Below are 52830 nucleotides of genomic sequence, written 5' to 3'. Positions count from 1 at the left end.
ATGGGGCTTAAGTAATACTTTGCATTAGACAATTTGTCTGTTTCATATTCCAATGAAGTTAGACATTACCTATGTTATCCTAAGGAAATGTGGGACCCTAGCTGCAGAACATGTCCTGACATGTACTGTTGTAAGCACTAAATCAGTAAGTCTGTGGTTTTATCTTGTTGCTTAATTCAATTAATTATTCAAGCTTTAGTGGCCAAATGATCCTGCATACGTTAGTGCAAGTGAATATCAATACTTCTTAATGTGTTGATATGGTTTGAAACAAACTGATGGTATTAAATGTTCAGACGTCTGATTAGTTTTAGTTAGGGCTCCATTGTTAAACTTATAGGGTTGCCTACCCTCCCGAAATGGCGGGATGCTTCCGAAAATCGTGTCCCCCTCCCGGCCCCCTGGAAAGTTAGTCAACCCTCCCGGATTCCAGCATGTGCCCAGGGTCTATGACATCAGAGGTGACCACTTCCACCATGTCTCAGTTGCAGACAGTGGAAGCTATATAGGTAGTTAGATTGGCAAGGTTTTCACAATAAAACCTCAGTGCAGCTAATCTCCAAATCACAGAGCATGGACACCTGACAATACTCAAACAAAATATGAAAAAAAGAGAGACGTGAAATAAAGGGATAGCGCTCCAAGGTAGCTATGTAACAAAATAAAGACACCTTGTAACACGTGCTGATAAATCTACAAGTAAACATAACAAAATACTCAATGTTATGATGTGTTGCAAGGATCCACAATTTTCATGAGCAAGAGCACTTTAGGGTCCCAAAAATGCAGCAACTCCCCTTATTCCTTGCTTATTTCTGGAGCGGCAATGCGCGGTCCCATGCATCCTTAATGACCCCTCCTATCTTCTAAACTTGTGGGTCAGTTTTAGCTATATAGCCAACAACCCGCAGGTTCCGATAACATCACTGAACGATATTGTTTACTGATATCATTCAGCGCATACACTATATTCGACCACCAGCAGCTACGGCCCATATCATTAACTATATCGGCCACTGGCAAAATCGTCTAGTGTGTACGGGGCTTTAGATTTGGATGGAGAGTGTTCAAACTGAAATCTAAACTGCAGTGTAAAACAAATGGACGGAGTATTTACCCTGCACAGAAACAGAGTAACTCACCCAAATCTAACTCTCTCTGCACGTTACATTTGCCCCCTGCAGTGCACACGGTTTTACTTATTTGAGAAAAAAAGTGCTTTGCAATCCAGTCTGAATAAGGCCCCAAGGCCAGTGGGGGCACATGGACAACTAGAACTTCTGCCAACTTCTGTTCCCTGTACATAGTGTCTCCTGTATGGTTATGGATTATAGGGTCAACAGTAAATGGGTTGACACCAAAAGGTTGACATGCACAAGGAAAAAGGTACCATGCGCATGCACAAAGTTTTTCACATTTTTCTATGTACTGATACGATAAGCAGTATTACCCCTTCACTGTACGAGGACGAGTGGGCGTCTCATCTGCATATACCTTAAAACTGCGAATGATGAAGCTCACTTACCATATGCACTAATCACTAATTAGCTTATTTTATATTTATTTATTTTAAGTATTGCTGTACAGAAATACATGGAATCTAAGGATGGGGGAAGGTCTCCTCCCAATTTGGCATGAAATCAGGGGCACCCGTTTTAGACAGATGGACCACCCTCTTGAAATTGCTAGGTCCCTAAATACTATCGGGGCAGGTTTATTAAGCTCCTAACTATTAGGTTACAGGTTGGGTTTGAAAAATGACATTTAGGAGCTGATTGGCCAATATATCACTTCACCAAGCTTACTAAATCTGCCCAAATGTATGGGGATCACCTATGATAACTGCAAAATGTGCTATGAAATATTTATGTTTTACACACACACACACACACACACACATACTTACATACATACACACACATATATATATATATATATATATATATATATATATACCACCAATGGACGTTCCAAAATATAAAAAAAGAGATATATTCCGATTGTAAAGGCCCCCATACACTAGCCGATTTTGCTCAGATTTCGGCCAGATCGGTCGGATCTGGCCGAAATCGGACCAAAATCGGCTAGTTTTGATGTCCCCTCAGACCTGCTGCACGTCCGACCACCCGACTTGGGACCTAGTGGGGCGGCGCGGGGGTGGAGGGAGCAGGGGGGGCTGGGGACGCTGCGGGGGACACAGGCGGCATAGAGCCGGGCAGGGGGAGCCGGGAGCTGTCAGTACTGAAAAAAAAAAAAAAGCCCATACAATGAATGGGCGGCCTGTGATTGGCTGAGCGCTCTCTCAGCCAGTCAGCAATTGGCTGAGAGAGCGCTCAGCCAATCACAGGCTGCCCATTTATTGTATAGGCTTTTTTTTCTAGCACTGACAGCTCCCGGGGGAGCCCCTCTGCCCGGCTCTATGCCGCCTGTGTCCCCCGCAGCATCCCCAGCCCCCCCTGCTCCCACCAGCAGCCCTGCTCTGTAGCCCCCCCCCCCCCCCCCTCCCTGCTCCCCGGGTTTTTTACATGTGATAAATCGAGACGATTTATCACATGTAAAAAATGGCACATCAAGTGCCAATCTAATCAAGCTCCCCCGGGGAGCAGCCGGGGAAGCTCAGGGGGAAGTCGGGGGCGACTTGTCCTAAGGACAAGATTGGGGGGAGATATGTCAATCGCACAGGTAAGTACAGTAAATATTTATTTTGAAGAGGACCCTCCTGAGTACTAATGATTATTTGGTGATTTATACAGTAAATGAGGGTGTGCTACCATGGGCATTAGGATTTTCAAGAGTTTAAAGAAAGAAGAAAGAATGCCTTTTGCTGGTGCACCTAAGAATTAACTCATAATATATAACGTTTATTGGGTATATATTAAAATCTTAGCGAAATAAAACCAAAACATACAACAGTCACAAACATTTAATGAAAAGGGGGGGACGTTCCCCTGACTCAGTGTGACCAGGGGGTCACACTGAGTCAGGGGAACGTCCCCCCCTTTTTATTAAATGTTTGTGACTGTTGTATGTTTTGGTTTTATTTCGCTAAGATTTTAATATATACCCAATAAACGTTATATATTATGAGTTAATTCTTAGGTGCACCAGCAAAAGGCATTCTTTCTTCTTTCTTTAAACTCTTGTCCTAAGGACAAGTCGCCCTAGTGTATGGGGGCCTTAATGCACAACTGTAGGAGGTGCACCGTCAAAGGCGTGTCTACACCATAATCTCCTGCCTATATCAGTTTTAATCTTCTACTCTGTGCAAATAAAGTCCAAAACGTATATGGCTGACACATCTATGTAGTGATATGACAATGTTCTCGTACAATTAATAATGCAAAAACACGTACTTGATTGGTGGGCACTTCTCTTAAAGGAATACAGTTCTAAAAAGCAAAAGTCTTGGGTAAAAGGTATTGCTGGTTTTGCTAGCGGCAGGGATATGTTCATTAGGGTGGGCACAGCATTAGGGTGTGCCTGCCCACACCTAACACTCAATGTGCGCACGCCTGTGGCGCTGTATAAGAAACAATAATAGATATTTCTGTACACAGGGGTTGACTTGTGCTGCTGAGCGATCTACAGTAGTTAGCACAGATAGCTTAGCACACATCATTGCCCTATACACACATAGCGATGTGTGCTGAGCGATCTGTGCTAATCAGTGCTTTCTTTAGCACATGTAGGCAATCTAACTAGATCTTTCTATCCTTCCTCTCCCGCCGCTCTAATTCTGCTACTCCCCTTCAACAAAATCTGCACTGGCTTCCATTCCCCTACAGAATCCTATTCAAACACCTCACACTCACATACAGGGCCATTTCTAATTCCATTGCTCCATATATCTCTAACCTCATCTCCATTCATACACCCTCCCGCCCTCTACGGTCAGCTGACGACTGTCGTCTCTCCGCCACCCTGATCACTACTTCCCATGCTAGAGTACAGGACTTTGCCCGTGCTGCACCCCTTCAGTGGAACGCACTCCCTCGCTCCATTAGACTCTTCCCGACCTTGCAAAGCTTCAAACGGGCACTGAAAACAAAGTGTACCCTTCCACTGCATAAACCAGCTGGTTCTCCGACCCCTCACCTGTTTACATCCTGCTATCTAACCACCACCCACTCGTGTGCACCTCTTGTAATCTGTCTGTCTCCCCTTCCTACTAGATTGTAAGCTCCTCTGAGCAGGGCCCTCTTCCCTCCTGTTGTCAAAGCCCACTTCTCTTCACATGTCACTCACAGCTCTCCTATATTCCAACACTCAGTGACCATCTTTGTCCGCATACTCATCTCCATCATTGGCATCAAGCCTCTAGTTGTATGTTGATTGAGTCCTCACTACTTATATCCAAGCTGTAATGTGTATTGATCTGTGGCGCTCTGTATTTGTACTGTATTTTTGTTATTTATTCAATGTTATGCCAAGCTTTGTCTCCCTGTATTGTTCCTTTGTACGGCGCTGCGAAACACTTGTGGCGCCTTATAAATAAAATTATAATAATAATAATAATCTTTACTGCATATGCCAAAGATGTGAACTGTGAAAGATCCATCTTAATGCATGGGCAGCTGCCCTTGGGGCCCACGATTCTAGGGGCCTTCGAGCAGGGTTTGCTCCTAGGAGTTTCATGTGAGACAAGTAGAGATTGCTGCCCGGTTGCTTTGGCTGTGAATTACACAAAATCAGAGCTGCTCGGAAACATTCTCTACTGGCCTGCAATCAGCTGGCTATAAACCAGGCATGTCCACACTGTGGCCCTCCAGCTTTTGTGAAACTACACATCCCAGCATGCCTTGCCATAGTTTTAGCATTCCCTAATAGAAAAACTATGACAAGGCATGATGGGACTTGTAGTTTCACAACAGATGGTGGACCATAGTTTAGCCATGCCTGCTATAAAGCTAATCGCTGGATGGCTGATAGCAGGTGGAGCATACTTGCCGACCTGACCCTCTTCATTAAGGAGAAAATGCTCTGTTCCTGGACTTTCCTGGTAATGTATGATTGCCATCATCTGTGGTGAAACACCTTTCTTATCAATTACCTAGCTCCCCACAGGTGATGGCAATCATACCTTACCAGGGACCCCAGGAACAGAGCATTTTCTCCCTCATGGAGAGGGTCAGGTAGGCAGGTAAGAGGTGGAGAGACACCGCAGGAAGATGTGATTTTTTTTCTTAAGTAGGGGCCCCAGTGCATTGCTTTGCCTCTAGCCCACAATGCCATTAAGACGGCCCTGATGGGTGATGGCAATGCGCGGGATCGTGCATCGCCGTCGCTATAGGGCATACAAACTTGACGATGTGTGCTTCATTCTAAGTGATCTAGATGACAGATCATTTAGAAAACAGCCCAAATTCGCCCGTGTGTGTGCCCCTTAACACAGACCATTAATGGACAGAGATCTGCAGCTCTGCACCATCAGTTCCTGTTCCTGTGTGTATTAATACAAAAACATAAAACAGAAGACATGCTAGTTACATAAAATATTAATAAAATACATATAAATATAGCAATTTGTTTGTTTTTTTACCACATTGTCTCAATCAGTGGAACAGTTTATTTAAGGCAGGGACAGTTAAGCTAATGGGCTCCGGATAATCTATTACCATTCATATAGGCCAACACACTTCACACCTTCTTGTGTTAAAGCAATGCCAGTGTACAGGTAATGTTTATTGTCCTGTCTGGATTATATATGCATCTGTCTACTGAGAATGCAAAATGGGGAAATGCTGTCTGGCCTCTCTCAGACTGTGATGTTAGTTTAATTAATGGGCAAATATATTATAGCTGATTGCTGCTTTGACTTTGATCTACTTTTAATTAATCGTGATTTTCTATATTTTTTCATAGCCAAGACAATAGGGATTTTTTTTATGATATAAGGTTATAAAGCGAGAGAGAAAGAGAGAGTGTTAGATATATATATATATATATATATATATATGTGCCGCACATACACGGATCTATGATTGTGTCCGCAGTGGAGACTACACGTGGAGGCACCGGGACCAGCTAATTTATTTATGTGAGTGTGCTGCCATATTGGGACACTATATATATATAGAGAGAGAGAGGCAATATACATACAGTACACACATAAATCAGGTGCACCGGGAGCTTGATTGTTTAGTGCTGTGACATATGGGCAAAACATTTTTGTAGAAATTACTGTAAGAGCTGATTACATATTTGCCATTAATTTAATATTGAAGTGTTCATTAATATACCTATTATATATTTTAGTATTAAACACCTATGTCTTGAATAACCTTCAGAAAATATTCAAAATTGTTTAAACATTTTATTAATAATAATAAGATTTATAGTACACACATTATTGTTGGTAATGCAGATAGGATGAGGAGGGGATAAGGTGCAAGTATTTTAAGAGGAAAAAAACATGCATGTGTTGCTTAAATTATTAATTATAAACAGAAATATAGCTATATCCTATGGTCTCTGTATGCAAATGTAATACTCATCACCATCTTCTACAATTAAGAGAACTCCACGGTAATATATAGTATTATGCTTAGTGCAAGACCAAATTCGCATATCACTAGAACGTAATGCTCAGTGGGCAGTCATGCCTCCTGGGTCCCTGGCACTTATGTAACCAGTTATTGCTCAGGTGCTGAATGGCAGGAACAAGTAGGAAGATGAATAATGGAACCATCAGACCAGGTCATTGGTAAGATCGGGGAAGGTGTTGGCATCATCTGCCCAGCATGGCTGGAACTCTTCCAAGATGTCCTGTAAGGATAATTCCGGTGTGCCACCAACAACAGGTTCCGGTGAGTTGGCAAAGTCTGTAGAGTAATCAGAGCTGCTGGTCTCCGATACGTAGGTGGGTTGCTGTAGGTGATTGCTGGAACTCTGCTGCATATAGGGATTGTAATGCTGTGCAGTGGGGACAATAGACCGTCCTGACGTTGCTGCTTGGCAATACTTTGGCCACCCATAACTGTGATATTGGGGACCGATGACACTGTTCACATGTAAGTGGCTCAGCGGATGGAGGGGAAGTGCATAGTTGTTGTGCGTGTGTCCATGTTTTCCAGTGTGCCCTATTGTATGGACATCTCTGTTATGCTGTGTCTCCCTGACCTGGGGGAGCTGGTCACACTGCCGCCATTCCATGTGTTCAGGCAGATTCTCATCTTCCGGCACCTTCTTTTTATTCTTCCTGGCTCTTCTGTTCTGGAACCAGACCTATAAATATAAGCAGATTCCCTGTAAGTATCTGTGGCAAGAATGTCACCATGAAGCATCAGTATAAAATCGATGTGGAGAATGTAACTACCAGCCATTAGAGGATAGATTATATTAATTAGTATTTATAGCTAGAATCAGATGTGAACATGGAATTTGGGGGTAGTTTTGGCTGGTTACTCATTGTTTAGCTTTTATGGGTACAGTACCTGGATTCTGGATTCGTGCACCCCTGTGAGATGGGACAGCTTCTCCCTCAGTGAGATCCCCGGATAAGGGTTTGATTCAAATGTTTTGAGCAATAAATCCAAGTGGAATCGGCTGAACACTGTCCGCCGCCTTCTGACCTTCCCGCTGATGGCCCTGGAGCCAGTCACATGCGCAGCATGCCCATCTGCAAGAACACAAACACCACATTATAGAATATACTTCATAACAATATTATATAACCCCTTACAGAATACAACATCAACACAATGTTAAACTGAAAGGTATTAAATTCAAATATATGCTTTAACATATCTGGCAAAATAACAATACAACATGAGGGCATAATGCCCCACATGGCAGGTCATGCTGGGATTTATAGTCCCTCAGTAGATGGAGGGCACAGCCCCAGGTTAGCTAAACACTTGGTAGATTGTTGTTAGTAGTTTGGAATTTATGAGGACAATAAATAAAACTATTCATACACGTTATAGTAACATTTAACACAGGCATGTCCAAACTATGGCCCTCCAGCTGTTGTGAAGCTAAAAGTCCCATCATGCCTTGCCACAGTTTTGCGATTAGGGAATGCTTAAACTATGGCAAGGCATGCTGGGATGTGTAGTTGCACAACAGCTGGAGGGCCACAGTTTGGATATGCCTGATATAACATATGTCTTGTCAAATTCTCCTAGGAAGACAGTGGTTTGAACCTGCCACGTACCTTGCATTGTCCTGCCCAGCTCTGTCATCTTTGTCTCAGCTGATGCTGCCTGGATGGTGATCTCACTTTGTCTGACACAAGGAGGTCACTTGTGCTTTTATACAGCCTCCCCTCTCCCCAAGATATGCATATGTGAGGGGGCACATGTCTAATGACAACTCATTCAGATGTATAAAGGTGACACCTAACCCTCCCCTTCTTTGTACCGGTCTTTTGTGCTGATCCTGGCAATACACAACTGAGGAGACTCTGAAGACTCCTATGTAACACACCTCCCCATAGATTCTGTCAATTCAATATACATCCCAACAGTCTGACCCAAAAAAGAAGGAAGAAAAAGCATAAAAAAATTACACTATGTTGTGTTATTATAAGTTACTGTTAGTCTCCGTCAGACAATAAGGATTATTAAAACAAACTGCTAGTTACAGATGCTGATGTAAGAAAACAAGATGTCATCAATATCTTACCACATGCTCATTTCTTATGCATGAACTTTTCACTTTGGTACACACTCAGCATCCATAAGAAAGGTACCAGCAATTGAGGATATGTCTGATGGTGCCTAGCAAAAATCTGTGCCCGCGGTTGACATCGTAGCTGAGGTGTAGCTAGGTGACATGGTGCCCGGAGTATATTTTAGCCCCCCCCCCCCCCCCCCCCCAGTTATTTCTCCTTCTTATAGTAATGTCCAATACACATTATGCCCATTACAAATTATGCCACTCACCGTAATGCCCATTACAAATTATGCCACACAATCTGTAATGCCAATTACACATTTGCTACACAACGTAATGCTTATTTCACTTTATGCCACATACTGCAATGCCCATTACAAATTAAGCCAAACATTGTAATGCTTCTTTCACTTTATGCCACACATCATAATGCCCATTACACATGCCACACACCATAATGCTTATTTTACTTTATGCCACACGCCATAATCCCTATGACATATTGTGACACACAGTTTTGCTGCTGACACCATTTCATGTCCCACACACACAAGAATGCCCCTTACAAATTATGCCCCACTGTAAGGCCCCTGATTGTTCATTGCCAGGGGTTTCATGGCAAAAGATGCAGCTTTCGGCATCTTGTCCTGGCGGTGCCAGCATATCCGGCAGTTCCAATTAACGCTATACATGCAATTAAAAATTTTGCTCCCGCTATGACATTTTAGGGACACTTACACATACTGTAATACACCCCATAGTGCCGCTTTCACACATAATACCCCCACTGGAGCCACTAACACATATAGGGCCTGATTCAGCAAGACTCACTAAGCAGCGCTCATTCGCTGCCGAGCAAGCCCATAAATGCTGCCTACCGCCTGTCCGACCGCCTGCCCCACTCCTTCCCTGCCGCTGAATTCCCATGGTACCACGCAAGGGGATGTACGCGAACACATCCTCTCGCATGCAGCCAAAGGGGAGAGATATCATTCGATGGCCACCGACCATCGGATGATTTCTCTCCCCTTCAGAAATAAAAGTCCGCCGAAGAGGGGAGGGTGCTGCCATCATGTGACGTCAGCTGCCTGCCCCGAGCAGGCATCGGCCTGCCAACATTCCCAGGGGAATGCTCAGTGTTTTCTTAAGGACACCCATAAAATGCTGGCTGTTTCCCTGCTCCAGGCTGCTGTCTAATCCCCTACCCTACCTTACACACATAACTCCCCCTGAAGTGCCGCTTACACACGTAACTCCCCGTGAAGTGCCGCTTACACACGTAACTCCCCCTAAAGTGCCGCTTACACACGTAACTCCCCCTGAAGTGCCGCTTACACACGTAACTCCCCCTGAAGTGCCGCTTACACACGTAACTCCCCCTGAAGTGCCGCTTACACACATAACTCCCCCTGAAGTGCCGCTTACACACATAACTCCCCCTGAAGTGCCGCTTACACACATAACTCCCCCTGAAATGCCACTTATGAATATAATCAGATGTTGATATTCTGATCGTTAGAGTCCTCACTGTCTGACCGGCATGCCACACCCCAAAAATTGATCTGCTAGAAAATCTGATCAGATGAGAAGATGAACAGGTCTGACTCCAGGCATAGCATCATCAACCATTTAAAAAAAAAGAAAGATCACTGCAGGTCATTCCAATGGAACTGCGCTGCCAATACTGACACTGCATGGGCAGCATAATCTAGCTGCTGAGTGCACACAAGTTATTTTCTCTGTTTGCAGGGGCAATGTCCAGGCAGGAAAATATCATCTCTTTTATTTAAAGCACTGTGTATTTTTAGTTATTTCTTAAAGAAAAAAAAAGTTAACTTATTCTCTTTACAAGCACTGTGGGCAGAGATTAGATGCAGTACGGGGCAGATGATTAGGTCTACCAGACACATAGGGTCTAAAGATCTGATCGCCAGGGCAGCTGACAGGGGGGGTACTGTGGGTACAGCTGTACCAGCCTCTGGAGGGGCCCGGGCAGTATCCCACAGCGGCACGGTGCCCCCCCACCCACGCACACCACCTACCCCACCCAGAAGCCCCCCAGCCAGGCAGGCACAACACACCGTGAAACCTGCAGAGTGCCAAGCCTAGGACTCAGAGGGTCTCGGCGCTCTGCAGGCTGCACTGTGCAGTGTGTGCTCCAGTGGAGATGCGCAATTCCCGAAATCTAAAGTCCCCCATACACCAGAGCGACATTGGACCCAAACGCACAATCTCAATGTGTCATGCGACGGATTGTGAGGGCCGTTCCCACGGGTCGCAAGGTCGGCCCCCACGTCTGATCCATCGGCTCTCATTGTACAAGCAGATTGTATGTAGTTTTTAAGCACAAACATTCGCTCGTTCCACCGCTCCACAACCTACATACGATCAGGTCGTATGCTGGTCGTCCTGATGTATGGCCAACTTAACATTTCCAGGACACTAGAGGTCAAGTAGGAAATAAAGCATTTGTCTCCTCCCAAGGCGGCGGATATTTTTGGAAGACCGTTTCATCATATTTTATGCGGTAGGCCAGATCGCATGGAATCTGCAGAGACCCTACACCCCTGCAGCACTGGCTCCCCCAAGCCATTGCTTGGACAGCGGTGGTCTTGTTATGCCACTAGGCCACAAGTGATTAATGACCAATTGGGGGGGGGGGGATGTCACTATCTATTGCTGCTGCCAGCATCTATTGCTGCTGGCGAATGTTTTGACACTAGAAGATAATCTTACAATGGGGGCCTACTGACATGATTTTGTGTGTGTGTGTTGGGGGGACCCTATGTGTATTTTCTCAAAATATTGCAATCATTTTATAAAAAATTTTATGAAAACTATGAAAAGTAAAAAAAAAAAAACATCAATTTCTGGTTGTTTTGGCTATCAATACTGCCTTACAGTGCTGAGGTCATGGGTTCATTCCCACCATGGCCCTAACTGTGCGGAGTTTGTTTATTCTCCCCGTGCTTGCGTGGGTTTCCTCCGGGTGCTCCGGTTTCCTCCCACAATTGGCTCCCAACAAATTAACCCTAGAATGTCTGTGTGCATGTATGTGTTAGGGAATATAGATTGTAAGCTCCACTGGGGCAGGGACTGATGTGAATGTTCAAATATTCTCTGGAAAAGCGCTGCGGAATATGTATGCGCTATATAAGAAACTGTTAATTAATAATAATAAATAATAATCTCAGTCTCAATCAGCAATGATAAAAGACCACCATCATTTTATTCCACTGGGCTATAGAAGGTAATGGATGGATGGGATTTTTATTGAAACATATTTTTTGCATGTTACTACATGCCCAGTAAGTAATCTTCTTTGCTCACAGCAGACCTTATTAAGTGATCATTTACCTTTAATTAATTTGTTGTTGCAAATTGGAAAGAGACAGACTGACCATAGAGGTCTGTTTATACATTGATCTGTAGTCAAATTCAAAGGTAGAACAGCAGGAGCATATAAACACACCACTGCTGTCTGATTACAGGAGGATTGCCCTTTACAGCAAGTAAACAAAGGCCGCAAGTAAATAAGGGTTTGGTAGAATTGTAGAGGTACAGCCTGAGAATACAAAACAACTTAAGCCAGAGACAGGCTTTACAGATCACTCTGCAGATCCAATAAACACTGGGTCCTCTGAGAAATTATCAGATCAGTATGCGCCCTTTATGTAGTGCGCTAAATTTAGCTTCAGATATGCTATCTTCAAGGGCGTCAAGAGGTCAGGTATTGGGAGTTTTTAAGCCGGACTTAAAATCCTGACTTTCCAATCTGGCCATTGTACAGTAGGACAGGGGTTCCCAATCTTTTTCTAATCATGGCACCCTAGAGTATCAGAATTTTTCCAAGGCACCCCATGGCCCCAAAAAATATATATCAACGTAAGTAGATTGTGTTTATATGTGCTTCTTAGGTTCAGTTATGTGGTAAAGGGCAGGTTTGGTTCTGATTGTACACATTTTATGATTGGCAGCCACCAGCACTGGTTTTGTCCAGAAATAGTTGATCATAAATAATTTTAATTGGTCCTGTACGACCAACCCGAGGCACCCCTGCAAGTGTCCAGAGGCACCCCAGGGAGCCTAGGCGCACAGTTTGGGAACCACTGCAGTAGGAGCATTCAAAACCGTTTATCGGCTAATAGTCCTACATACACATCTATGCAATTATAGGGACCATAATTGCTTAGGTATGTTCCCATCCTAAATTTTGGTGGTTTACAAGACTCAAAGAAATAAATATTCAGGTAAAATGTACTAAGATGTGCTGTGGACTGACAGCAGGACTGAGCTCAGAACCAATAAACATCCTATAACACCTGAACATAAAGACAAGTGAAGTCCAAGTTCGGCAGCCATGCAGACTGCCAGACAAATTCTAACTTTTTTTTTAAAGGGCAATCGTGGTTTTGCCTTGTACATGATTGCCCCTTTATGAAAAGTCTGTGTTCTTCCGGCATTCCACAAGGGTGCCGAACTTTGGGCCTGATTCTGGTTCAAACGCAAAAGCAAATTCTCCATGTGCACTGCAGGTGGGGCAGATGTAACATGTGCAGAGAGAGTTAAACTTGGGTGAGTTGTTTTGTTTCTGTGCAGGGTAAATGCTAGCTGCTTTATTTTTACACTGCAATATAGATATCAGTTTGACATACAAACCCCACCCAAATGTAACTTTCGCTGCACATGATACATCTGCCTCCTCCCCCCCCTTGCAGTACACAAGAGAGAATAAACTTTTGCAAGTGAACCAGAAGCATGCCCTTTGACTATCTTACTCTATGTCTATTACTCTTATTGTCTATTGTTCATGCTAGTATTATATCTACATTTTGTCTTCTTTTTTATGCTGTGTTTGCCATTATCATATCGACCTATTGACCACGTCGACCTATGCATGTTGATCAAAAGTGGTCGACCTAAAGTCCGGAGGGTCATTGGGTCGACCCAATTATGGTCAAGATTCAATAGGTTGACCACTATTGGTGGCCATAGGTTGACACAGAAAAAAGTTAGACATGGCTTAGGTTGACACAAGGAAGACAAGTCGAAAGGTAGACACAAGGAATAGGTCAACATGAAAAAGGTCGACATGAGTTTTTCAAATTTTGTCGGTGTCAACTTAGTGTACCACTTCACTTGCCATGCTTCGGGCACGATTCCTCGCTGTGCTCGGCACACTATAATGTTCTCCCTCTATGTCCACTTGGATAGGTAAATGATTATGAGTCATAGGGTCAACTGCATTAATGTCAACTGAATGTCGACATAGCTTAGGTCGACACCTGAAATATGTCTACGTGGCTAAGATCAAAATGGTCAGAAGGTTGACACAAGCATTAGGTCGGCAATGGGAAGGTCGACATTAGTTGTTTTTTCCCACAAATGTCGACATGGACACAGTATAAGTGCACCGCGTCCCCGTGCATGGCTCACTGTGCTCTCCATGCTTCGGGTACAGTGCCTTGCAGTGCTCAGCACACTATTTTGTTCTCCCCCCCCAACCACCCCGTAGTGGATGGCAGGGTATAAAATACCACCTGTCGGCACATGTCGGCTCAAAAAAAGTTAAAAACTGTTGACCTTAGCTATGTTGACCTATTTCAGGTGTTGACTTAAGCCCTGCCATGCAGTGCTCGACCTAATGCATGTCGACCTTAATAGGGTCAACCTAATGGCCCTACACCAGTTAAATAAAGCTCCTTGAGTCCTGTTGGAGTGCGCTATATAAATTAAACTTACTTACTAAATATGAAAAAACTCTGTGTCGACCTATTGAACGGGTTGACCTTTTGACCATGTTGCGTCGACATTTCCATGTGACATTTCCTCCAATGAAGGTATATAGCATTCACTATATAGTGATCACAGTAATACCCCTTTCACACTCGCAAAAATATCACAGGTTTTTGAGCATCCCGTGTTGATTCCGGAATCTACCCAGGTCAGGACCTGGTTAGAAATCCCGGAATGCTCATCCCGGGATATTCTTTCTAGACCCTTTCACGCTGAGCAAAATCCTGGGTTGATGCGCATTCATGTGCATCAAACCCAGGATATTTTTGCGAGTGTGAAAGGGATATCATTCCAAATCTCAGCCCACCAATGTATAATAAATGTAGTGAAAGGATTATAAAGTCAGCCAGTGAATGCATTATACAACTACATGAAACATTTCCTTGTTAATTTGGCATGTTAATTAGTTAATTATTAATTTACTAATGAATACATTATTTGGCACAAACATATTCCATTATACTTTACATCTGGGAACAAATAAACCATTAATAAAGCAATACTGGGTAATAACAGACCAGCAAGAGGTCCCTGCTCGCAAGCTTACAGTCTATGGCCCTTATTCAGATCTGATTGCAGTACAAATTTGTTCTCAAAATGGGCAAAACCTTGTGCACTGCAGGTGGGGCAGATGTAAAATGTGCAGAGAGTATTAGATTTGGGTGAGTTATTTTGTTTCTGTGCAGGGAAAATACTGACTGCTTTATTTTTACCCTGCAATATAGATATCACTTTGAACAAAAGCCCCACCCAAATCTAATTCTCTCTGCACATGTTACATCTGCCCCACCTGCAGTGCACATGGTTTTGTCCAGCTAAGAAGGAATTTGCCTCTAAGAGTGAACTAGAATAAGGCCCATAGTAACAACAAAAAGCATTACTGTCAGTAGAGTAGCAATAACTCCCACAGGGGCTTGGGGGCACTGGGTTGCCTGTGGGTGCAGGGGGTCTGGGGGACTACTGCAACCAGTGTCCGGACTGCAGAAAATGCAGACAAGTATATTGGGGGGGGGGTTGGGAATGCCTGCCACTTTCCAATCCGGGGGCACAGTATTTATCGTTACACCACTGATTACAGTACACAGCTCTTCTGCTCCACGGGAGTTTTCTGTCCTCCCTGAGCTCGCCTTAGGACACCTGCATAATGGTTTGACAGGTGTACCGCCCCAGTCAAGGGCCCACATACAAATATTTAACTTTAATCAAGGAACCAAGAAGTAAGGAGCATAGGATGAAAACGATGTAGTGCAGACTGCACATCTATCATCTAAGTTGTGCTGTAGTTGTAGTCACTCTGCAGTTGCCTACTCTCCAAGAACAAACCGGACACCCCCGAAACTCAGATGGCCCTTCTCGATTGGCTGGAAAAGTCTCCCAAAGGCATCCTCCACTCGCCCGCCCGCCCGCAACCCCTCAGCCCCCTGCACCATCTTCAAATCAACCCACACATCCCAACAGCTGTCCGCTTACCTAGCAAAGTGCTGCTAAAAAAAAAAAAAAAAAATTTTGTTCCCAATAAGGATTAGAAAGATTAAGACAAAATTTTATTATATTTCATCACTGAAACAACCCTCAATCAAGCATTGTACAAAATAAAATTCTGTAATATTTTTTCTCCGATGTTATGAAATACATATAGCCTATCAATAAGACTGGCGGTTTATGCAGCCACATAGAATTCCAGATTTATTTCATGTGGGTAATACCTTATTTTACATGCATCCTCATTGCAGGAAGCTCCACAGTCAGGAGGACACGTAAAACAATTGAAATCAATTGTTTGTTTTTATCACATTGTCTCCATCAGTGGAATAGTTTATTTAGGGACTATTTAGCTACTGGGCTCTATTGTCATGTATACAGCCCAGCACACTTCACACCTTCTGCGTCTCAGGCAGTGTCTACCACTGTACAGCAGCTGTGTATTGTCCTGTCTGGAGCACATGTCTGTCTAGTGAGAATGCAAATCAGGAAAATGCTGTCTCACTCTCAGTGCTAATTAATTACCACATTTAGTGCAGTTAATTAATAAGTTTTGTACTTTTATCTTGACACATGTGCATTAGTTAATACTATATTGAGGTTTATAGTGATAACATACAGTATAAAGTACATTCTCCTTAAATGCCTTAGGCACACCAGGATCACAATCATTTAGGGTAGTAGTTACATGATTTTGGGTCGGGGTTACTATAAGGTCTCTAATGAGACCTAATTATGTGTGTGCTAATTGCTATGGTTTGAACATTAACCCTTTGAGTGGTGGGTTTCCCTGGGGCAGGATAAACCTACTAGGGCAGGTTTGCCTACTCCAGAAATGCTCACCACAGAAGGGGCAGCTGTTGCCTTCTGCAGCAGACCCTGCTCCCCTGGGGCTGCTGTGTCTGGCATTGGCTGTGTCTGGCATTGGCTGTGTTCGGGGTGACTCGGGAGAGCTCGGGTCTTCGGGCATTAATGTGTTCGGGTGCCCAAAAACACAAATGCCCAGGCCTGGTGATTAGGGGGGGGGGGGGGTGTCAAGGGGAAAACAGCTCCCCCACCCCACGGACTTGCACTGTTGCTCAGCTCCCAACCCTCCTTCTTCAGATGTCTGGCCAACAGCTTAGTTGCCCGGCTTCACAGTACCAAATGGGGTCGAAGCTAAAGGGAGCCCGGTTGGGGGTGGAGCTACATGGTTTGGTGGCTGCTGCTGCCTGGGTAAGAGGGAAAGTAGAGTCTGCTGCGCAACTGCAGTTCCAGGTCTGCCCAACCAGACTGCACTCTGGTAAGGTAAGAGTGAGGGTTATCGTATGTGTGTATATTTGGGGGGGTGGGGGGTGTTAGGGCTGAGGGGTACAAGGGTTCAGCACTAGCAGGGAGGGTCAGAATTAGCCTGCGGGGGGTGGGGGGTGTTGTCAGGACGAAGGGTTAGGGAGCGCGCCAGCACAAAAGAGCACAGGCCTAGGAATTTTGTCGACGTTATAGAGCGCAGGCCGCGGGGTGATTGAGTGTATTGGTGGGATATCGTGCAGGGTGAGGGAGTGCATCAGTGTGAAAGAGCGTAGGGTGAGGGATTGCATTAGTGTGATAGAATGCAGGCCACAGGGTGAGGGAGTGTCCAAAGAAGAAAAAGAAAAGGTACTTATGTAATATCTGGACTCCCGTTTTTCTTATGAGACCACGTCCGCTCGCCACGCTTCGGGCACGGTGGCTCGCTGCGCTCGCCACACTATATAAAATCAACTTCATGCGTAGTTGGATAGTAGGGATATGAAAAAATGGGGTGCATTTAGCATGGGAGTCCAGATAATACATAAGTACCAAAGAAAACTAGCAGCTCTAATTGTAAAAATAAGGATTAAACGATTGGATTGTCTTTACATAAAATATAGTTTTTTAAATAATCAAGAAAAGGATTTTTTTGGGTTTAGAAAACAACAATAAAACATCATAATAAAAAATGCAAGAATAAAATAGGTCTTCTTGGTATATTACCTTTCAATGTGAGGGCCATGAGAGTCCGTTCCTATCACTGCCCCAATGAACAAGGAAGTAAGGTGGTTATCACCCCAAAAGTTACTTGCAGCTGTCCTGATCCCTTATAGCTCCATGTGGTCGGCCCATAGTAGGTAGATTCACTGATGATCCACTGCGGCCACAGCAGGGATGATGCAGCACTTGAGTCTTGATAGAATTGAGACAGAGACAGATGGGGTGGAAGGCACAAAGTCCAAACAATGTCCAAAGCAGTGTGGGACACTCGATAAGAAGTGTCCCAGGTGCTGGTTCGGCTTCTTTCCAGGTCCAAGCTATGAGAGAATTAATCCAGCAGGTCACTGACGCGTTTCACCACACCTGGTGGTTTTATCAAAGGTGAGGGAGTGTGTCCAGTTTATGCGTTCCAGCATGGGAAGGGGTTGATGACGTTTGATGGGGTGGGGGATCCCAGAGATAAAAGTGTATGGGGCCCCCTGATATCTGTGGCCGGCCCTGCAAATGACTGAGCACTCCAGAGTGGCACCGAACTTCACCGAGCGGTGTGGTGGAGGATAGGCAGTGGTGACCACGGTGGGGACTACCAGCAGAGACCAGCGGCATGGACCTGCAGTGGGTAGGGGTGGGAGCAAGGAGGGGAAGGGTGAGAGCGAGGAGGGGGGACAATGCTGGAGCTGCTGAATGATGGTGCGCCAGTAGTGCTCCCCTGGAGACACCACTAGCACACACCTGTTCATCAGTGGCATGCCCGGTAATTTCCGGGCATACCACCGAAGTGGGTAATTGGCTATATGCTTTATACCAGGGCCGGATTATAATGGGGGCACAAGGGGTCAGTACCCCTGGGCCCCCCTCTAGCTAGGGGCCACCTGTGGTTGGCATGTATTTAAAAAAAAATGTTTTAGCTAAAGGTTTTGTGCATGGGAGTGGGGTAGTGCTACAGCTTCACCTATCTGCCAATGTGACAATGATTAATCGTGCTGAGCATCAGGAGCCAAGGCACACTGATTGCACAAGTGTGCAGTGCATAAGTCCCATGATACTTTGCACCAGAGGGCAGAGGCTGAGATGTTTGTGCTGAGCTCTGATTGGTGGAGCTCATTACATGCTTCTCAGGCCCATGGAGAACAGCAGCAGCAGCCTAGTCATGGGAGGGTTTTAAATCATAGGCAGCACTGGGACTGTGAGGTCTCCTACAGGGTAAGGTGCAGAGGAGCAAAACACAATGTTTGTTACCATGTTATTTAAACTCAGTTTGTAGCATAGATTTTAAGCCACAAGCCCCTGAAGATGGGGGGAGAGATCCCCGAAACGCTGTTGGGCGAAATAAAGGATTTTTATTTCACCTTAAAAGCCTTCCGAGTGCCGCTTTGTCTACACCTATATATATATATATATATATATATATATATATATATATATATATATATATATATATATATATATATATATATATATATATATATATATATATATATATATATATATATATATATACATATACACACACTTGTGGTACGGTCCGGCACTCCCTCTGTATAGGCAACTGCCCCCGTGCCCGTCTCAGTAGACAGTACAGTTGAAGAAAAAGACTGTTGAAGAAAAAGACTGGCACTCGTAGGTCTTTTAAAGATTGTATTAAACAAACAGTGGAACAACCAACGTTTCGGGGCTGCGCCCCTTTGTCAAGGTGTGTGTTCACACACACCTTGACAAAGGGGCGCAGCCCCGAAACGTTGGTTGTTCCACTGTTTGTTTAATACAATCTTTAAAAGACCTACGAGTGCCAGTCTTTTTCTTCAACTATATATATATATATATATATATATATACACACATACATACATATACATATATACATATACATATATATATATATACACACACACACACACACACACACACACACACACCGGCACTCCAAGATACACATGACATATATACACAAAGAGGGTTTAAAAGTACAAACTTTATTATTAAAATAACAAGGACAAATATTCAAATAAAAAAAATAACACAAATTGTAAATTCTGTACTATTATATATGGCCTCAATAAATAAAAAATTGGAATAGCTTTGATCACATGGTAATTGGCTGCAGATGTATTATATTGTCACCATCTACAACAGTTTCTGTGCACAGTCACATAATAGTCCATACAGGACCATATTCCTATTAATATCACTAGAACCTAATGCTCAGTGGGCAGTCATGCCTCCTGGGTCCCTGGCACTTATGTAACCAGTTATTGCTCAGATGCTGAATGGAAGGAACAAGTAGGAAGATGAATAATGGAACCATCAGACCAGGTCGTTGGTAAGATCAGGGAAGGTGTTGGCATCATCTGCCCAGCATGGCTGGAACTCTTCCAAGATGTCCTGTAAGGATAATTCTGGTGTGCCACCAACAACAGGTTCCGGTGAGTTGGCAAAGTCTGTAGAGTAATCAGAGCTGCTGGTCTCCGATACGAAGGTGGGTTGCTGTAGGTGATTGCTGGAACTCTGCTGCATATAGGGATAGTAATGCTGTGCAGTGGGGACAGTAGACAGCCCTGACGTTGCTGCTTGGCAATACTTTGGCCACCCATAACTGTGATATTGGGGACCGACGACACTGTTTGCATGTAAGTGGCTCAGCGGATGGAGAGGAAGTGCATAGTTGTTGTGCGTGTGTCCATGTTTTCCAGTGTGCCCTATTGTATGGACATCTCTGTTATGCTGTGTCTCCCTGACCTGGGGGAGCTGGTCACACTGCCGCCATTCCATGTGTTCAGCCAGATTCTCATCTTCTGGCACCTTCTTTTTATTCTTCCTGGCTCTTCTGTTCTGGAACCAGACCTATAAATATAAGCAGTTTCCCTGTAATTATCTGTGGCAAGAATGTCACCATGAAGCATCAGTATAAAATCAATGTGAGAATGTAACTACCAGCCATTAGAGGATAAATTATATTAATTAGTATTTATAGCTAGAATCAGATGTGAACATGGAATTTGGGGGTAGTTTTGGCTGGTTACTCATTGTTTAGCTTTTATGGGTACAGTACCTGGACTCTGGATTCATGCACCCCTGTGAGATGGGACAGCTTCTCCCTCAGTGAGATCCCCGGATAAGGGTTTGATTCAAATGTTTTGAGCAATAAATCCAAGTGGAATCGGCTGAACACTGTCCGCCGCCTCCTGACCTTCCCGCTGATGGCCCTGGAGCCAGTCACATGCGCAGCATGCCCATCTGCAATAACACAAACACCACGTGAGATAATGAGTATATTACACAGCAAAAAGTAAATTCACTACCTGTATATCACAGAACATTACACAGCACAGATAACCATTTACATTTCTATACTAATCTTTTTATTCTTATTATATTATGTGCTGTAACTTTGTGTAAGATAAATAGCTGCTACTGTATAGTTGTGTACATTTGAAACCCCGACAAAGGCAAGTGAAGTGATAGTAGGCAATAAATTGTGTAGTAACCTGGTAATGGCAGGGTAGAACATACAGAAAATGTTCCCAAAGCATAAATTCTTGCTCCAACATGTGACAACCTCAGCGAACACTCTCCTGTGACGCACAGCTAGATTACAGAGAACTACTATGTAGATGTGCATTATACCAGAGTATTACCGATTATTAGCTGTGCTCTTTCTCTGTTGTGGAACTATTAATCCCAGCATGCCCTGCCCTGGTAGAACATGCTGGTTCCACAACAGCTGAAGAGCAGAGACCCAGACACTGAAATCAATGGTGGATTGTGGGGATTACACATGGCATGTACCATGGAAATAAATAATGCACAGGGACAATTAAAAGACATGAGTAGCACTTTCAATGCAAAAGTATTACATTATAAGTTAAAGTTTTGGGTTTATGTGGACACTAGAAGTATTCATATTTATATATCCCCCAATATAAACATATAACATACAGTATCCCTTTTCCTAGGAAGACAGTGGTTTGAACCTGCCACTTACCTTGCATTGTCATCTTGGTCTCAGCTGATGCTGCCTGGATGGTGGTCTCACTTTGTCTGCCACAAGGAGGTCACTTGTGCTTTTATACATCCTCGCCTCTCCCCAAGATATGCATATGTGAGGGGGCACATGTCTAATGACAACTCATTCAGATGTATAAAGGTGACACCTAACCCTCCCCTTCCTTGTACCTGTCTTTTGTGCTAATCTCAGCAATACACAACTGAGGAGACTCTGAAAATGGCTTTTCAACTTCCATAGACTATGACAATTTAATACACACCTAAATACTTACAGATAATGTAAAAAAAAAAAAAAAAAAAAATTATATATATATATATATATATATATATATATATATATATATATATATATATATATATATATATATATATATATATATATATATATATATATATAAAACTTACTAAAAAAACATAGTAAATAGTTTCTTAACAGTCTTAATAATCAAATCATTGCCAGTCACCCAGATTTATGATGCAACTAGTCGGCAATATTATGTATTAAATGTTTCCAGACAGCACGTTAAGTTTGACCTCTGTTCTGCAAACACATAAGAAAGGATTTAAAGAAGGCTCCCGTGCACGCAGGTAGGGGGGTCCGAGTATTTAGAAACCCTCCCTGCCCACTATCCGTCCAGGAGTCCGATTTTCATTTGTATTTTTGAAGCTAACGGCCACTGGCTCCTAACAGGACAGTAATGCTGGGTACACACCAGCACGATGCTGCTCGTGAGCAGGTCGTCACAGGAACGTATGACCCGCTCCAGGGGTGGAAGTTCAGTCCAATTTAGCTGAACGACCGTCACTGAAGCTGCACCACATTGCTGAGCGCACGCATTTTTCCGGTCAGTCACGGTGCAGAATCAAGGCCATTACATATATTCTCTCGTCTATAGAGCAATGTCAATGTTTGGTTGTCAGAGTTGTATAAAATAAAAAAGTCACATATCAGTACATTGTGCATGAACAGCAGGAGCAATAAGATCTCATGCACACGTACTACCATGAGGCCGTACATGGGGGGCTATTCAGAGCTGATCGCTGATGTGCAAATTCACAAGGAGATCGATTATCGAATGACCTGTGCATGTGTACTAATTGTAGTGCGCATGCGTGAGGCCAAACCGCGACAACAATCAACAATTACTTTTTTCACAATCCCCTTGCAATTTGACTGACAGGAAGCCGGCGTTAAAGGGTGGTAACCGGACAATTTCTGGGAGTGCAGGTGTTCAGAGGTGCTCTCCCTCAGCAGCGCTCAGGACTGAACCAGCCCCATGTGGGTTTGCATTTTTATAATAGGATAATAGGAGGGGGGGACATCCAGCCTACTGGTGAGTTATCGGAATATCATTCTCTGGCCTAGTTTTCTCCATAGCAGCAAGCGAACGTCATGCGTACATAGCATTAGCTATGGGTGCCAACTCCACAAATCTGAGCTTTTCACAGCTTGGTAAATAATAAATTTTTTCAGTCACCACAGAAAGCTATAGGCGCTTCTTTTACATAAAAATTTGAGGGGCGCAGGACCGGTGTGCAGAATGGTTCCTGAATGATTACAGGCAGTCCCCCTTCTGACTCTGCCTGATTGACAGACCGAGGCATTTAGGGGGTGGGGAAAGCCGGCATTACAGGAGTGTCAATGCCAGGGTCTGTGTCTATGGACACATACTTCCTGACCTCACAAGGCGCCCTGCCATGGCCAGCCTGAGTAAGCCTCAGCATATTGAGCTGGGCATCTGCAGGAAAAATCGCAACCATCAGTAACAATGTTGATGCCAGGCTGCGACCTCGGCTACAGCGCTGGGATAACAAGTGCAGCAAGGAGGTGTCGGTCACCTACTTCTCCATTTACATTTTCCAAGACAGATCTGGTCTTAGATAGGGACATATATAATTACAGCAGCCAGAAACCAATAGAGCATATAGTTTACATATAAATCATATACAGATGGAGCCGTCCTCATTGGCTCCGCTGGCATGCCAGACTCCCGTATCTATATAATCGGAATGGGGCGCACGAGTGTCTCCGATGCGCACAAACCACATTAGCTGGCGTGGCTCAATGACTACTTAGCACCAAGGGCGGATCCAGGATAAAATGACAGGGGGGGCACCATGATAAAAGAGGGTTTAGGTGGAGGAGGGGCGGTGTTAGTGGTGCCAGTGTACATGCTAAGAGAGCGGCAGAGAGAGGGTGAGAATGGGATTAAAAATAGGCCATGGCATTTTAAGTATGCAGGCCCACCATGGCGACAAAAGTGAAGGATGTAGTTGTGTGCGCGTCGAAGGCGCGCTCCAGAAAAGGGGGTGTGGCCACTCAACAGGGGACATGTCCTTGAGTGTAGTGTACAACACCATATACAACTTCTACACATCATGCAACAAAATACTAGACCCCATTATACTTGCCCCTTACACATGATGCCAAAAGGAATGAGCCAAAATTCACATAATGGGGGAGATTCTGTAAAGCAGAAATGCTGTAAAAACCCAGTTTTCTGGGTTTTTACCGCATTTCTATATGCTATATGGTGCCTCCGCAGTGCCAGCGCTGCGGAGCCAATCGCCAGCAAAAGCTGGCGATTCCCTGCAGAAGCCTATTCTTACCGCAGGGCTGTTTGAGGGATCCGTATTAAATATTTACACCATAATGTCCATTACACGTTAAGTTACATGCCATTATGTCCAATATTTATTATGCCAAACTCCATAATGCCTATTAAAAATGATGCTACATAAGTGCTGCTTATCTACATGCTCATTGCCAAGGGTTCCATGCTCATTGCCAGAGGTTCCATGCTCGTTGCCATGTGGGATTACATGCTCATTGCCAAGGGGGAATACATGCTCACAGTAAATGGGGGACAGCCGCCAGGCAGAAGTGATAGCCACTGACAGTGGCAGAGCCTGGCTGTATTCAGAGCACTGCAGGTCCCGGCTATTTGAAATAATACCCCTTTCACAGAAAATGCATTCCCAGGTTGGCCCTTTTTACACCAGCCTAGTCCCTGCATTTTCTGGTGTGAGGGGGAGAAAAAACCACCCTCCCCCCTTCCCCCACTTTAACCATTTATCTAATTTAACCGGCTATATCTTCGGAACCAACTGACCCATTTACATGAGACAAGTATCATATTGAAGAACTTTTAAGTGGACTTTGAATGATTTTGGTCCAGTGAAACTGGAACGTTTGGTTCCAGAGTAATCTGCCCTCAAAGAACATGAACAGCCATGAAATTACATTTCAAAAATAAAAAACTCGGTTTACAATTTGGAATTGAATGAGATTAACCACAAGCTTCTGTGATGCCAGAGAGGGAACTGGCAGCCGTCGGAACCGGATGGGGGTTGGAATTGACAGGTCATATATTATCCTATGGGGAAAAAAAACGTTACAGATTTGCCAGGCGATATCTCCGGTTCCCGGGGGGATAAAGACACGGGACTGGGCTCGTTGGAAAGCCCTGGTCCTCAGCTAAAAAATGAAATGACAGGGGGGCACGTGCCCGGGTGCCTTCCCCCCTGAATCCACCACTGCTTAGCACTGACTGCTGAGCACTATCATGGCATCCTTAAATACACAAACAGGAAAATATCAGAAAGACTGTACTTTCTTTTACACCAAATGACCGGGTCGCCCCCAGGTATTTTGACCTGGCTCCAACCTGGGTGTGACCCGGCGTTTGACCCCTTTTACAATGCAACCCCACCCAGCATAATGCAGGGCAGGTGATGCCAGCAGAGGCGGGTCCTGTGCGGGTGTTTGGAGAGGACATCATCTCCAAGCTCCTTGAAATACGCCAGCCGAGACGCCAACCAACATGCTGAGGGCAAGCACAGCACCCAGGATGCTGCTGGGCTGCCCCCAGCCTCCGTACGCCCCCTGCCTCCATCTGAGGTGAATGGATGCCACACACAGGCATCCATTCACCTCCTACTCAGCTCTGCTGCTATCTGCATAATACAGCAGTGGAGGCAGTATGTGCCCCTGCCCAACCTACAGACTGACCGCAGACTCCCATTGGTGGAAACAGATGACCTGGTTTACCTGTTTACACTGACTCTGAACCTATTTACACCAAGCAGTGACCAGGGTTGTCTCTGCAACTACCCGGGTTATTGCTTTGGTGTAAAAGGGGTATTTGTTGGCTGAACATTGTCATATTGTACTGTTCATGCCATATCATTCACTTTATGCAGCCAGAATTGTAAGGATTTGAGTCATCTTTATATTCTGCTGACTCAGAAGCCCATTTTGCATCCCAACTCTGACATACATCCCTCAATACGACCCTGAGGCAATGACAAAGGAGCAGCGATTCAGTATGCAGCGGCTGTATAAAAATATTTCGTAGCCACTGGGATTTTTAGGTCTCTGAACAACGCTTGCTTACTAAGACACATGGGTTTATATATGGGTTCTGGAAAAAGATGGGATCGCAGTAGCAGGCAGAAACGTTTATTGTATTTAAGATCTATCTATCATGAAAAGGTTGACAACTAATGGTCGACAGGGAAAAGGACTACATGGTAAAAAGGTTGACATAGTTCGATGCACTCGCCATGCTTCGGGCACGGTGCTTTGCTGCACTCGGCACACTATTATAATCTTACTCTATGCCAACGTGGATGGTAAAATATCAACAAGTCGGTTTCTTACAAAAAAAAAAAACACACACACACACACACAAAAATAAAAAAACATAACCTTTTTCCATGTCGACCTTTTTACCATCGACCTATAGTTGTTGACCTTTTGATTGTCAAACTGGTGATTGTCTATCTAAAGCCTGGATACCGTCAGAAACACACCCCAGGAATTGTCACAACATGTCTACACTTGAGTTGTCGCTCCCCCATTGCCTACAATAAACACTCACAGATTGTCATAAGGTGCGTACAGAAGAATGATTTGCTTTCGCTTTGTTTTCAATTTCCCCTCTCCACCACCTTTCGATCTTGCCTTTGATTTTGCCAATCGATTTCACATTCGATCTTCACTTTTGCATTCGATATCGAATTTGATTTACATTCAAGGTACAGTGTACCCATTCGATTTACTGGATCGAATTCGATATTTCCATGGCTGCACAGTCTATTTTTCTTTTCTATATAGCGAAAACGCGAGCGCGCATCGAATCGAATGCCAGTCGAAAGGGTCCTAAAAACCATTCGATTTCGATTAGGTTTCGATTCGATTTTGCTTTTATAAGCAAAATCGAATCGAAAACAGGGAAAAAAAATCTAAGCGTGTGTACAGCTAAACAGTCTGCAAATCAATCCTCACTGCAAATGCGTTTCAAGACCATCATGGTGTATGCGCTGTGCAAATTTGATGCAAACACAGGGGCATAAATAAAAACATAATAGTCACGGCATCCATCTCTGAATCAGCCCCTCAGCCCCATTAGTTTTATTTACCTTTTTATGATACGTGGACATACTGTAAATAATTCGGGAGTTTTTAGCAAAAAAGCTGAATATTCTGAAGCAACTGAATCAATGGTGGTGATATACAGTATATTATGGTTTTGTACTGCTTTTATGCATGTTCTGACATGCCCAGTAAGTCTGCCGTTGTAAGCAGCAGGCCTAATTAAATGAACATTTACCTTGAATGAATTTGTTGTTGCAAATTGGAAAGAGCCAGACTGAACATAAAGGTCTAATTATTATACACTTATCTGTAGCCAAATTCAATATATATCAGCAACATCAACAAGTCAATCTGATTGCAGCATAATTACATTACAAGTCCACCTATACGACTAAATACAATAGCCTCCGAGTTTATCGGCCATGTGAGATGCCGCTTGATTTCTGAGAGGCAATCATATATAAGGCATGGTTTTTCCTTATAAATGACTGACCCTTTAAAAAAAAATAAAAAAAACGTATTCGCTCAGCCGACAAACTCGGATGCTATTTAATTTGGCTTGATTCAGACCTGATCATCAATCTACAGAGTTGCAGATGACTGGGAGTAATTACCCATGGCCCAGACAGAAAGAAAACCTGCCCCATGCAAATGTAAATGTGCGAGTGAATTGTGAATGGAACGCTAACCGCAATTCCCTCACAAATCCATACACAATTCATGAACCATCAAAAGATTTTACCGGACTGTGCACAAGTGATTGGCTCGGACCTTCCACTAATCTGCGACTGAGACGGCTGAACAAGGCCAGTGCTGACGTTATACCCTCACTTAAAACCGCCTGGGTGCCGATGTTCCCTCTAATTTTACAAAGGCTGTGTGCGGCAAAAGATTTTGGCTCTTCAACTTTGGAAGGAAATTGTAATTTTTGTGCGTCACATATATAAATGGAAAATGACGTTCAGCATTTGTGTTAACTTTACTTCAAAATTATATTAAACATTTAAACATTCAAAACACAGCACACAATGTAGTTAATGGGTGAAACACACATCAATTGAGTCCACAACTGCAAAAATATCTGTCCGCACGCTCGTCGAGTTGGGTGCGCACGCACAGCTTAGAGGGAACACTGCTGGGTGCACCTGCATTTTTTTCTGACCCTCACCTAAAAAGGCACTTCTCCGCCCCCAAATGGCCAACTACCTGTCAGTCAACACCGGTCACTTTGCGTCTACGATCCATACGCATTGTCATTCGCTAATCAGCCTTATACATACAAGATGCATACATTACGCATGCTCAGTCTGCTAATCACTCGATTTGCTTATTCTCTAATAAGCAATCTATTCTGAATGAGGCCCATAGTTTGATTTAGGAACAAGAAGATATACTGACTGAATAAACAAAAAAAAAAGAATGTAATAAAATGCAGTTGAAAAGACTCAAAAGGCAAATTCCAGTAGCCACGACTTCTGTAATATAAAGTCCCGTGTAACTTTAATATGCACTTCACAGGATATTGTCACACAGCATGCTCCCAATACAGGTTGAGTATCCGGTATCCGGACATCCCTTATCCCAATTATTCCAAAAACCGTGGTTTTTGGAATCATTCGAAATTTTTTTTTTTTTTTTTTGAACCCCTAACCCTCTTTTCATACTTACCAAGTCCCCGGGCGTCCACAGAAGGCCTCCGGCATCTTCTCCAGGGTATCCAGCGGTCCCAGGAATGCATTGCGCGAGTGTGCGCGCGCGCCGGTGACGTCACCAGTGCGCGCGCACACTCGCGCAATGCATTCCTGGGACCGCTGGAGACCAGGAGAAGATGCCGGAGGCCTGCTGTGGACGCCTGGGGACTGCGCGGACGCCGAGGGACGCCCGGGGACCATCAGGGGACAGGTAAGTATGGCTGCAAAAAAAATATTCCAAAAACCGGAAAATTCCCCAATCCGAAATGCTCGCGGTCCCGAGCATTTCGGATAGGGGATACTCAACCTGTACTTGTGCTTTTGTAACTGACTTGCACAAGTCACAGACACAGTGGCAATGTCTCTAACTCTGCACTCATAGGCGTGCGCACAGGGAGTGCCTGACCACACACTCCTTCTGCAGAACATGCCGAGCCCTCCCTTCCTTCCTTCACAGTGCTGGGTTACCGGCAGGGGATAGAGCAGGGTTGCCGACCCTCCTGGAATTAGCGGGAGTCTCCCGAAAATCGGGTCCCCCTCCCGGCCCCCCCGGAAGGGTGGGCAACCCTCCCGGAATCAGGGGGACCACCACTGAGCCCCCCAATCGTGGCATTTAAATGCCGCAATCCGCGGGTCTCAGGAGGGAGCGGAGCTAAAATGACACTTGTGTCATTTTAGCCCCGCCCCCTACATGGAGATAAGTGATTTCGACTATTTCCCGTAATGGGGACGGGGCTTAATGCCGTCACAATCAAGCCCAGCTTGCCGAACGGGTAATGAAAGTCTCCTCTCCGGGCTTCTCCCAGAGAGGAGCGTTTGAAAGTCGGCAACCCTGGGATAGAGATGGCCATCGGTGTGTAAAAAACGATCTTAGAATTAAATATGTTTTTCCCTTTTGAAAAAACACAATGAATAGATTTAAGTTATTGCAATGTTTTGTATGGGACAGTGATCAGCCATACCCAAGGATGACCTCCAGCCTCCCTCATGTGATAATGTTGTTTTAGCAACATGTGTTTAAAAACTGCCATTTTTTTCCCAATGACAAATGCTAATATGATGCCTGAGCTTAACAAGGCTACTGCTTCTGCTTGCTTTTTTAAATTAAATCCCAGCCAATATAGTTGTGACCATTCCAGAGTAGAGATTCATTTACAAATTTCATTCTGCACAGAAAAAGCAAATGTTTAAAAATATATATTATTATTATTATTATTATTGCTGAGCCACTAGAAATCTTTAGAAAGTATACTGAGTCTGTAGGGAACTCTGCAGAATCCTTATTAAAGCCCTTAATGAAAAATATAGATCTTATAGTGATCATTACAGGATGCATATTGAGTTGCGTTTTATGCTTACTGATTTATCTGATTGCATGTTGCCACTTTATTAGCTCCATTGGTCATGCATATGAGCCCACAAATAAAGAATGGAGGTCACAATTAGGTGCAGCACTACTGGGTTCTGCTACTAGTAATCGCATTTGCAGCACAACTAATCCAGGGTTGCCTACCCTCCCGGAATGGCCGGGAGGGTCCCGAAAATCAGGCCCCCGCTCCCCCCCACACACACACACACACACCACGCACCATTTAAATCACCTGATATGCTTATCTCCGATGAGGGGGCGGGGCTAAAGTGTAATAATTGCATCATTTTAGTCCCGCCCCCTCCACGGAGATGTGCAAATCGGGTCATTTTCAAGCATGGGGCGGGGCTTAATGATGTCACGTTCAAGCCCCCCCCCCCCCCAGAACTCCTGCTGAAAGGAGATTTAAAAAGTCGTCAACCCTGAACTAATCATCATCTCAAATATTTATAATGATTTAATGATTGTTTTTCCTCATAGTTTGGAAGAAATTGTGTATTATTAACAGGAATCCATGAGAGACTCCTGTCAGAAGGCACTAACCGTTATGAGGACACTGTTATTGCAGGTTATCTGCCCAACGTGATTATTCTTATTAATTTTTTAGTGCAAATAAATTCACTTTATAGTTATGGAAGTATTACAGTCATCTAGTCATTGATTTATTCTCTGCAATGGTTGCCATCGATGGCAGCATGATATCCATTGGATGACCATCGTTCTTTTTGACTATCAATGATCATCTATTTTCTTTGATTGACTGACCCATGATCCAATCAGAACTTGAGGCGGAGCTCTGCTCCGTGTCCCTGCACGTTCGGAAGAAAAACGATTTGGTTAAGCTGTGCCATCGATGAAGGAGAACATCTGGTTCTCCCCTATCAATAGCAAAACTGTTCTACATCAGTCTTAAACCATGAATGATTTTTGAATCATTGATGGTTGATGGCAGTGGTCAGGAGTGCATTACTTGCCACAGCCCACCTAGCCAGGTTAATCACGGCAGCCACGGCTACACACTCCTTCCTCCACTGACTTCAGGCATTGGGCCCTGCCCTCCACATTACTCCGCTTGCCCTCCGGCACGCCAGTTGCACTTACACTGTGCCACGCCGGACACCATCACCACTGATAAATGGAGGAGCAGGCTGGAGGCAGCTGTCCTTAAGAACTAAAGAATAGATTGCAGAAAATTTGACTCCCCCTGACCAGCAGCAACAATTACACAGCAGGCTGGTAGTACGTTGATCAAGTCCTCACTACTTATATTACATAGAAACATAGAATTTGACGGCAGATAAGAACCATTTGGCCCATCTAGTCTGCCCCTTTTTTACCCTTCAGGTAAACTCAACCCTTTTTAATCCTTATTTCTTTGTAAGGATATTCATATGCCATATTCATATTTAAGCTGTAATGTGTATTGAACTGTGGCGCTCTTTACCTGTACACTATTTTTGTTATTTATTCAATGTAATGCTAAGTTTTTGTCTCCCTGTACTGTTCCTTTGTACGGCGCTGCGAAACACTTGTGGCACCCTATAAATAAAATTATAATAATAAAATATATTGTATTCCTAGAAAGTGTGTCATAGTTACATGCCTATTCCAGGATCTTACTTGACCTATTTTAACAATTTGTGGTCTCTAAGGGGGTTATTTTGGTTCACTCTTTCTGACAAAATCCTTCTTAGATGGTCAAAACCATGTGCACTGCAGGTGGGGCAGATGTTACTTGTGCAGATATAATTAGATTTGGGTGGGATTTTACTTCAAAGGGAGATCTACAGTATATTGCAGTGTAAAAATAAAGCAGCAAGTATTTACCCGGCACAGAAACAAAATAACTCACCCAAATCGAATTCTCATTTTACATCTGCCCCCCTGCAGTGCACATGGTTTTGTCCATCTAAGAAGGGTTTTGTCAGAAAGAGTGAACCAAAATAACCCCCTAAGGGACAGAGTAAACCACGTGTCCAGACAGGCATATCAGGTTGATGCCAATACTGCTGGACCACCATTAGGAAGATTATATTTTTCTGTGGAAAATTGCATCTTTACCTTATTTACACTTGTTGAAGGACACAAAAGCCTGAGCATTTGTAGTATGCATTATAAAAGCACCTGACCAGTTGAAACACAAATAATGTCGCTTCCCGCTCACAACTTTTTATTCTATTTTTTTTTCGTATTATGAAATAAAGACATTTCTCATTGGCTGTTATAAAGTGACTAGAGACAGAACCTTTGTCTTTATACAACTTTTGTTTGTGATTTCAGATATTGTTATCTGGATTGCTGCAGAGTAAAATTAGTTTTTCAAATTAAGTTGAAAGTTGTCAAAAAGGAAAAAAAAACTGCATAGTTCATGTTCAATTTTGGAGTACGCAAGTAATCGAAAGTCAAAAATTGGTTACGGGTATTGAAACACTTAACAACAGTGAAAAAAATCCAACATAAAAGCAGGGCTGCCATCAGAAATATAGGGGCCCAGGACTGACAAATTAGGCAGCACAAAATATTTTAGCCAAATTTTCCTCATCTTGTATTGTCATGCGCAAAATTTCTAGTTACACCACTGACGGAAGCAGAGCATCTTTGCACTCATTATGGGCCAAATACATCAGGCTTCAAAAAGTGATAAAGTGGAGAGTGATGAACAACCAGCTCCTACTGTACCTGTCATTTTTCAAACCCAGCCTGTAACATGGCAGGTAGGAGATGATTGGCTGGCTGTTTATCACTCACTTCATTTGAGCACTTTTTGAAACTTGATACATTTGGTCCAATATAACAAACAGAGAGGCAACGGCTCCAAAAGGCTTCCTCGGAGCTTTCAACCAGGAAAGGTCTCAGTGGGTAGCACACGAATGCAATTCCCATATGTGCAGGGAGCGCAGGTTGCAGCTGCTATTGGGCCTAGAGCTGAGAGGGGTCCACCTTCCTTGTCAAAGTAACATGCTATACCTTTTTCACCATTTGGTGGTAAATAGGGGCAATCACAAACTTTTGCTATGGGGCCTACATATAACTAGTTAAGCCACAAACTGCACACGTATGCGTAGGAAATGTACAGACATGTACTTGTAATAACCACATTTTAGAGCGGCACTGTATGGAAGTACAGCATAGGCCAGTGGTTCCCAAACTGTGCGCCTAGGCTCCCTGCGGTGTCTCGGGACACTTGCAGGGGTGCCTCGGGTTGGTCGTCCAGGACCAATTCAATTTATTTATGATCAATTATTTCTGGTCAAAACTAGTGCTGGTGGCTGCCAATCATAAAATGTGTACAATCAGAAGAAAATCCTGCCCTTTACCACATAACTGACCCTCAAGGCCCCCATACATAGAGCCGACTTGTCCTGAGGACAAGTCGGACCCTATTCTCACATACGATTAGGACTTTGATGTGCCATTTTTTACATGTGATAAATCGCATGCGATTTATCATATGTAAAAAAAATAACAGGGAGCTGCAGGGCGGTGAGGAGAAGTGGGGTGGGCGGCTGGGGAGGAAGTAGTGGGGCAGCAGCGCGTTACCAGATTGGAGCGGGCGGCGGTGACCATCAGTCTCACTCTCCACTGTCCAGCGCTAGCGGGCGGGCAGCCGCGGCTATTACATCTTTAAAATAGCGTGTCAAATGACTGCCCAGCTAATGATTGGCTGAGATAGAGCACTCTCAGCCAATCAGCGGCCGCAGAGGGAGGCCACTGATTGGCTGAGAGTGCTCTATCTCAGCCAATCATTAGCCGGGCAGTCATTTGACACGTTATTTTAAAGATGTAATAGCCGCGGGCGGCTGCCCGCCCGCTAGCGCTGGACAGTGGAGAGTGAGACTGATGGTCACCGCCGCCCGCCACAGCACTGATCTGGTAACGCGCTGGTGCCCCACTGCTTGCTCCCCTGCTGCCCGCCCCCACTGCTCCTCACCGCGCAGACTGACCTACATCGTATGTCCCGCCGGTCCGACCCCTGGGGCCGGGTCCGATAGGCACGGGACCGCGCATCGGACCCGACCCCATGTCATGAAGAACCGATTTGGTCCGATTTATCGGGCCGATTGATCGCAATCGGCCAAAATCGGTCCAAATCGGGTTGATGTATGCCCACCTTAAGAAGCACATATAAACACAATCTACTTCATTTGATATATATATATATTTTTTGGGGCCTAGGGGTGCCTTGGAAAAATTCTGATTCTCTAGGGTGCCGTGATTAGAAAAAGATTGGGAACCCCTGGCATAGGCAATACTGTCTCCTAGGCCAGTGGAATACAACTTCCATCATTTCATGGTGACGGAGTTTTATTAAATACTCATGTGAACCAAATTGGATTATAAGGAGTATTTGGTAATATAGTAACAATGGCAACTAATATACAGTTTGTCTAAACAAGGACAACCTTTACAGCAGTGAAGATAACGCTTTTACAAGTCGAGACCACCCCTGTTAATTAGATGCAGCTGACAAGTGTGGAACTACAAGGCCCAGCACACTAGGGTGGAGAGTCAGCTCTGCAATGCATATACCTATACAGTGTAACAAACTGCATTGCTACCTAGGAGTCTCTAGGACATAAAAAAAACCATTCGAAATTCGAATCCAATCCCACTGCTGTGTGCTGTGGCTGGCAGTGTCACCTGGGAGATTAGGGGGCGGGGCTGTAACGCTTACTGTACAGGAGCCGCTACTGTAATTGGCTGCCGGCGAAGTAGGGGGCGTGGTTATACGTCTACTGAATCCTCGTTCTGTAGATCACGTGACACGACAGCGGGCGCCCGGACAGTGTGTTGTTGTTGTGCCAGGCGTATCCTACTTCTTATACATTCCTCGGCGGCAGCAGCAGCAGCATGGCATCGCCCGGCAGCGCCTCGTACTTTCGAAGAGCCAGTCTCTTCTGGATGGCAGTCATCGCCTTCTTCTTGGGCTTATTCACTGTAAGGTTTGGCATTGGCTGATGGGTGCATTGATCTGCTGGGTGCAGAATAACAGCTGATTATAGGTCCTTAACTTCCCATAGTGGAAGAATGAATGAATGCATGCATGCTAGAGATAATAGGAGACATATATTGCATATCCACATGGAATGCAAATATTTAAAAAAAAAAATGTATGCATACATATTCATTTCCCCATGGTGTGCATTATATGGCACTGCACATGTATAGCCCAGAAATGAGACTGTAAAAACCGGACCCAGACCTCAAAATCTGCAGTCCGGACCTTGTACTGTCCAGTCTAGGGATGCCTTGTCTGGTGGGGATGCCTGTGACATCTGTCACCAGGGAGAGGAGGAGGGGAGATTACAGCCTCCCCGTGTGATCAGGACTGTTCCGGTTTTTGCTATATGCCTGGACCAATGACCATACAGGGAGGCTTTATTCTCCGCCACCTCCTCTCCCTGGTGATAGATGTCACGTTAAGCCCCCCAGACCGAACACTACACGCTCCGGACTGCAGATTTTGATGTCCAGTCTGGGTTCTTGTCCAGGTTTTACCCCTACCCCCAAGAAATGACTTTCCCCGACTTTGACAAACTTTCTGCTATTTAATCATTTAACATATTTAATAATGTACTATAAAGTTACATACCATAAAACAGCTGAATTTGTAATTTGTAATATAAAATTGATGTCATTGTATATTTTTCATTTACAGTGCACTGTTTTCTGGCCAGCACAAGTTCCTTATGATCATCTGGGACCTCTAGGGTCACTTGCCAAATACCTGGTGAAGAATTACTCCAGTGCCATGTATTCTGGGTAAGTTACAGGTGTTCCGTTTATTTGCATTTTAACAGATAGCATAGAATGTATTCAAAAGTAAAATATTGCTAAAGGTTATTTCTAAAATATGTTTCTGACCCTAGTCACTGGTTAGATTCCTGTTTCTGTAATATAGTGTATCTAACAAGATGGCTGCTGTCCAGTCTCTCTGTAAAGACACAGCCAACAAACAGGGGGACTTAGGGGGATATTCAATCGCCGTCGAGCATCTCCCGTGGGGGAGATGCTCGACGGGCCCTATTCAATGCTGTCTTCCCCGACAGCATTGAACAGGGTTTCCTGGCAGAACGAGCCCGACATCTCTAGCTGTCGGGCTCGTTCTGCCGAGAACAGCCGGGAAGTGACGAGCTGCCGGCTGCATCTCGTCACTTCCCGGCCGCAACTCGCGGCCACGCCCCCTTCTCGTCCCGCTGCAGGCGGGACATTGAATCCCGCCTGCATGTTCTTGGTCGAGCTGACCGAGAACGGGACTGGGTCACGGCAGGCGAGCAAGCTCGTCTGCCGTGACCCGAAGATTGAATACCCCCCTAAATTTTGCGAAAAGTATGTTTTATTTACAGAAATGGACCGAAATACAGTATATGTCCATTGTCTGGATTCTAAATGCCCTTATACACTAATGTGAGGTATCGCATGCAAACCTAGCATGTGATACCCCACCAACTCACTCGGCAGCTAGACCGCATATGATATATTGCATGCAGTCCTTTTCCATACGATGTATCATATGCAATCCTAGCTATGGGTTGTGGGATCTGGAAAATCCTTGTGGCAGCCATGGCAATCTCTGGATCTGATTTGATGTGCATGAGATCGCACATCGGATCAGACGCTGAGGTAATTCACATAGGATATGACACTTTTCACACAATCTATCAGCCCGATGGGTCAAAATCGTGTGAATAAGGGCCATATCGATTAAGTGTATTAGGGCAGGGTGCACGGTACTTCTGTAGTTTCACGGCGCCACTTCCCTGCAGATCGTATGCAAATCACATGCAATATTTGCATGCACATGACCTGTTCATACCCCCACTATCCACGTTGGCGCGGAGTTGATTTTATAAAGTGTGGCGAGCCCCGCGAGGGTCCGCTTAAAATGAGCCTGTAGCGTGGCGAGCACAGCAGAATACACATCACGTAGTCCATGTCCGCTCGCCACACTTTATAAAATCAACTCCGCGTCGACGTGGATAGTAGGGGTATGAACAGGTTGCATCGTGGATCAAATAGTATGCGATATTTGCATGCGATTTGCATACGATGCGATCTGCAGGGAAGTGGCACCATGAAACTACACAAGTACCGGATACACTAACATCCGCGGCCCCTCTCCGCCACAAACCACCGGCTACCACAGAAATAATTATCGCATATGTGATAATTATTGCAAAGGACAGGTCTTGTGTTAAGAGCTGTCCTTTGTGTTGTGGCCATCAATGTGCGGCGGGGGGGGGGGGGGGGGGGGGCGGAAGGGAAGCCCATAGGCTTCTATAGGGTTATGCCAGCTCTAGCTGACGTAACACCCTGCAGTGGGGCTTTGCTGTGTATGAAAATGCGGTAAAGACCCCGAAAACTTGTTTTTTACGGCATTTTTTGATTAGTGCATCTCGCCCTTAGTACCTTAAGACTGGCTTATCTAGTCTAGCCGTATTTAATAGTAGCAATACAAGGCTGTGGGGAAGATATATCCAGCTTGGAGAGAGAGAAATTTGCTTGAAGTACACACTAAAAAATTAATAGTGACAGTCTGATACATGTTAACAAAGTGGGCATTTTTATACCCTGAGCCTTTTTAACTCAGCGTGAATTTTCTTCTAATGTCTTCGATGGGATTATGTGGTCATGTATGAGATAGCGTGTGGAGCACCTTTAGATCCCAACCTCTAAAGCTGACGATACTGAAGCATTAGAAGTCAAAGATCGATCATGCGTATACATTATACACTTACCAAGCTAGTAATTGTACAATCAGCATGATAATTGTACAGTGGGTACCCGGTTTAACTGTCATTTATGTAGCAAAGTCTTTAAAATAACAAGCTGATTGTCAGCCTTTCTCCAATGCTTAATACATCCCCCCTTATATTACCACTTTAAATTAAGGTTTTACATGTAATAATATCATGCTATGAATTGGTTCATGATCCTTTAGAAATGAATAGTATAATGGAATTAAGATTTTGCTCGCATTAACCTATTGTACGACAAGCTAAGCAAGTGTGATTTCACAGTAGAGGTAAGTTACAGTGTATTTGTACTTCAAGCTGATCTTTGCTCCTTTCTGACAAAATCAGATAGGAACACAGAAACGAGAGATCAGCAGGCGCTGTCTTTTCTGTCATTGACAAACCTATGCGCTTGAACAATGAAAGCATGTTTGCTGTGGGTGTAATCTTGATTTAGTTGGTAAGTTTAGTTGATAAGCTATAACTTGCCAATGTGCCACAGCTAATGCAAATAATAAGGTTGATTAAAATCTGAAATTTCAGCCAAAACATAATGAAATGCTGTATTGTTTTAGGTATTGGTTTACATGGATATTGCATCTGGCTGAAGCCTTGTGCAGCTTACGACTCTGCAGGTCAGTACATATACGCTTACAATTACATTTTACGTGTGATTACTTGTCAGGTATGTTTAAGACACAGACATGCAGCAGTATGGTAGAGTTGTCCACCATTTGGCTGACTCATACAGAAGTATAGAATCTGCTGGTAAGTATGTATAGTCCCCTCTGGAGTATGACCTTTGGTCTTCAATTAGTGTGAACTAAAAGATACAGTTTTAACCACTTACCTGATGTAGTTACATAGGATCCATCAGTTGTTTCTAACCTCGGTCCTCACGTACTCCTAGCGGTGCATGTTTTCCTGGTCTCTACACAGACTCACAAGTGAAATAATTGGCTCCACCTGTGGATCTTTTAAAATGCATCTGGGCGGGATGTATTAACATACATCGCCGCCCTTCGCATGGCAGCTGCCGCATATGTACTAACATATGCAGCCAGCATCGGGATGCGGTGACGGAGACCCCCGCGATACCTGTGATGTGGGCTGCGGGGGTCTCCGTCACCTCCCGGCGGCTGCCAGCGTCCCCCTGTGTCTCCTCCTCCACCCTGAAGCCGGATGTCCTGCCGGCTGTGACACCAGGGGGAGGAGGAGATCAAAGGAGAACGGGAGGGGGTGGGCGCGCGGACGGCGGGCGGCGAAAGAAGCCCATAAGGCTTCTATAGGGTATCGCCACCCAGAGGGTGGCGATACCCTCCCTTGCGAAAACGGGGCGGACGGGTATTGATACATAGGAAAATGCGGTAAAACGGGTGTTTTACCGCATTTTCCTGTTAGTACATCCCGCCCTCAGTGAGTAATGAGTGCACCTGCCAGGTGACCTGGAAAACATGAACTGTTTGGGGTACTTGAGGACAGAGATTGGGAACCACTAATTTACATTTATCTGGTCTGCTCCTCCACCCCCCAGGAGTTTCAGAGAAGACATGTACAAATAGGATTTTTTTCAGGAAATTGTGATCTGTTTGGAGAACACTTGCCTACCTGACCCTCTCCTTCAGGGAGAAAATGCTCTGTTCCTGGACTGCCCTGGTAAAGTATGATTGCCATCACCTGTGGTGAAACACCTGGTACTTGTTTCCTAGCACGGCGCCACCGATTTTAATTGTATGAAATCGGGTCACAAAAATCGGGTCGATCGCATTGCATGCAACCAAATCGCATGCGATGCGACCGACCCGATTTTTACATTGGAACCAATGTTAAATGGTCCCTGAGACACGATTTTACATTGGCCCCAATGTTAAATGCCCCCCAGACCCCATTTTTCATTGTATGCCACCCAATTGTTAACGCCACGATCAACGTCAACGGCATTACGCGTCCTCCGACCTTTTCATACCCCCCACTATCCATGTCGGCGTGGAGTTGATTTCATATAGTGTGGCGAGCCCCGCGAGGGGACGCGCATTACTTCAGACGTATTACACGTCCCCTCGCGGGGCTCGCCACACTATAGGCTCGGTGGCTCGCTGCGCTCGCCACACTATATAAAATCAACTCCACGCCGACGTGGATAGTGGGGGTATGAAAAGGTCAGAGGACGCGTACCGCTGTGCTCGCCACACTTCGGGTTGACGCTGATCGTGGCTTTGCGTTAACAATGGAGGGGCATTTCACATAATTAACCATCAGGGTGGGTTTACAATTAAAAATCGGGTCTGGGGGGCATTTAACATTGGGTACAATGTAAAATCGGGTCTCAGGGACCATTTTTACATTGGTTCCAATGTAAAAATTGGGTCGTCGCGTTGCATCGCATGCCATTATAATGGCATGCGATGCGACCGATTTTCAAAGTGCGTTAAAAACGTCTTTAAAGCCCGAAAATCGGGTCGGTTGTGTCCCATCACATACCTTAAGTTAAGGTATGCGATGGGACCCGACAGGCGACTTGCTAGGAAACAAGTACCAAGCGCCTTTCTTATCCATTACCTAGCTCCCCACAGGTGATGGCATAATACATTACCAGGGAAGTCCAGGAACAGAGCATTTTCTCCCTCATGGAGAGGGACAATTAGGCAAGTATGCCTCACTTGAGATAACTTAGGGGTGTTTTTTTAATGCTCTATATCAGTGGTTCTCAACCTCGGTCCTCAGGGACCCCCCAACAGTGCATGTTTTCCAGGTCTCCACACAGAATCACAGGTGGAGACTAGCTCCACCTGTGATCTTTTAAAATGTGTCAGTGAATAATGAGTACACCTGTGCAACTGCCAGGAGACCTGGAAACCGTGCACTGTTGGGGGTCCTTGAGGACCGAGGTTGAGAACCACTGCTCTATATGCAGAAAGTATATATTGCCTAGTACCTTGATGGCTAACCTTGACACTCCAGCTGTTGATAAACTACACATCCCAGCATGCTCTGCATCAGATTTAGCATGGCCAAATAGTAAAACTGTAACAGGGCATGCTGGGATGTGTAGTTCAACAATAGCTGGAATGTCAAGGTTAACAATCAAGGGCCTAGTGCATACCTCCCAACATGACCCATTCCAGGAGGGACAGAATGCAATGTTTCTGGACTTCCATCTTAATTCATGATTGCCATCACCTGTTTTAAACAGGTTCATTGATCAGACAGGTGTTTCACCACAGGTGACGGCAATCACACATTCAAAGGGAAGCCCGGGAGCAGAGCATTGTGTCCCTCCTGGAGGGGGTCATGTCGGGAGGTATGCTAGTGCAGCAGTTCTCAGCCTAAACCCTCAAGTTTTTGAGGATTTCTATCTGTGGCAGCAGGTGGAATTAATATTGATACAACAAGGATTACCTTACCTGTGCATGATTAAAATACATCCAGAAAACATGAACTGTTGTAGTTAAGGAGTTTAGCTGAGAACCACTGCCCTAGTATATTTACTTTCGTGCCCCTGCCAAACCTGTTGAGAAAGGAGAGAAAATCACAACAGGTCATCTGTTCAGTGTGTAAGGACAGCTTTTGTTACCAAAGGATTTCTTTATTTTAGACATTGGAGTAAGTTCATTACCTGGCTTCTGGCAGCCTTGCAGGGTATGACTCAGCTTCATTTTTGCTCACAGGCTATGTAACGGCAAGCAGAAATTTGTAGTTTTTACATGCAGCTAAAACTGTAACCACACCCAACATCATGTCGTTCCGCTGCTGCCCGGTGTGTCCCATGGAATCCGTTCAACTCCACGCCGACATGGATAGTGGGGGTATGAAAAGGTCGTAGGATGGGTACCGCTGCGCTCACTAGGCTTCGGGTTGGCGATCATAGTGGGGGTGCATTTAACATTGTAAGCCCCCATTAGGGTGCTTATACAATTAAACATCATATAGGGGGCTTATACAATTTAAAATCGCATCGCAGTGCATCGGGTGTATGCCATGCGATGTGATTATATGTTGTGCAACCTAATATAGTGGGCGCTGTGATAGTACACAAGTACCATTTTTTTTTTTATTCTATGATGGGTCATACTATTTTTAGTTATAAACATGCAGCACATAAATTTATTTAGATTTTTTTTACATGACGTAAGCAGGGGGCAGGGACCCGCTCAATATTATTCACTGCGCTTGGTCCTGCTCATTACATATGCATGGAGTGGGACCAGCGCAGCACTCCCCGCCTGCCCGGTCTCCTCTCTGCCGCAGAAGACTCCCCGCCAGCCCCCCTCCTCCCTGCCATCCCTCTTGCTGCTGTGTGCGGCGCTGGCAGGGAAGCTGCCATCCCCCTGCCTTCCGCCATCCTCCATTCGCCGGGGAGGTTGATTTTCGCGGTCAGGGGCAGCGAACAGTTGAATAGTGTGGAAAAGAGGCGAGCGCACGGCAAATCCAAAATGCCGTGTGCTCGCCGTAGCATTGAGTACTTGCCATAATATGTGGTTTGCATGTCCAAAGATCTGCTGCTATTGGAACATACTCTGACTTTTAACAACCATTTATCTAAATGTGCGTACACACAGGGGGAGATGTATTGCTGAGTGTCTCCTTTTTATCAGCGACCAGAGATGGTCGCTGATGAAAAGGAACTTCTGCTGACGGTGCCGCAGAGGTAATCAGCTGCAAGCTCCTGCGACCAGTGATTAGAATGGGGCTTAAAACGGGAGCGCGCACCCGGCGATTTATTGCCGGGGCACACTCCCATCACTGGCAATATGGTCGCCAGCGACCATATTTCCAGCGATTTCAGCCCCTATCGCCCCCGTGTGTACACAGCTTAAGCTTCTCTTAAGGTGAGTACACACGGGTGCAATTTCATGTAAAATCGCTGGGAATATGGTCGCTGAATAAATCGCCAGCTGCGCGCTCCCGTGTGCACTGCCTAATGGTCACAGGAGCATGCTCCTGCGACCAGCGGCTTTCCCCGGCGATCGCTGCGCCAGGGAGATCAGCGTTGATCTCCCCAGCCCCGTGCCGCTGCTCCCTCCCTCCTCCCATCAAAGTGACAAAGCGTCTGCTGCTGCTGCGCTCCCCCTCCGCCTCGTAGCAGTGTCTCCTTTTCATCACTGATGAAAAGGAGACACTGAGCAATATTACTGTGTACACACGGGGGAGATATATTGCTCAGCCATATATGAAAAAAGAAACTGCCGGGGGAGGCCGGCAGTGGTAATCAGCTGGTCGCAGGAGCATGTTCCTGCGACCAGCGATCACCACAGGGGCAAAAACGGGAGCGCGCACCCGGCGATATATCGCCGGTGCACACTCCCATTGCAGGCAATATGGTCGCTCAGCGACCATATTTCCTGCGATTTTGCACAAAATCGCCCCTGTGTGTACGCACCTTAAGATTGCTGGGGATATATTGCTAGCAATATATCCCCAGCAATCATATTACCCTGTGTGTACACAGCATAACTCTTCCATCCGATACAGATTCTAGACTTAATCATTTGATTCCCGTTGCCATTTTTGTTACAGCAGCTAAAGAAATGTCCTTAAATGGATTAAGAAATCCACCAGCATCATTGCTTTGACCAAAAAGATTTTTTTCTGATTTAGGTCCGGATTCAGAGTTGATTGCAAAGCAAATTTTTTTTTCTCTGACAAATCGATTTGCCGTGCAGGTGGGGCAAATGTAATATGTGCAGAGAAGTGTTTAGCTGGGTACACACTAGTACAGTGGTTCTCAAACTCGGTCCTTGGGACCCCAAACAATTCACGTTTTCCAGGTCACCTGGCAGCATACTTGCCTACCTGACCTTCTCCATGAGGGAGAAAATGCTCTGTTCCTGGACTTCCCTGGTAATGTATGATTGCCATCACCTGTGGAGAGCTAGGTAAAGTTGTTTCACCACAGGTGCTGCCAATCATACATTATCAGGGAAGTCCAGGAGCAGAGCATTTTCTCCCGCATAGAGAGGGTCAGGTAGACAAGTATGCCTGGCAGGTGTATTTATTACTCACTGACACATTTGAAACTATCCATTATTTCACTTTTGATTCTGTCAGGTAACCTGAAAAACATGCACTGTGGGGTCCTGAGGACGTGTGTGTGTGTGTGTGTGTGTGTATATATAGATAGATAGATACATTTATCTGCAGATATATATAGCGACGGATTGGGCCGCATGTTCTCCATACACACTGCCTGATCAATTGAGACTGACACCACAACTGGGCGGGGTGTATCTGCATGCACCCACCTATTGAGCTGTCAATCACCAGCGGCTGCATGGGCAGTCAGCAGCTCACCCATACACACAGAACAACGTGCCAATATATCTTTAGATATATCGGGCATCGGCTGTGTTGCACAGCCGACACACACATATATATATATATATATATATATATATATATATATATATTCAAGCGAAGAAAAGCGGCACTCTGCAGACTGTTTAGGTGAAGTAAAATGCCTTTAATCCGACGGCGTTTCGGGTGTTAACCCGTTCTCAAGGACATGATATATATATATATATATATAGCGCCTTTTATCTAAAACATATATATATATATCTGTGAAAGATGCCGTTCACGGATATATTGATGGCACACACTTGCCAATGGTTTGTCAATATATCGGCCAGTGTGTGCGCACCTTATGCTGGGTACAAGCCTAAAGATTTATCTGTCTAATCAGTCTGATGGGAACAAAAATCTGGCAATGTATGGGAGCAAGTGACAACCAACCATTTGCTTCCAAATGCTGAAAAGAAAACAATAGGGATTCAGACAAATTGGTTAAAGCTGTTGATTTAACAAATTTATCTGAACCCAAATGCTTCAAAACTGATTTTACATTACCAGATTTATGTTCCCACCAGATAGATTAGACAGATAAATCTGAACACACTTCACCCACATCTAAAGGTCCCCACACACTAGAAAGATTTATCTTCCAAGTGGCCTGATTTCGACTGATTGATCGATAAATCAATTGATTTGAATGTACATCGTTTGGTATTTTGAACGTTTGTGATCTGATGCATGGCCCCGTGCATTGTCTGCCCCATCTTCTCATCTTCCCCGCAGCAGGGAAGATATGCTAATATTCAAAACAATTTCTGGTCATGGCACATGGCTTGGACAAAACATGTGTGTGGTAGTGTGCGCTCCCCTATAGCAGCTACCTCCAAACAGAAGCCATCGGGACATTTTTTTTAAAGGGACATTCATTTACTAGGGGAAAATGATGCTTTGCAAATAATTGCCCCGTTACAAAAAATGTCCATGATTGGCCGGAATCTGTCACGTGAAGTGATCTCAGGTTCCATTACATTCAGCCCCTTATATTAATATTCTGCCAACCAATGTCCATTCTGAAATTTCTAGGGTCTTTGAAGTTTTTGCTGCTCCAAGCTGTTAAACTGAGTTTCTTTGGTACTTGTGTAAAATCTGGGCGCCCAATTTTTTCATTGTATTGCATCGCATCGCACTACTTAAGGCATGCAATGCGATTTTTCATTGTAAAGACCAGATTTTTAATTGTATAGTCACCCATGGGTGATTTCATACCCCCACTATCCAACTACGCATGGAGTTGATTTTATATAGTGTGGCGAGCGCAGCGAGCCACTGAGCCCGAAGCGTGGAGAGCGCATGCAGAATACATGTAAAGTAATCCGCAGGGCTCGGTGCGCTCGCCACACTATATAAAGTCAACTCCATGCGTAGTTGGATAGTGGGGGTATGAAATCACCCATGAAAACTGGGTCTTTACAATGAAAAATCGCATTGCATGCCTTAAGTAGTGGCATGCAATGAAAAAATCGGGTGCCCAGATAATACACAAGTACCGTATCTTTAGACCAGGGGTCTGCAACCCGTGGCCCGCTGGGTGCAGCCTACATAATCTAGAGTGGATGTGGAGGATGGAAGTGAAGTGGGGGCTGTGCGGAATCTGTGCTTTCTGACGCTGTGTCGCCAGCCTGCCCTCTCACTGTCATGGCGGGACACTGAGAGCTGCAGCCGCCGCTGGGAGTCTGGACAGGACTGCGTGCCTGGTGCTGTGCTGACTATCTATGGGGAGGGGGGAATGGGTGTTATATACTGAGTATGGGGGGGCAGTGCTGACTATCTATTGGGAGGTAGGTGGATGGGGTTATGTGCTGAGTATGGGGGGCTATGCTTTATGGGGGGGGGCTGTGATGTCTGTGGGGGCTGTTCTATCTATCTATAAAGGGCCACACTCATCTGTAGCATCCGCATGCCGAGAGGTTCCGTCTCAGCATGCCGATCACCTGGACAGCGCTGCGGTTCGCCATTCAGGAGCTGGATGAATGAGCGTGGCTCCATCTGTAGCTTAGTGGCCCTCGGGCTTCGTTTAATTTGTTTATGTGGACCACACTATCTTAAAGGTTGAAGACCCCTGCTGTAGACCATTCTTCAAACTTTGCAAAGGTCCCTATAGGCTTCTGTATGTACCTGGTCTCTCACCCATAGTAAAATTATGTAGTGGGCAATGTCATGGGAGGCGAGACATTTGGTGGTGGTGGTGGTGGTGGTGGTGGTGGGGGGGGGGGGGGGATTTACTAAGATGGGAGTTCTATTTCACATGTGATGTTACTATGGGCAACCAATCAGATGTCTATTATCTTTTAGAGCAGTGATTTTCAACGCGCGGCACACCAAAAATATTTTAAAAGTGCCAAGGCACACAATTAAAAAAAAAACAAGCACAGTGGCCCCCCACAGTAATGCAAACACAGTGCCCCACACCCCCACAGAAGTGACTCAAACATACTGCCCCGCACAATAATCCAAATACAATGGACTATATAACTAAAGACAGTGCTCCTCTACAGAAAAAAAGCACACTGGCTCCTACCTGTGCGATGGTGCTGTGGGGCCAAAGATGGCACGTATTGCAGGAGACCGAACTGTGAGAAGGGAGCAGTACTATGCAAGTTGGTATGGGGGCTAGCTTACGGGCGGAAAGGCAGGGGGCATGCATGCTGGGGGGGCGGCACTAAAGCGACGTGCTATGATGTCGCATCTAAGCCGCTGTTCCCAAGCCTCATCTGAGCCACCAGACCAAAACGAATACTGTTAATTTATGGCGGCAGATAAAACCTGGTCAGCGGGTCAGGCGGCACACTTAACAACTGTCATGGCGCACCAGTGTGCAGCGGCACAGCCGTTGAAAACCCCTGTTCTAGTGGGTGCTCAATAAATAAGAAGTAGATGCTGATTGGTTGCCCATAGCAACATCCCATGTAAAATTGATCTCCCATCTTAGCAAATTTTCTCCTTGGACTAGTCTGAAAGCTGAAATCAGTTTAACACAGCTAGCCAATCAAAATTGACATGGCTCCTATTGGCTGATACTGGCTTCTACAAAACATTCACCGAGATCGACTAGGAGCGGGTCCTCTGTCAATTCTTATAAAACTTTAGCCTTCCCTGTTCTATGGGGGTTATTCAGACTTTCCTGTAGACGTGTGTGTGTGTGTGTGTGTAGTCAGCATGATATTCTCTTACCCTCTTTTTAGCAGTCATCATGTTCTTCTGAAATGTGCTATGACCACAAAAACCCAGTTTTATTGCAAATATAAAGAGGAGGATTTTATATAGTGTGGCGAGCGCAGCGAGCCACCGTGCCCGAAGCGTGGTGAGCGCAGCGAGCCCCGCGAGGGGACGCGGTCTCATAAGAAAAACGGGAGTCCAGATATTACATAAGTACCGAAACATCTTTTAAAAGAATACATAATGACCTTACGCCCATGCTGTACGTTTTGGCTGCCAGACTCCTGGAGCAGGATAGTGCTGGGTGGTGGCATGTGCAAACAAAACCTGGGTGCAGTACCTGTGAATTGATCCTGTAGAGAACAACACACCAAATATTAGCTTTGTTACTATGAGTCTTTACTATAACGTTACTCTTGTTACCAGCCAGAACCTTGCATTGTAAATGCTTTTTACATACTGATAATGTTAGCTTTTTAGGTGGGATACTGTAACCCACAAGGCCTTGTACAAATCAGACAAATGTTTATTTAATGCATGGATATTAAAAATATTAAGCCAAACATCGATTGGTTCCAGTAATAACTGCTAATTACCCAGTCACAGCTCCCTGACTAATTATACTGCTGACAGACTTTTATTTCCCCAGGCTATCGGCCTGCCACCTGATATTATGGTGTAGATCAGGAATAGGGAATCTTCGGCCCTCCAGCTGTTGTTGAACTACCGTGCTAAAACTGTTGCAAGGCATGCTGGAATGTGTAGTCCAACAATAGCTGGAGGGCCAAAGGTTCCCCATCCCTGATGTAGATGTATGAAGCATTCACTGCTTCATATATCTACCTCCATGTTTTATAGTGACCCATGGATGGCAGGGAAAGTGGTTTCCTTCCACAAGTGTTACCTAGAGAGCTGGTAACGGTGAGACAGGTAACATCCATTTGCAGGCCCTGCGAGGGAATCGCCCTTGCAAATGGGTCGTGGCGAGGTTTGGTGGACTCGCAAGGCTGCGAATTCGCAGTCTTGCGAATCAACCAGAATAACCCGTATAGTGTGTAATTTATTTGTATTGCAATATTATATATGTTTCTGTATTGCAAGATTGCTTATTTGTACTTCCCTTAAATTATGTGTGCGTGTGATTGAGAATATATATATATATATATATATATATATATATATATATATATATATATATATATATATGCCTGTACCATCAGGGGTAAAAAGCACAGGTTAGTCTGGCAATAACCCATGTTAGAAGTCTGGTGTGAAGCAGTACAGTCTTACACCTTATTGCTGTGCACGGTGGCTTGATGTGTGGTTAGTGACCAGCAGAGGGAGCCTCATGCATTTTATAACTTAAAAAGTCAGTTTGGTTTACCCATATGTGCTTAGCCATGGACATACGTAAAACCTGGCCAGTTGAGGTGATTTGAGGACTGCTTTTGGAAAATTCTGATTTAGCCATTTCTCAACAGGCCGTGACAGCGCTATAAAATAAATGGGTGTGGATCATATGGAAGACCAAAAGGTGGTCAACAGTCATTAGGTTGACATCTTGAAAGGTCGACATGGGGCAAGGTTGTTCGGTCGAAACAAGCATTAGGTCGAAATGGGCAAGGTCGACAGTCAAAAGGTGGTAATGGGGTTTTTCCCTGTTTTTTTTACCTAAATGTCGACAGTTGACATTTACACTGAAACATAGCACCGCGTCCCCTCACATGGCTCGCTGTGCTCGCCATGCTTCTGGCGCGGTGCCTATTTTATTCTCCCTAGTGGATGGTAGGGCATGAAATACCGCCTGTCGGCTCAAAAAAAAAAAACGCGAAAACCCCATGTCGACCTAATGCTTGTGTTGACCTTGTTAGATGTCAACCTGGACCCATGTCGACCTTTCAGTATGTTGATCTAGTGGTGTAGACCTAATGACTGTCGTCCAACTTAGGGCTGACCAACCGACCGTATCCCAAATAAATTCCTTCTAGAGAAAAAAATCACAACTTCCATTTGTTTTTAAACTGTTCCTATTCTAAAAAGTCTAAAATGTAGGACAGGCCAACTACTCCTTACCATATATACATAAATACATTATTTTTGGATAAATAACAATTGAGTATTAGCCCATTCTATGCATGGTTGTGGATTATTAGATTGACAGTCAATAGGTTGTTCCCAAAAGGTTGACATGCAATAGGTCAACATGGGAAAGGTCAACAGGGTTAAAACGTTGACACGTTTCATCGTCATGAAAAGGTAGACCTGTTTTTAACTTGGTTTTTTTTGGTGTCAATGTCGACAAGGACCCCCAATTAGTGTAACACGTACCGTCACATGATTTGCTGGGCTCGCCATGCTTCAGGCTCGGTGCCTCACTATGCACAACACAGTATTATATTCTCCCTCTCTGTCGACATGGATGGTGAAGCACAAGCCGGTTTAAAAAAAACTGATGTCAACCTTGTCCTGTGTCTACCTTTTTCATGTCGACATTTTGACCCTGTCAACCTATTTGCATGACGACCTATTGGGTTACATCTGTCAACCTAGACACTGTAGATTTATCATTCGCACCCTCATATGCACTAGAGGTCACGGTGTTCCATAAACCGTTCCTCACATACGCAGTTACACTAGTGATGGCCTCATTGTTTTCTTCAGCATGCTGAAACAATTACCCATGTCTTGTGTGAGCTCCATAGCAACCCAATGTGCTCCATAGCAACCCAATGTGCTCCATAGAAGGATGGTATTAAGTCTGTATAAGGCTTGAGTCTCTGTTCTGCTGCATAATGGCCTTTATTCAGATCTGATCTCAGTACAAATTTGTTCTCAAAATGGGCAAAACCATGTGCAGTGCAGGTGGGGCAGATGTAACATGTGCAGAGAGAGTTCAATTTGGGTGGGGTGTGTTGAAACTGAAATCTAAATTGCAGTGTAAAAAGAATGCAGCCAGTATTTACCCTGCACATAAACAAAATAACTCACCCACTCAATCATAGGTGGGTCCTGCAGTGGCTGTTCGGGTGGTCGGCAGATTGCCCGTACACACAGAACGATGCGCCAATATAGCTTAGATATATCGGGCATTGTCTATGTTGCAAAGCCAACGCAATATATATCTGTGAACAACGCCTTTCACAGATATATCAATAGTACAAACTAGCCGATGGTACATCGATAAATATCGGCCATTTAATCAATCAGCCGATATATTGGCCAGAGTGTATGCACCTTTACAGTCTAGATTTTTAAGGATATCCATGCTTGAGGACAGGTGACTTAATTAGTACATCGGTCACTTTGATTTAAGCAAGTAGACTACAGCATGGATAACCTTTATAACGTGGACAGTAATGGCAAATAATCTATACTAGATGTTACTGGGTGCAACTTAGTGTTTGGAGTAAATCGAGCTAGAAGATGGAATTAAGTCACACCTGGTTTAGCAGGGGATGTCCTGCTCAGAAATAGATACATTGAAAAAAATAGGCTGCACAAACTGTTGCAGTACAATTTACATATACATTTTCTATCTTTGCATTGAAACATTTGTAACAAATTTACACAATTTCCCCGAATTTGCTCCTGATTCTATATGGCGAGATTAGATACAGATATAACAATCCTTTGGTACTCAATCCAATTACTAATTGTTTAAAAAATAAATAAAAATACAAGACAATAATTAGCTATGGAGCAATACACAAAAAACCTTAGCACAATCCCCCTCTCTCTTTCTCTCCTACCACCCTTTAACCTGCAGTGACCTAAATGACTAATTTGGTAAATTCAGCTAATTATGACCTGTAAACATGTGGCTGTTAAATGACCCAGCACTGTAAAAGCTTTTTTTGCTTTGTATTAATATTTTACCCTCTGTTTGTAGTTCTAAAGGAATTGTGGACTCTGGAGCCAGGATGCAGTGGTTCGTACAGACTTTTCTGTTTGGATACGCTTCCCTCTCTCTGCTGGTTGCGTACAAGCCACCAAAGAAACAAAAGTAGACCAGGAGGAAGAAGTCCTGGCAGCTACAGCAGGAGGAAGAAGACCTGGCAGCTACAGCCGCGTGTTTCCTGGATTATAAAACAATGAACTCTAAAGGCCAGATGAAGTGGAGAGTGGTAAACAACCAGCCAATCAGCTCCTACCTGTCATTTTTCAAACCCAGCCTATGACATGGCAGGTAGGAGCTGATTGGCTGTCTGTTTATCACTCTCCACTGATACATCTGGCCCTAATACTTTCAACATTTTTAAAAGGACCTATGGTATAAAATCCTCCATGTTTTTTCTTAATTTCTATTTCAGAGTCTCTCAGCCACGAATGATATTAACAATTATCTTATAAAATTTTAATCCATCCCTGAAAACCACAGTCCTAAAACTCAGAGGAAGAAATCTTTTGTGGGAAACTCGGAAAAGAAACATCCTGTACAAATGGGACACTAATATGGAGACTGACCTGTGGAATAAATGATCCAAACTGGTCTCCAGTCTTGAGGAATGTGGAGCAAGGCAATTAGTCGGCTATCATAACGGCTCATTATGGTTTCTGGTCCAATAAACAATGATTTTGTGATTACAAATGTAAACCTTTTTGCTTTGTTGCACAACGAGTTATGCTCTGTTTTTGAACATGCATTATCAAATAAAACACTTTTAAGATGGGAACGCCATGTTAATTTTAGCCCCCTGTCTACCAGGGCAGGTTTGTCCTGCCCCAGGAATACTCACCACTCAAGCTGCAGCCCCTGCCGCTTTTGGCTTTGGCTGGGGGGGCGAGTATTTATGTGTTCTGGAGATGGATGAGTGCTTGGCGGAAGGGAAGGGAGTGATCGGCATGGCGGGGAGTTCGCTGGGGGAGGGGGGGTCAGGTGAGCGACAAGGGTAGCTGCCAGATGGTGTTGCACCGCTAGAGACACCTCTGACTCGTACCTACATATCATGGCATCTCCCAATATTTTCTGGAACACTGTGACAGCGCAGCTCAACCCGGATAATTTCCAGGCATACCGGTTAATACTGCTGGCAGTTTACTACTTTAATAACTCCATACATCAGCAAAAGATGATGGCAATGCCCCAAACAGCCAGGTCGGGAAATTGGGAATATACATGTTTAAAACATCTTCATACTTTTTAACAAATATCAGTCTAATGGTTTTAAGGAAACTCTAAGCAATTAATCACGAGATGTGTTAGTGTGTGTGTTTTATTTTAGGTGTGTGTGTGTGTGTGTGTTTGCGTGAGGCAAGTGG

The 52830-nt window shown here is 44.6% G+C and overlaps 2 protein-coding genes and 1 long non-coding RNA gene across 3 annotated transcripts; 1 reads left to right on the top strand and 2 right to left on the bottom strand.

Moving 5' to 3' along the window:
- Positions 1–6531: 6531 nt before the first annotated feature.
- On the bottom strand, positions 6532–7636 carry LOC146006969 (uncharacterized). Its single transcript, XM_083145395.1, has 2 exons — positions 7434–7636; positions 6532–7224 (listed from the first exon to the last, which is right to left on the bottom strand). The coding sequence occupies exon 2, from the start codon at positions 7150–7152 to the stop codon at positions 6688–6690; it is 465 nt and encodes a 154-aa protein (XP_083001521.1). The 5' UTR covers positions 7153–7224; positions 7434–7636; the 3' UTR covers positions 6532–6687.
- Positions 7637–19955: 12319 nt separating this feature from the next.
- On the bottom strand, positions 19956–38991 carry LOC146007710 (uncharacterized). The gene is made up of 3 exons (XR_014444390.1): positions 38915–38991; positions 20933–21117; positions 19956–20724 (listed from the first exon to the last, which is right to left on the bottom strand). It is a non-coding gene; the product is annotated as an uncharacterized LOC146007710 (long non-coding RNA).
- Positions 35077–52244, top strand: TMEM254 (transmembrane protein 254). Its single transcript, XM_083146280.1, has 4 exons — positions 35077–35266; positions 35988–36091; positions 38640–38699; positions 51461–52244. Exons 1-4 carry the CDS (start codon positions 35180–35182, stop codon positions 51576–51578), a joined length of 369 nt encoding a protein of 122 aa, XP_083002406.1. The 5' UTR covers positions 35077–35179; the 3' UTR covers positions 51579–52244.
- Positions 52245–52830: the final 586 nt, after the last annotated feature.

This window comes from Crinia signifera, chromosome 6, assembly GCF_055691185.1.
Source record: "Crinia signifera chromosome 6, ASM5569118v1, whole genome shotgun sequence".
Classification (NCBI taxonomy): domain Eukaryota; kingdom Metazoa; phylum Chordata; class Amphibia; order Anura; family Myobatrachidae; genus Crinia; species Crinia signifera.
This window is presented reverse-complemented; position numbering and strand designations above follow the sequence as displayed.

Coding starts and splice junctions, on each gene's coding strand:
- TMEM254 (XM_083146280.1), top strand. CDS start 35,180: ATGGCATCGCCCGGCAGCGCCTCGTACTTTCGAAGAGCCAGTCTCTTC. Junction 36,092..38,639: donor TCCAGTGCCATGTATTCTGG/GTAAGTTACAGG, acceptor GTATTGTTTTAG/GTATTGGTTTACATGGATAT. Junction 38,700..51,460: donor TGCAGCTTACGACTCTGCAG/GTCAGTACATAT, acceptor CTCTGTTTGTAG/TTCTAAAGGAATTGTGGACT.
- LOC146006969 (XM_083145395.1), bottom strand. CDS start 7,152: ATGGAATGGCGGCAGTGTGACCAGCTCCCCCAGGTCAGGGAGACACAG.